The 70,347-nt window shown below is 39.7% G+C and overlaps 1 protein-coding gene across 1 annotated transcript; it reads right to left on the bottom strand.

Annotated features, from left to right (window-relative positions):
- Positions 1-29,648: 29,648 nt before the first annotated feature.
- Positions 29,649-67,354, bottom strand: LOC148590840 (DNA mismatch repair protein Msh3-like; the record flags this gene model as incomplete). The annotated part of the gene is made up of 11 exons (XM_088538413.1): positions 29,649-29,898; positions 31,183-31,357; positions 33,368-33,497; positions 33,693-33,879; positions 49,656-49,813; positions 53,191-53,305; positions 57,346-57,453; positions 59,302-59,418; positions 60,712-60,776; positions 63,940-64,108; positions 67,167-67,354. Coding segments are annotated over 11 exons (1,521 nt in total), but the record flags the coding sequence as incomplete, so codon positions are not given.
- Between the last annotated feature and the right edge of the window lie 2,993 nt (positions 67,355-70,347).

The following is a 70,347-nucleotide window of genomic DNA, read 5'->3' as shown; positions in this document are numbered from 1 at the left end:
AATGTGAAGTCATTAAATTGTTGCATGTGTTGGGAGCTACATACCCCTTAACACATTTGTTGGCTGACAGAATCTCCTGTATACAGAAATGCATCTCCAATAGTCACCCCCAATGAATTCTAAAAATCTTTGAACACAAGTTTTATCTGACATATGATGCGACAAGAACACTCAATTCAAACTAAAAGGATCTGCAAATTAGGGAAAATAACACTTATTTTTTTCTGAATGCATATTCCATAATCTTCAGTTACATAACTTAAAGAAAATGCATTACTCTTTTGAAAAGTCGTTCAAAGCAAGCTGATGAGACTCTCTTCTGTGATTAACTGTTGAAAGCCAAACAAAGCTCTGGGTGCATCAGGTATCACTCTCGTTTTTCTGTTGGTTGTTCCCTGCTTATTTCAATGGAATTCAGAGGGAAATGACTTAAAAAGAAAATTCTTCTTCACCAACAAAAAACCAATTCATAAAGTCTCCAACTGCTACCCTGAACTACAGCCTCCTCAAGCTGGTCCAGCAGTTCTGATGCACAGCGCAATTCTAATGCCGCAAATTTTTCTTGTCAGACACCACAGCTACTAAATGCTTTGCCCCTGAGCTACCGAGCAGAATAAGATGCATGCCAAAGAAACCAAAAATTAACTACAAGATATGATGAATGAATCCTGAACACAGACCAGCCACTATTCCCCTTTCCTCATTGTTTAACTGTATAGTAGGTATCACTCTAGCACCGAAACTTCCCAGGTAGTTACAATTCAAATACCTTATTTTTACGTCATCCTTTTTGGAAAAGAGAGTTTTAATTTAATTTTAATTTAGTTTTAAAAAAACTTTTTTTTTAAAATGACCACATTTAAACATTTTTTTAAAAAATGACCACATTTCTGTTTAGAAAGGAAAATAAGTTTTACATTGATTATTTGGCAAACACTTTCACTTTTGTTACTGTTGATTAGTTTTACTCTCTGAGGGAGGTACCTGTTCCCCTTAGCAATGTGTCAAAATGAATATAAAAGCAATGGTGTGTTTTTACTGAAGAGTTACTATCCATAAAAATTATTAACAATGACGATTATCATTTCATATCACGTAAAAGGTGCTTTAAGAGTGGAGAAAAAAAAAAGATGTTGGTAATGGTCTGCCTTGAACATTCGATTAGAACCTCAGGGGAAAAAAAGTGAAGTGTTCTTCCACCTTAATAACAGTTTGCTATTTAAAAAAAATAAAATAAAATAAACATAGTTGATGTACAGAGGAAAGCATATTCAGCTTGCTATCCTATAATATCCTGTAATTACATATTTAGGTGTCTGTGCACCACTAAATATAGTTACAAACGACTCAAATGTCCATCACTACAAGAGCACTATGTAAGATTCCCAAAGAACAGATATGGAAAAGCACTGTTTTCATACAGTTTTCTCAGTATCCTAACAACACTAGCAATAAATAAGTATAGTGAGCCACTATAAAGGGGACAGAGAAATATTCGTGTTTAATTTACCCTAGAGAATGGCCTCTATTTCATTTATCAATGTTTACCAAAAAAAAAGGCATGCCTCAAAGCAACAAGCCAGAATGTGACTGATGATGTAAGTGCAATCATCCTGACATGCAAAAGTTCACTTGCTTAATCTTGTATCATTTCAAGCTGTGCAGGTACCAAGCTCTGCAGGTGCCTGAGCACTTGTTTCAAACGGGGGAAAAACGGCAGAAACAAAGACGTGAGCTCTCCTAACAAAGTTATCACTCTAGTCCAACCTACAGATGCGATGAACTTACTAAACTAGGTATGTTCCTCTCTCACACTCAGCAGGAAATCCCACTTGAAACCACTCAGAATCATCCAAACTTTCCCAAACCAGTCAGACATGTGTTTGCTTTTCTTCTAGCTAGAGAGCACAGCGTTAGCACACGCTAGCTGCAGAGTCACACAAATTACAGCGCAGCAGTAAGTAAGATCCAGGACTTTGCATCCTTGGATCTCTTAAAACCCTGACTGGGTTTTAATCTGTGCCAAGACGCCTGCTCTGTGCCTACAGCAAGTAACTGGTGTCCCCGCGACCCGCAGCCGTGCGGGACGGGGCAGCCCCACGGCTGGGCGCTCCGCGGCCCCGCGCAAGGCGGGATCCCCCCAGACCCTCCGTATTCCTCCAGCAAAGCCCGGCAGGGGCAGGAGCCGCCGGCGCAGCTCGGGCGCGCGGGGCCGGGCAGAGGCGCCTCCCGCCTCCCCTCCCGCGCGCGGAGGGGCCCCTGCCCTCGCCCCGCGTGCCGGCCCCTCTCGTCCGCGCGGCTCCGCGGGGTCCCCGCCCGCGCCGGGACGGCTCCGAGCGCCCAGGGGCGAGGCGCGGGCGCGAGGCGCGGCCGTTGCGCGGCGCGGCGCTACCTGCTTGTCCAGCGCGGCGGCGTCCTTGGCGCTGCCGGCGGCGGCGCCCTTGGGGGCCGGCACGCGCTCGCAGCTGCAGCCCTCCAGCATGTACATGCCGGCGGGCCGGGCGCTCTGCTCGCTCTCGAAGTAGAAGAGCACGTTCTGGTAGAGCGCGAACCACTTCTCGTGCCAGCGGTTCGTCTCGGCCGTCTTCTTGCTCAGGTAGCCGCGCTTGGTGCCCTCCTTGCGCGCCAGCAGCGCCAGGTAGAGCGCGTGGCCCTCGTTGTAGCGCACGCTCTTCTGCATGGTGCCCGCGGCGCCGCCGCGCCCGCCGCCCTCACCGCGCGCCCGCCCCGCCGCGCGTGGGGCCGCGGCCGCGCTCCGTGCGCGCGCCCCGACGGGCGCCGCCGCCCGCCGTTGTGGCCGCCGGCGGGAGAGGCGCCGAGCGGGTCCGCGGGAGCCCGCGCGGCGTCACGTGGCAGCTCGGCCCTAATCCGCTTTGAGACCGATTTAAAGAGCAAAGTCGCCGCCGCAGCGCCCGCGCCCGCCCTCCCGCGTCCCTCCCTCCGCGCGGCGGCGGGGCCGCCTCCCGCCCGCGGGGGGGCAGCGCCGCGGACGGTACCTGCCCGCGCGGGGGTGCCGTGCGTCCCCTCCGCCGGATCCCCTTTCTGTTCAGTGCATTTTCCTTTCATTCTCCCAGTAAAATTCCTCGCAAGGTACAGGAGCAGCTCGGAGCACCTGCGAAGCCCGCTAAATTTGCTGCGCAGCCGAACGGCGAATCACAGCAAAAGCGTGAAGCGGAGCAGCGACTACTCTTAGCCAGATGTTCACGTTTGCTAACAGCAAAACAGAGGCAGCAAATACTTTTAGGAAGCCTGACCTCCGGAGACCTACATGCCTCCCCCTGCCCTAGTGTAACTGTTGTGAGCGCAGATAGATGTGGCAGGGCCTGCAGGCAGCGCGTAGCACAGAGGGCTCGCGCGCTGCGCCCCGCATCCGTGGGGTTTGTGAAGCCCAGCTCGGCCGAACCCTCAGCAGCGCTCGCTGCACAAGGCAGCATCGCCAGCACGGGCAGGCTGCACTCCGCGAGCTGCAGAATGGGGACAGTCGAGAGAGGGTGGCTCATCACACCCTGAAAACGCAATCTGTCTGCGCTAGAGCTGGAGGCTTCGGTTTTATTTTTACACCGGCTTTAGCAGGACTAACACAGCAGGCGGAATTTTGTTTCCACAATCAGGACAGTGAAGAAAGGGAGGGACAGACCTCAATCATTAAAAAAAAAAAAAAAAAAAAAAAGGCATCTCTGACAAAGGGACTGGAATGAAGGCTTGTTTTGCATTAAACATAGCATTAAGACATGTTTCCTATCACAATATGAAGATTCCACTAACTAAAGGACAAACTTCAGTTGGCAAATTACTTAAACTTTTCCATTTACTAAGCTTTTATTTCTTTGCACAACCAATTTTGGGGCCTGCTAGAAATAGGAATATAGTATTTTTTTCTATATATATCTGCCACAATTTTAAAACACACTGTGGATTTAAATTCTTTCAAAAAATGAAAACATAAAGGAGTTAAAACACTTCAAACACTATACCTACTTGTTTATCAAATTCATGGTTTAATAAAAACATTTCTTTTTAGAATTTTCACAAAATGCATTTAAAAGGTGTCCATTTGAAAATGTGTCCCAATTTTAAAATGCATTTTATATATATAGACTTCTATCTCTTGTACTTTACTGAAAGTCCCATAACTAAAACAAATTGATTCTCTTACCTAATTTTTGAAGAAAAATATGAAAATTATAATATACAATTTGCTGCATAATGCACAAAAATAAGTAGAAAGTACTACTCCTCTATTCTCTCCCCATAATTATAGTTTTATGTTTTATTTACGAGAACTTTGGACCAACGTGGAGTTTTAAGGCCTCTATTCTTCACACGTCCAACATATATTACAAGAAATAAACACTATGAGAAAGCCTACTCACTATGAGTAGTTTCCTTTGTCACTTCAAATCATACCATTTTAGAATTACATATAACTTCGAGGGAAGTCTGTTTTTCTCATTTGGGGAATTAAGGTAATTTATTACTTACATTTAAGAAATAGCTCATATTCAAGTGTCTCGATGACCAGGCACTCACGCACCTTTACGCACCTCTAACTCAGTTTCACAGTTCAGCTCTGTATATTCAGTTCAGTATTAATCCTGCGTGTGAATCCTCATGGAATATCATATCACTTGAGGTAAGTAGAAGGCAAGACAGCAAGATTTAAAGGAAAGAAGCAGGCTGAAATTAAAAAAAAAAAGTTTTCAGACACTTCATTCTAAGTGAATAGTGCTTTCCAAAACAAACACATCATATATCATGACCAACTGCTATAGTAGGACCCCATACTTGCCAAAATAAGGTTTCATTTTTTTGTCCCATCTCATGAAATTTATGCTTTGATAAATAAACCTTTTGCATACATCAGAAGTGATTATGCACTATGTATTGTACCAAGAATCCTTATACATACAATTAAACAAACAAAAAGACAAACAACAGTTATTTAACTGCAAAGCAAGAAAAAAATGGTTTCCTTTTACTACATTATTGTCCTCTAGTTTTCCTAACCTGAAAGTATTGAATATGCCATTGCACAGCAATCCAAAGCATTATGAGCCACCTAATGTTCAATACACTGAGACTGTGACCAACAGCTTGTTGTGAAATCTGACACTTCACTACTCTGTGTACTGAGATGATTTACTTCCCTCAATGATATTTTCTTTATTACTTGATAATTCCTATAAATCCACAGTCTAGTTTGTATTACTTTAAATATCTAATATATTGAGTACATGTCTATGTATCTAATACGTTTAAACACATGTAGGTAAATATACATATATTTTTTTAAAAACTTCCAACAATAAAGATCTGGGTCACCCGTGACTTAAAAAAATAACACTCTAGCCAAATCTATACAAATACAAATAAGATAAAGTTCAGAAATAAAAGGAGTCTACTGATTTAATTTATATCATAAGGTTCTAAAGAAGGGAATATAGAGATAAGTTGTTCTACCTTATTTTAAATTCCATCTTCCTTAACTTTCCTTAACTTTTTTTTTTTCCTTTTGCATATTCCATTCCAAATGATGAATTTATAAAACCACATTGCTCAGTGTTGTGTCATTACAGGCCTTAAGGAGCTCTTTCTAAAACTGTGGTGGTTAACTGGGAAGTTGTGGTCAAATATCAGCTCGGAGAAACTTCACTCTGCTTCGCCTAATGTTACCTTGAAATTTCCGTTGGGGAAGTAATTCATCACATGTTGCTCTAAGCCGTCAGAAGTAGCAGAAGGTGACCCCCAACGCAGTTACAACCAGAGTGGCCATGAAAGCTTGCAGTGCAAATCAGTGAGCTGTCACTCTTCTGAATAACAGGTGACAGGAAAATGTATTTCAAAAGATATATTTTGACCTCCATTCTGAAAAACACCTTGGGAGAAGGAAAATTACAATTAATGGCAATAATGTATTGATTGGAATAATGGGAAAGTGATGCCATGCTATCATTTTTATTCCTGAGGGTTTTAATTATTTATTTATTTTGCTATATTCTGTTGTATATTTGGAATGTTTTCTGATCACTTTTCATTAAATTGTGATAGTAAATCATTCTTTACCTTTACATCCCTGGGTAATATATCAAATATTAAGTAATTCTGTAAAGCCAGAAGAAAATAAATTATATTGAGAATATGTGTATGTATTTCTCCTGCCATATTGTCAGAAAAGTAGAACTGAAGCAATATCTACTTTATAACTTTACTTATGCAGACAGTTTTGCTGACATTAATGGTGTACGTTTTTAGGCATTGAGCATAGCTATTCAAAAAAGATTTATAATATTCAGCTAAGATTTAGAGTTATCCTATAATGCAGGAGAATTTGCTGGAATATTACATGATACACTGCAGGATCAGTTAAGTCCCAAATATTTTCAAGTCCCTTGAAAATAATGCAATATGCCTATGTTTAGAGGAGCTTAATTACATTTTTTATTTATAACTGACTGCAAACCTTTTTGTGCTTGTTGAACCTATCTTTTGAATTTATCATCAAATAAGAAAAGTAAATCATTGTTTTAGCCTGTTTACTTATCTAATCTAGGCATTTTGTCTTGGAAAACCAACCTTAAATCCCTATGCATATCAGGCCATCTTCTTTCATTCCTCCTAGTTACTTATTTTTAGCAACTGGAAGCAAATGTTTGGGACCTTGCAGGTCAGCCTTTCTGTGTAGGAGATGTGACTATACATACACGTCAGTCCAGTAAAAAGTGGTGAAACACGTGCTCATGAGATTCCTTGTTTCAAAAACCTCAGTCATTCTGCGATTCCCACGTGGAGTTTCAGTTCAGTTTCACTTTCCCTACGTGCAGTCACGGTGTGGTAACAGACATTAACAGATAGCAACAGATACCAGTCATCCACTAACGCCTCTCGTGCTGCTGCAAGTCTCTTTTTTTCATTTTAAGAAAAAATAGAGCATGGGAGTTCTGCATGCAGCAGAAGCATCTAGTTAGACGTACGTAAGTGCTGTCAAGATGTTTTGTAGTCCCACGTCCTATGGCCCACATGACAGAAACACTCTGAGGGAAGGATTTTTACTGAAATATTGAAGAGTGATTAAGATGCCATTTCGAAGGTGCATAACTGCGTGATATTTACCTCATGTGCAGGTGGTTTAATGTATTAGTTCCCCTGTGCTAAATACTGCATAAACATAAGAAGAACAGAATTCCTACTAGAAACAAATTGAAGGCTAAGTATCAGATTAATAGACAGAGAAATAAGAAAGTATAAGGATTAGAAATGGTACTTGCTAATATGGTAGGCAGTGCTCTCAGTATACCACCTGAGTATTTGCTGGGGTTTGGGGAGGATGATAGCAAAGGAGATTTGGAGGAAACTTCTGAAAGGAAAAAATGAGAGGCATTTGTAGAGGTTGTTGGGGAGGACTCTTGCCTGTGATAAGGGACAGGGTGGAAAAATATGAAGGATTTGAGTAAAAAGTGGGAGGTATGGATGGTAAAAGCTGTCTCTCAGTCGGGCTAGAGGAAATGAAAAGCAGCAGAAAAACATAGCTGGAATCAGAGAACTCAATTACATTGAATCAAGTGAGTAGTGTAAGATTTCAGCCTGGCTGGAGGACTGCTGATAATCAGTGCACTGCAGATAAAGAACAGAATCAGAGGGAGCCAATGTAAACTAAGGTGAAGAAGCTGGAGAAAACAGCATGAGGATCCTAACAGCGAAGAACAGAAGGATGGATTAGTCAATAATGCTGAAAGAGAGAGTCACAAAGAGAGAAAACGTCTGGAGTGGCAGAGCATGAGTGCTGTGACTGCTGGATAACCCTGAAAAAACAGGTGGTAGCTAAAGAGCTGGAGGTCAGAGATCCTGGGGGTAAGAGTGAGGCCCTGAAATAGGAAGGAAGGAGACCCATTAACTGCAGGCAGATGTAAGAAGTTAGGTGATAAAGTGGGAACAGAAAAGAGAGTCAGGGAGAATTGATTCAATACAGCACATGAAGTCAAAGGGTTAGAACAAGGGTGACACTGAAAGAGAAAGTAGCACTTAAATACTGAAATGCTGATAGTCTGGGGCAAAAATCAAACAGAAGAAAAAGAAAGACCACTTTTCTCCTTAAGTCTGTTTTGAGCTAGTTCCTGTGATTGCTTCAAAGATTCCCTTACTGAGAATAAAACTGAAGTATTCAGTAAAAGCCAGTATTTAGCTCGTTGGCAAAAGCTTTAAAGATAGGCAAATATAAATAGGGTGGTTTTCATATTCAGTTAATTAAAAGCTCCAGAAGCATTTTATGTAATATAGATAAATCAGACAAACTAATCTCTAGATTTATGATGCAAAGCATAGTGAAAATAATGTATTTCTGAACTTTCTTCACATTGTTAAACTTTGCATATGGAGACACTCAGTATGAATATGACTGTCTTAGCTACTTAGCTAAGCCCTAATTTCTAAAGTTAGTAAAGATTACTTACTCCCTTTGTCCCTGTTTTAAGAACTGTGTAATAACAATTTCACAGACCCTGTGATTTGTTCAGAACTCTTAAAAAAAGTATTATCCTACAGCTCTCAAGTAGCCAAAGCATGAAACTGTCTCGACATTCCTGGGAGATAGTTTAAATTAGCTCTTTAAAAGTTCCAAAGCACTGGCATGTCCTACCACAGATTTCATAATGTGCTGCAAATGCGAGGCAAGAGAGACAGTCTTGAGGACTGAACTCTTTTTTAAGTAAAGGGTTCAGCAGACACTAGGCTATGAGTGCTCTAAGTATCGGAAATCCTTTGGTACCAGGGACAACAGCTTTAGAATGAAAATGACTTACTAATAAAAAATCTTTTTTATTGTTATTTAATCTAGACTGATCATAAATGCATTTTTTTCCCATTTAAACCTTCTCTTTTACATATTGATGTAAAAAGAAAAGGAAAAAAATATGTAAGATACTGAACACATTTTCATTTCTTGGGGAAAATGAACCCCATACATCAGAAGAAAGATACAGACAGTGCAGTGGGTGCTATCTGGAATAAATATCCAACCCTGGGAAGAATTTGTGATGTTTGCAAGGCTGAATACTGATACAGAGAATTCTATCCATCTGGCACAAAGCCTCCAAATAATCTGCCTCGGGGGTACATAATTCAATAGAAGCAGGTTTGATAAACCAGAAGTAACATTCCCCATAGTCACCTTGAAAGAAACATTTAATGTATTATGCAACTGAGTACCTTTCAGAAGTAGAGCAGGAGAGTTTTCCACATTTCCTTCAAAGGAGGCAGACTTATATGCTATAAAATCAAGTGCATGGGAAATGCAATCCACTCTTCTCTTAATAGCAACCAAACACTTCAGGGTACCGCCCCCCCATCTCAAGATCATGTGAAATTTCTGAGCCAGTGCTGTTTTGTAAGAACACTGCCTTTATGCTCGTTATAGATGCGATATACTGCTCACCATTTTAACAAATGCCTTCAGATGCAGCTGGGACTGCACAAATGCCAGGAGAAAATGTGTGTAATCACAGAAAAAAAATCTGTAAAGGCTGCGGGCAGAGCAGCCCTGACAGCAGCGATCCGAGCCAGCGTTATCACCCCGCACACGATCTACTCACAGGCAAAAAGATACTGAACAACAGTCCTGCTTAACAAGAGCAAAGAAATAAAGCTTAGCATCGCTCACTGCTCTGGGGATTTCTGGTCAGGTGGGACGTGGCCGTTTCCACTTTCTGATCCCCTGTTGCTACTGTTGCTAACTCGCCCATTCCTCCTACTCTAGATTTTCGTTGTTCCAAATGTATAATGAGGAATCCTATGGATACATTATAGGTTTCATACGCTTACTTTAAATATATTTCAGGCTAATGTAAGACCAGGAGAAAAATATTTTGCTGATTTTAAGATTTCAAATAATTTATCTAGCCTCAATTATGCTCAAGGTAAAAATCTCCAAAAAGGCTAGGTCCCAAAAATTTGGAGAAGAAATAAGTCAGACAAAATACATTGTTCCCCCATTTAAACAGACTGGAAAAATCAGGGGCTTTTTTTTTGTTTTGTTTTGGACAAGTCAAAAGGTCTTTTGTATTTGAAAACTCTTCCGAAAAGTCCAAAATCAACTATTTGTCCATATTATACCATCCCTTCCTCAAAATGTTTACTGCCATTCAAACAGAATTTTCTGTGACCCACACCAATAAAAAATCACAACTGGTTCTAGCACAAAGAACTCAGAACACTGTGGTTTTCCTCCAGAATGAAAAGCACTGACATTAGAGATGTTGCCTCATTCCTGTTGCTTCAGTTTCAGTTAAGTAGGAATAAACATTTTGAGCTTTTTTATAAATCACTTTGACAGTGCTTTATATGCCAGTGAAAATTACTGGAAACGCTAAATTGTCATTCTTAATATTTGAAGTGAATTCCTCAAACTGAAGGTTAAGATTCTACCAGGACGTGAAAGGAAAATGTATCCCTGTACTATATCATGATATCAACATGGATACTATATTATCTACACTTTGTTATGACTTCTGAGAAAGATTAAGCTGTATCCCAAAGAAACAAGTTCTAAGGGTTTCTTTTTTAAGCTTTCTGTAATGTATATATGTATTAGATAGGTGCACTCTCTTAATATGGATGGTAGTTTGCTTTCTTATTTATACAGGCATTTCTTTCTTAAATGTTACTATCATTGGATTTAAGGCAAATTCTACAGTAAGTGATAACAATAGAGTTTGTTATCACTTACTGATATAATTATTTTGTATGATTAAGCTTATTCATCCTTTACAGACGAAAAAAATTCTTCTGGAGGGTATGTCTTTGTGCTTCTGTGTTACTCATCTGTAATGCAAGTTGACAAGTAGTGTCATTGAAGGAAAGCAAAATGAGATGTCTATATTACAGGTTGCTTTCCTGGCAGACAGAGAAGGTACCGAGATTGCACTGGTAACAGTTTTGATGAGCATTGCAGGCTGGGTTGACGTTGAATCACAGGAAGAAGGTAGCTGCTCATCTGCATAGTTTGGGGACTGTACAGAAAAGGAGAATAACTCAAAATTATTCTTCTCAGTTACTCTTTACATACTGCTAATTTTCCAATCTCTTTTTTCAGAAAAGCTTTTAAAATGCTTTTAAGTGAGGTGACTGGCTTGTAGAATTAGTAATGGGATATAGAGCTTTATGCCCTCAGGTCATTGGTTGATATTCAGTAAAAGACAGTAATTAGGACAAATCCTGCTCTAAGTCATGGAATTTCCACTAGCGTAAATGATCGCTTCTTAATCTATGAATTATTATCTAGTGTATGATCAGTACCCTATGTGAAGGAGTGAACACTGTCCGTCCAGATTTTAATAAATGCATTAGCACATACAACCGTGGGAAAGGCCAAGAGGAATAGGACAAAATAGGTCAGCACGCTCCATGTATCTACGGAGTCACATTTCCTCCCTTTACAGCTGTCTTCCTCGGGTCTAAAGCTCAAGCAAAGGGAGAAACTCCCCTCTGGGGAATCCTGCACGTACAAACAGCCTTAGACTGCTGCATTTATCATCTCACTGCCCCTACTCTAGTCACTCTGGTGGTATTAGTGGCAGAACTTAAATGATCAGAAGATAGATTTTTTTAAAAAAAAAACAAACATGCCAGCTATTTTCCTGCTGATTTCTGCTCCTTACTCTGTAGGTAGTAAGAAAATTAATCCTACATAATTAATTCTACCTACATGCTTGCAGAAGCTGTAGGCACCCATCACGGTTGAACTAATTTTATCATGTTGCCATTGCCTCTTGAGCTATAACTCTAAGAATTTATTTCATTACTGTGATAAATGACTGACTCATATTTAGACATGTCATATATATGTATGTATGCATACAGTTATATATACAATTTTAATGGTGGTTTTAATGTTCTACTTCACTATATCCTTCTTCATCAACATTCCCTTCTTCTGTAGCACTTAAAAGGTGTTAATTGCCTAAAATTATACCCATCAGGTATAAGTGAAATGGGGTTATTACATAACCATTTATATGAATTATAGATTATATTTAAATAAAATGTGTTGTTCTGATTTCATTTTGCTTTGCACCATTTGTATGTTGCTTGTGTTCCTGAATTTTTGCAGTAACTTGAATTGAGCTTTGAGTCGTAGCGTGTCAGCCTTACTAGGAGGTACTGCCTGAATTATATCCTTCTATTAACATATGGGCTTCAAAACACCTGTTTAAAAATAGAAACACTATCATAATTGAGGAACAAAAGAAAGAAAAAGAAAGAAGTTAGATAGGAAATGAAAAAAATAATAAGGGATCAACCTGCTGGTTTGGGCTTCTACCATTATTCGCTGCATAGTTAGCTATTTCCTTCTCAGATACGGCAAAACATTTCATAAAAGAAAATATTTATGAATGATAATAGAATCCCAAAGAGCCTATTTATTCTATTGCCCTTTTCTGAACTAATCTTTTATATTAATCAGATAGAAGTACAACTATGCACAGATTTCCTATAGCATTCATCTACCTAGAAAGACGGAGTAGGAAAATGAATGTATCTGCATTATAAGCATGTTTTTATTCCCCCAACATATTTTTCATTACCAATTATACTGAAAGTTTGGCCTAGAAAGTAGACTTTGTGGAAAATGCAATCACATGCTCTAAACTACTACTACTACAAAAATAGTCAATGAAGCAGTGTCATAATGCAGCAAAGCATCTCACATATGAATCGAAGGCTTAGAGCTTCTCCCTGCCTTCCCTCAAACATTATCAGTCAGTACAAAACAGCTCTTGGCACTGGTCTTGTTAAAGACTTTTTCCTTTATCTTTAGGATTTTTTTTTTAAGAAATTAAAAGAATCAGTGGGTCTAGAAAGCAAGATTCTTTTTTGTTGATATAGTTCATTTACATGTATACGTATATAGGTATTTTGCTATAGTGTATTTATAAAGTTGCACAGTATAGCTAGACCATAGGTACCCTTGCAGGGAAAGGCAGTGCCACCCGTTTATCCTTCTGGCATTGAAGTAACTGAACCGCTGCTCACTGCATGTCCAGGACCACTGACTCTCTTCTACAAAACCAGCCCCTGCAGCCGTGTCTCCTTAGGATGTGCATGTTCCAAGCCTGCACAAGCAATTCTGCTGTGGGTTATGGCTCTCTATACGTACCTCCTGACAGGCCTATTCACCAACCTCATGCAGAGCAGCGTGGCTAATGCTGCGACTGCCCAAGTTGCATTCACTGGGCCCATCTCCTCGCTGTCTGTCGCAGCACTTGCAAGCTGAGTGCACGTTCATTGTGCAATACTATCTGTGGCTGTGAAACCTGAATTAAAGCTCTCCTTGTCCTCCTCTCTCAGCTAGCCCGCAAAAAAGCATAAAATTCATTAACGAAAGCGTTGAAACAGAGTGATTTTCTCCTCGAGTCCCTCTGCTTCAAGTTCTTGAAAGATTACTGAAACTTGCACTAAAAAGACCCAGGTAACTGTTCCGAAATAATAAACCTCTTCTGAACTAAATGTCGCAGAAAGGAGATACATCATCAAATTCGTGTTCTACAAGCATGAACATTTTTTGATCTTTTTTGTTTAAGTAGTTCCAAAACTGTTATTTTAACAAAACATCGACAACAAAAAGACTCATGCTGTCTAGTATTTGAGAAGCAGTTTTCCAGGAAATCAATCATCCCTGACTGTGGAATCATGGAACTTGTTACTACCTTCACAAACACACACAGAGAAACACCAGTACATAACGCAGACATTAAGGTGTATATAAAAACACACAAATACATACTGGCTGGAGTACCATAAACTTAGAAAGCTTGAAGGCTCTAAAAGAACCAACTCTCCTCCTTCCTGAGAGAGGATCAGCACAGCCAGTATCATTCCTGAGTGATGGTGTCTCCCCACATGCTTGGAATTCTCCCTCAATTCTCCCCCCAGTTCACGCTACACATGTGATAAACTAACCTTTCTCTCACAAGTTTTCCCTTAATGTGTAACTTGAGTTTTCTTTGCTGCAATATTAAGCCTCTATCTTACCCTGTCTTCATGGGACATGGAGAACAGGCTAGTTCTTTTTGCAGCTATCTTTCACCTTCTGGAAGACTGTCACCATGCCTTTTCTGAGTCTTCCTTTCTCAGATATCCGTTCTCAAGGTTAAACCACTGCAATTCCTTCAGTTTTTTCTTGGCCCCGATTCCAGATCTCTCATCGCTTATGATCACTCTTTCCTTATCTCACTCCAGTAAGTCAACACCTGCCACGGTATGGTGTCCACAACTGGACAGGGCATTCCCAAGTCCTTGCCAGCTCTGAAGCAAACAGGAGGCTCCAAGATATGCTCCTGATTTCAAGGCTTCATCCATTGTCTGCCTTTTTCACAACACCACGATACTGTTGACCCATACTCACCTTATGATTGATAACTAGGTCCAGATTTTTTTTCTTCAAACTGCTGCCTAAATCAGATATAGGATAAGCTGTTGCTACAAATCAGAGAAGACTTCCACGCTGCCCAGTTTCAGAGACATGTGAGTGATGCATGCCCCAGGACTCAGTGCCAAACACTTGTTTGGCCATTCCAAGGGAGAAAACAGCACAGAGGGCAGTAGGACTCTTGTCAGCACAGGTATTTTTCTGGCATAATATGCTCCTGGAACTAGAACCAAACACCAGCCTGGCTTCCTAGTTTGAAGATCCAAGTTCTGTGTGTAAGTCAGCATAACTTGATCTAATACTTTATGTGCTTTGAAAACAGTGGTTCCATGCTCATTGCAGTCCCTCTCCTCCTCCGTACCCCATCTACACAGTCTCATTGCTTGCTCTGTTTAAGTGTTAGCAATCCTATGGTTGTTTGGTAAATTGGTCCAGTTTGCTCATCTACCTGAAAATTAATCCAGCAATAAAATTGCTAGGAATTCTCACCCTATTGCCTCTTACCTGCTAACACTGATGAAAAAAATGGATAGTCCAGAGCTGAGGCAGAAGGAGGTAGTAAGGTACCTCTTGTTATCAGCAGCAACAGATCTTAGATCACTAAGCCAGCTGTGAAACGGCACCTTTCCTGAGGTGGGAGCAATGGATTTCTAGAGAGGACACAGTTGCACATATTCAGGAAATGAAATCCTTATCTGCTTAAATTGCCAACAAAATCTATCTGCCAAACTTTAATTAAAAAAGAGAAATCACTGGAAGACCTACCACAGTTCATCTGCAGAACGTTTAGGACTGGATGGCTTGTCCTGCAGTTCTGAAGCTGACCTTACAGTATCAGTTCCTTCTTATCTGCATGGTATTTGAGTATGATTCAAAAGATGTTTAGCACCGTGCAGCTAAGAAATTATTTCTGCGACCTTCTATCTGTTGGGCACCACACAAAGCAAAGACCCAAATCCTTCGCGCTTCTGCAGCGGGTATAGCAGGTTCTATACCAGATCTTCTGTGGGCACAGGCCCTCCCTTAGGTGCTCTGCTGCTCCTAGACAGCGCAGAGGAGAGGGCTTGGCGCAACCCATGCTATAATTGTTTCCACTCGGATATTTTGTCTGAAGCATGGCAAAGTACCATGGATAGCATCACTAAAAGTAACAAATAATTTCCTCCAGGAATGCTTCAGAACTAAAGTGCACAGGGAAATATTTGTGTGTTGGGGCTCCTGAGGGCAGTTCCACACCCTCTGAGACCCCATGGAAAAGAGCCAGAACAAAACCTCCCATTGCTTCACAAAGCACAGGGTACGCCTTGTCCCCAGGCCACATCTGCAATTTCCATTTGGGAAAATCTAAGGGAGGAAGTGTTGTTTGCGCAACTTATCTGAACCTACTTCCCAACAATAACTATTGTTCACTCTAGCATGACATACCATAATTTATTTTGTGAAAAAAATGCAGTCTATAACTGCAATGAGATACACTGTGACTTTATTAGCAAGAGTAGATGTATTTTTTTCATTGCTTCTGAAAGAAATAAACATGATTCTATTTGCAGAAAGCATTAAAAACTCATCTTGACTCCCCTGAGATGGTTTTGCACCAGTTGATTTCAGTTCTTAACTTTAGCTGTGTTACAAGATGCTGCAGTTTTCATATGCTGAAGAAAATAATGAATATCCCCTTCTTTTCTGTGAAAACTATCCAATGATTCAGTAATATCAAGAAATCTTTTTGCACCCTGCTTCATTTTGCTAGCTGAGGTGGTAAGATTCCACTTTGAAACCGGGAGAAACAGAGAGAGCAATTTTGTCATTTGTGACCTTTATAATGAATCTCTTTATTGTGTCTTCTGCTGAAATAGCCCATCTGTGGATCTTTCGAATAAGTTAAACAAACTGATTTGTTAACTGGGGGCATGTGGTTTTGGTGTCTGACAATCTGAGAATGGGAGCTGTGGTGATGGAAAAATCCAGAAAAGTGCAGAACAAAAATGTCAGCATGTATTCTCACAGCAGAGTTTACACTGTATTCTGACTGTTTATTTTTATCTTTCTGTTGCTGCAGAAATTTTCCTCCATGAGTGCTGCGGACATATAATCTCACCTACTTTTGCCCATATTTAGCTTATTACTTTTCCGTTTATTGTATATTTTCCTTGTCAGTGATTTTATCTGTATTTTTATATCACAAATATGATTCTGCAGAAAAAGTGGTGTGATACAAGATTAGTTGATATGTGTTTTATAATGCAGCAATTCATCACCCGTTTAGTGTAGAAATGCCACCTTTTATAATGAACTGCATCTAGGTCTCCCTAAAACACGATGGCTAAAAAAGGGAGGCAGCACCATTTTCAGTATTCTCACTGCCCTTTTAAAATATTTTCAGTATTGTACCAATAGGTCCAGGCATCTGAACTTTTAGGATTATTCCAAGGAATAATATCAAAATTCAGCATAAACTCTTAAAGGCTGTACTCCAGAAGACTACTTTGTCTCTTTTTCCATGAGCAAAAATAAAAATTAGCCAGCAATGGAGAATTGGTAATTCCTGTTTCTTCTATCCTTGTTATTTAAGAAGATGCCCCAGCTGGTTTAACTTTAACTTCTAGTGACTTGTTTCACCTTTGCCTTTTATCCAAGCCCAGACACACCACAGAGTTCTGCTCTGCGGCAGGAGCTCGGGCGTACAACCACAGGACAAGCACGACCAGCCTTGAAGGAGACAGAGAGAGGCGGTTGTTCTGTGCAAGCAAAAATAAACCCTTAACTGTTGCAAAAGAAAATAAAATCTCCCAAATCTATCAGCAAGACGATGTCTTTTCCTCTAAATGCCTGACAGGTTCCCTTTTCAGACACTGTTTCAGTAACATAGCTTAGTGTTTCTGCCGGGAAGAATGAGACTATTCCATCTAGCTCATCCTGGGCAAATCCTTCCCATCTTACTTGTTAGTCGCTGTCCTGAGCCTGAAAGAACTGTCCATAAAAAGAAAGCTGATTGTCCTCCCACAAATGTCATTTCTTTCCTGGGAAATTTAGTTACATATAATTTCTCAAAACAAGTTGTTTAAAGACAGTATTTTTCACTGCGGGCCTAGGTTCCCTCAGACTGCAGTTGTTTTCTCTTGGTGGTAAGAGCTGTCTGTTTCCTGAGTTACACAGCACCTATCACAGTTCCTGACCTGGGTTTGGGAGAAGCCACTAGGTCTATTATTAGCTATTGCCTTGAAAAGCTACTGCCTTATGTCCTCACCTCTCCACAAATCCAGAGAAGTGACTTCACTCCCAAGATACAAAAGTGGATTTTTTTATTTTTTAAACACAGAAGCACGGAGACAGTCCTTCCTTCCTTCTCACATAGAACAGCATAAGTAATAGCCAGGCCCTCAGGAACACTAAGCTCAAAACAGATCATACCTCTAATTATGCAAACTAGAAGTCTAGTAGAGTATCACTTTGATCTGTGAACAAAGGGACATTTTTCCTCCTGTAGAAATATGTAAAATAACAAGATAACACGGTTAGTATTAACTTGTGCTTTGCAGCAGCACAGAGCTGCTGTTCAAATAACACGTTTGCCAGCAGGACTCATTAAGCAGTACTCTGCACCCTCCAAATGCTTCCATTCCCCATCGCTGCCCAGATCCACGTCCCGGAGAGGCCGGACGTTGCCTTGCCTTCTCCTCTGCTTGAAGCAGCAGCTCCCCAGGTCTGACGAAAACAAAACACCCGTTAAACCACCAAGATCCCTGGGCTATGACGGGCTGTTGGGATTTCATTTGGCCTAAATAATAAATAATAAGCTAGGGCTGCAACGTGACTTACCAGAAAAGCAAACGTGCTCTGCTTAGACAGGCAGCCCACCAGATGACACCAGCGAAGATGCTTCACTGAAACAGTAACATCTTCTGGTCTCTCTTCTCCACCTCACCAGGACCAAACTAAGCCAGCGATGCTGAGTTACAACTGGACGCTTGGTTCCAAGTCTCAGCTGGATTTTCTTCTTACATTACTTTGTCTAGGTTCATGCAATCCCTCTGGCACAAAAATCACTCAACACAAAAACACTTGTTGCCTACCACCAACTCTTGGCAAAAGCACTAAACCAAGGAGACTCCTGACCCAACAGCAGAACCAGTCTGAAGTAAGAATTTGACGCTGCCTTGCATCAGTCGTGAATAGTTACATATCCCCAGCTATTGGCCTTCACGCAGAGGGGGCCTCTTGGATTTAAATCCACATTTCAGTGTAGAAATCTTGTCCCAGTCCTCTATCATTCAAAATACTATGGGGAAAAATTAGAAGATGAATATGCAAAGTATTCACCTGTATAAGTTGCCTTTACCTAATCTCCCAGATGAAAAATAATTACCTGATTAACTTCTATCCATGCACACTACTGTTCTTATATACTTCTTTTTTCCACTTCACAACATGTCACAAGAACAGATATATTAACCATTCATTGCATTGCCACCCTGAATTAGAATTGCACTATCTGAATTTCAGGAAGAGGGAATAGATGAAGCCATAGACAAACCAGAACAAACAAGCATTAAAAGCAATGCTGGAAAGAGAATCTGGATTCTTGATGTCAAATGCTAATTCTGAGGTCTAAACAGTAGATAATACCTTTGCTTACACGAATGTTTAAAATTTAATTCTGTGCACCTAGAAGAGATTTAGCCTGACAAGTTTGCACAAATAAAAAATTGCTGCCGAATCTATCCAAACAATATCTGCTCTTAAAGTGGATGACTGACAGATTGTTACCTACTATTTATGTCTGAGGTGAAGGCTTCTGCCAACAGTTAACTGCAGCAACACATAAACAGTCCTCGGCTGAAAGTTGGATCTGCTGGTTTTACATTTTCTGTGGAGGTCATATTAAAGTGCCCTCATAAAAGCTTTCATTTTGTACATAGCAACAGACTGCTTACCATTCAGCAGAAAAAAAAAAAAAAAAAAAAAACACCTTGAACTATATTTTGTTTATAGTGCAACATGAATTCCTGGTGAATGGGGAAAAAAAAGCAGCCTTGGTAACAATCAAAATAGACAGGCAACCTTTCAGTGGGAACAACTGTTAGTCTTGCTCAAGAAGCAGATGGGATCTTGTGTCTCTAGAGCCATGGAGGGGATATTGGCCATGACACAGCTTAAAGTAGGCAGCAATACTCAAAAATATTATGTACCTACCTGCCACACACTGAATGCACTTAGGAGCTTAAAGACACAGCAACACATTTAATGCCATGGGAAAGTTTGCTTACCTGGAGGAATGCTGAACATAACAGGACACTCAAGTCTAGCAGACATGCCTGGAATGTACTTGAAAAATGTGGATAAACCCCTGACACCCCCGGCTGATGTGGGATGTTACAATATTAGGATTAAAAAAAAAAAAAAAAAGTCTTGTGGACTGAGTATTTTACTGCATAATAAAGCCATCAATGCAGCTTTTTCACATAAATCCTACATTTTGAGAAATCTGAACAGTGGTAATGTATTAGGAAGGCATTAGGAAGAAGAGTCAGTGTTAAAAACATATATATGAGATCTTCCTTGAGCTGGGCGGTTGTGACCCAAATTCCTGCCGTCCCGCTACCGTCTCCAGAAGGACGTTAGAGGTGGCAAGTGCTGAACGAAGGCTCTGCCCCAGCAACGCTGCAGCAGGTGCCTGAGCAAATGCTCAGCAAAGCAACGGCACGATCGGGCAGCCGCGGGCCGGGCGGGACCTTCCCTGTTGTCTCACTGGCCTTAATCACTCACCCAAACACACACAAGCGCCTGCTGCTATGGGAAATGCCCCCGGGAAAGCCCGTGTGGGTCATCCCTACATGCTGGGTCATCTGCGCCTGCTTGGTGGCTGTGCCAGCCATCCTGGGGCACTTCAGATGGCATTAGTGCTCTGTGTGCAGGTAGCTGACTCACGCCTGTTGCATCTGCCAGAAACGGTGCATGACATTTTCCAGAAGGAAAAAAAAAGTTGAACTGGACTTGCACACGCTGTAGGTTTTGCAGAGCTGGAAAGCTCAGCAGGAACTTTTAAGTGGCTGTATGTAGGCAGAATATAGCTTTATTAGAACAACATTTATATTCAACATAATTGCTTTTAACAGAGGTGAGAAAGGAAAGGGCCTGGAAGGGAAAGGTGTAGGGGAGACTTGGAAGAGAACATGACTGAACTAACTGCTTTTTCACAGGGTGAAAGCAGGTCCACACATATTTTCCTAGTGGTGGGAGGCTGCCGCATGCAGTAGTTTGTCTGTGACAAATGAATGAGTGTTGGAACCTCGGCCCAAGCTGAAAATGATCGTTGCCTGCCCTTGTCTATAAGACAGGTAACTAACAAAAACAACAGGAATTTGCTGGGTTTGGTGGATCCTTAGTGACAATTGTTGTCGCCTCCTTAAAGATAAAAGGGTCTAAATCTACCCATGGCCCTTTTATAATCACATTTATTTCAGGAGGACCACTTCTGGTGACATAACCATAGACTCCAAAGGAGTCAAACTCTTACCTAAATATCATTTTCTTCTAAAGTGTAATACAGACCAAAGTCAAAATCAGTTACAATGCTTGCTTTAGGGTAGTCACAAGGCATGTACAAAGCACAGTCTTCAGCCTCTAAAATAAAAATGGACTCAGACAACAAAAATGCAGTTTTCCATCCAATTTTGGCATGTCAATAGCCTTCTTTGAAATATCTTGTTAATCTAAGGCAAGTACTGACCAGCTAATACACGGTTTGCTTTGTAACGTGTGACAATTTGTCATTAGCACAAAGCTAGCATTTGTTCTTGCAAAAAGTGCACCTGCTATCTCCGTGTAGATCATGTAACTTCCCTGACACTTCTGCTTCATGCTGTCAGTGCAGAAAACGTTCAAATACCATCTTGGGTCCTTTAACAAGGAAAACCTTTTTCGCTTGGAAACAGTCTGCATATGTTATATGAAGCTCTTACACATAGTCTTAATCGGGGAAAAACTTACCTACCACATGCAATGAGTTAAGAGTGAATGCACTGCAAATCTAGTGAGGGAGAGATAGAGGTTTAGCACCCTCACCTGAATTTGCATTACTTATCTCTACTACAGCCACCTCCTCTCCTCCAACACTGCTGCTCTGTCTAAACGAATATACACTGAAAGCTTTGGAGTAAGGTCCCGTTCACCTACATGACTCTAGCGCTCCATCAGCTAGGGAATTTCTTTGCTCTTTTGCTCCACAGTGTTGACTTTCTTGTTGTCCAGCCAATTCCGTCTGTAACACCCAGCATTTACATTAGTACGCTCACAGACAGCTGCACTGTAAGGTCTGTTATAGCAGTTTAGTGAGATGATAAACAGAATAACAACTTCAAAACATCTACTTTTAGCACGCGCTTGGTGAAGCAGCCGTCTGTGAGGCAGAAGAGATGAGGGCACACATACTACACTGTCTGGTCCCTTTCACGCGGCAACACACATGAGGAATTGAAAGGTAAAATTTGGAAAGCGTGACTGTAACCACAGAGACCTGTCAAGTCAGCTGAGAAAAACTGAGGCAATATGCTGGGCTACTTGCTAACAAATTGCCATAAGAATTAGTGGATCTCAAACTGAGACCCAAATGGGGTTTGGATTCACAAGTAGAGGTGAGGGATCTTGCATTGAGGAGTTTTTTACTAGCAAAAGTTGGAAGAGGCTTTTCAAATACTCCTTTATAACAATACTATACTGATAAGCAATGTATTAAGGATGAAGGTATAAAGGTGGAGAGAGCTGATGCCCTTTCCCTCTCCTTACTCCTTTCTCCTACCTATCTTTCAAAAATATAGAAGAGCAGGAAGACATTATTAAGCATGTAAGCCAAAAACAAAGCTACATAGATAATGTTAGCTGAGATTTTGTGACACACAGGGGAAAAAACAAACCAGTTTCCAATCTAGAAAATAAATCCCTTCTCACTAAAGTCCTGTGTCCCGAGGAACCCTTTTAACAGGCCCCACAGATTAAGCTTTTGGAGCTTGGGCTCTGCTAAGAAAACCCAGAGAGCAATAAACTTACACTGGAAGAAGAGAATGTATTTGCCAAACAGCAGCGAAGAGCTGCTTGCAGCAGAACAGCTTGTTTACACAGTGCCTGCTCTCATCAGCCCTGCCTCTGATGATGAGGCATGTGGACAGGTCAGAGCAGAAGCTCGGGGGGAGTAAGAGACTGGGGTGTAACTGGCCTAAGGATCGGCAGAATGCAGAAACGCCTTGGCACATTGAAACACTGAGAATAAAAAACCCAGAGCACTTCCTAGAGCCTTCTCTGAAATGCCTTCAGCTACGTTACTAGAGGGAGAACGTCTCATGTATGAGGAACTGCCATACAGAGGGACATTTAGATTTAGATTTAGGATCACAAACACTTTATTTTTTGGTGAAGAAACAGTCCACCTTTTTCAGAAAAGAACAAAATTGTGGGCAATGACAGGTGAGGCTGTTACAGGGAATACCAGGTAAGAAACAACAGATGCGTAAGAGTGCACTATGAAGTTTGCCAGAGCCATTAAAAAGGGCAGTAAAATGATGTTGTACAGAAATTCGGCAAGTAAGGGAAAGAGGATACCCTGATGCAAAAGCAATGTGGAGGGATCCAGAGAGGAGTGAGGCACTCCGATACCCAACCCTGGGCGGGTGGATGGATACCTGCCTGCTGCTGTGGGCCCGGCTGTAGGCACGTTGCAAACATGGTACAGGCATCACACGGCAACAGGCAGAACTCCTGCCCAATAGGACAGAGGGGAGGAGAGCTCTGGACCCTCTAACCTCTTGAACAGAACCGCACAACATCAGGCAAAACTGCATTGCTGCCACTGGCTTAATATTTAAGACTTAACTGCTTCTTCCCTCGCCAAAAAAAAAAAAAAAAAAGAAAGAAAAAAGTGTCAAAGGCTTACATTGCTTCAGTTTGCAAACGTAATTAAAGGATTTGCAAAGTTTTCTTTTGCTGTGTGGAAGCTATTAAAATAGGCAATTGCATAGAATATTAGGTCATTTAATACACCTACTTACTACATAAATATAGTGCTTGTTTAAACAGCACAGTATTTCACTTTATACAAAAATACTTGCAGAGTGAGCCACAATGAAGTGAGATTAACGCAAAGTGTGCATAAAACGTACTCAATGAGAATATAAACACCACAAGTACCAGCAGCTGGTACCACCAGACACTGGGCTGCTTGCAGTGTGATGGCCTCTCAAAATAGCTGGGAACAGTCTTGGATTGCACTAAAAAAAATAGCTCAGTGTACTTTGGTATTAGGTACTTATTTCAAGTTATGTATTTATTTTGAGATCACTTGTGAAAAAAATCCAATTCCCTCCCAATGCCATCCCTGGTGATGCACTGACTGACCTAAAGGCTGTTTGGAGACCTTCCCTGCCAGCCTCCCTCCTCTCCCCTTTTTGATTCCTCTCGCCTAAGCGCTTGTTTTTCCAGCAATTGAGTGAGCTGCTCTAGGCAGTCCAGGCGCTTGACAAGCTGCCCAAGTAAGCACACCCAAGCGCTGTTCTAAGGAGTCCCCTTTAGCCTTCTCAGTGTGAAGCACACATTGGCCTCCATATCCCATCCATAGTTTTGCCCCCGTGGCCGACCAGCTCCAAGCGGAGACTCGTTCGCCGACAGCGGGAACCGCAGCTGCCCAGGCCACCCCCTGCCTCGCGCGCTCGCTATTTCTGCCGCTAGCGCTGGGGCTTTCCCCCTCTGAACGCAAACTCTAAACACGTGCTCGTACAATACCTGACATCTTCTGAAACGCTCCAAAACTCAATTTCTGATGTCCTATGCAGAGAGGAATATGGAAGGAGAAATATTTCAGTACGTTAGAAAACGTAGGGAAAGATACTTGTCCAAAACTTTTATTTTGTGTTACGTAAGGGTGAGACAGTTATCTCATGGGGTAATCGTCTCAGTATTCAGGGCGCTGAGTTTTAAGTCACCCTAGATATTTGGATTATTATGAGCCAAAAAAAAAATTGATTTCTGCTTCATTATTACTGACTGTATGTTTAAAATGTGCCAAATGTTTTGTTTTCTGACCTTTTCTAGGAAATGGCCTTTGTCTTGTAAAATATTGCAAAATCAAAAAAATTGATTGCTTAAAAAGAGGGAGGGGAATAGATTAAAATCAGAACTATTTTTTCATGATTTTTGAAGTTATCAGTCATTCTTGAAATAAAAATTACCTCATTTTGTAATGGATGAAAAAAATACTTTTGCTCTCCAGCAAACTTGGTAAGGAGGGCAATCAAAATACCCGTACAGATTTGCTGCAAGTTCAAAAGAACACAAGTATTTAAAGCCCATTTTTATAGTGAGCCTGTTTGGGGGTGAGCACAAGAACTCCATCTCCTTCCTGTGTGATGAGCAACCCCAGGCCACAAGACGTGAGCCACAAGACGGAGGGAACGGTGCCACCTCACTTACCCAAGCGCACAACTAGGTGTCCGGCTGGATTCAGGTGCTGATAGGGGAGCCCCAACCCACGAGAGGCTCTTACTGAGGAAAAGCAGCAATGTGCATGCCGCTTCAGGCTCCATCTCTTCTTCACGACTTGGGGCTGCAACGATAGCTCTTAAAGGCTGACGCCGCATGTACCCAGAGCTGCATGTTCAGGGCAGCAGCGCTGCAGAACGTGGCCTCACACAAACTCTCCTCATCTCATGGGTGGTACCAGGTGCAGCAATATTGTAGCCAAAATATCAATCAAATTGGTGTCCGCTGCTGCTTTAACAAATCCTGACACCATGTAGGAGGAAACTGCCCTGTTTCCTAATGTCATTATTCTTAGAATAGATAATTATTCCTAGATTGCTATGTCTGGTTTTATCTAGTTCACTCTTCATTTTCTTTGAATGGTATGATAGGCATTGCCTCCTTTTCTCCATAGCTCACTTTGAAATCAACTTACTCTCAGAAAAAGACACCATATTATTGCTAACAGCATGGGCCTGGGAGAACTCTCGTCTTGCAAAACAAGGCTAGTGTTTTTTTAAAAAAAAGATGCAAGGAGAAAAGAATTTTCAAGTAGTTAAGGAAGTCATCAGGAACATGTTGCCCAGGAGCTGACAAAAGAAGATAACTGATGTTTAAATGCCATACTGCCTCAAGAGATCTACCATTTTAAGCAAATTTCCACAGCAAATTTGCTTAGCCAATGTACAATGGCACACATAGCATCATTAAGGCTAGCAGACATTTGTAATGATGGCAACCCAGTATTCCCAGCCCAGGGCTCCACCAGGCTGGGCTTCCCCATTGACAGCTACAAGACAAGAAAAGCCAGCAGCACTGGACTTACACAGGCCAAAGAACCAGATAACTCATCTCCAACCCATGGAGATGATTGTCATCATCAAACCAGCTTCATTTACAATCTGGAATTCACCCTTCTGCAGCTGTGAAATCCTGACTCCTCCTCTTGGACTCTGGACCTGCACTTTGTTCTAATTCGCCATTCAGATCTGCAGATTGCAAATGTGGCCCCAGGACTGAACTCAGATTTCACAAATACTGGATACGGATTTGATTGATTGACAGAAATTTTGTAGAGAAAAGAAATATTTTGTAGAGAAAGAAAATATTTTGAAAAAAGACCAGAAAATTATGCTGTAAGGGACAGCAAATTTCAGCTTGCTATGGCCTTCGTGGTTACGAACAATTAAAAGGTGATGGGAATTCTCCACTCCCTTCACACGCTTCAACCTCTGGAACCTCTGGAAAGGAGAGAGCCTGTTTGGACTGTCGCCCAAGCCAGTGCAGTGACCACCCTGAGCAGGATCTGGGGGAGCCCCCAACAACCTGAAGCACGAGCCAGACACGGGAGCAGAGTCCTGCTTTCCTCCACACAGAGCAGTGCGTCCACATCGGCACTTCTGCTGAAATATTCACCTACAGCAGAACTAAGCAGAAGCCCAAACAACTGAATTACATTCTTACCAAATTTTACATAGACATATTTGAACAACATATTTTCCAGTAGATTTCCCTCAATAAACACTGCTTCCATTGCAGCGTACAGACTTACTGAGGTAACTGACTCAGCTGACGTTTCAGTGATTAAATTCATTTACACATGTTGTAAACTCATGCACGTAGGTAAATTCATCTCATTTCTAGAAATACTCTTGGGAAACATTACCATACAAAAAAAAAAAATCTCTTGAGAATTACTTCAGTGTTGTATGTCAGTAAGAAAGATAATTGCCACTGAAAACATATTTTACTTTGCATATCCTATAATAACTTTCTTATATAACCAAATATAGAGAGGCAGTGACAGGGGATCCAATCCTCTCTCCTCCTCTTCTATCACTAAGTTCTACTAGATTTTGTTGCTAGCCTGTGGCACTGTTATTTTTAAAACACTATATTCAAGACATGGGGCACAGAGGCATTAATATTTTTATGTTAAGAGTAGAGAAGCAAGAAAAATGAAGGTGCTTCAGAAAGTGATAATCTTTAGAAAAAATGGATAAAAGCTGTAACTTTTTAAAAGAGACTGTACCTTAATATACAGCCCAAAGCTATATATTCTTTCACATCAATATTAAATTTTAATTATGTCAATACCACCTTGGCATGAAAAGGAGCCAAAACTCCACTACAATAAAAATTTATGCTTTCAGAATTAATAATGTATAAACAAAGGGATTTGTGTCTTGAAGGCCAACTCAAGACTGACATGAATTTCCAGTATAACCACGATCCACATAAGTACAGGACACTCTTTAGGCTAATCTTCTTACATGACAGCAGTTCACATGTCAAACTTCCCAGCTCACAGATGGCCTCTGACTGCTCTGGTTTAAAAATGGGGCACATCTCTGTTCAAATGCCACTACCAAAATTATATTTCAAATTATCTTTTGGGGGCGAAGTTTACTGTGCTGGAAGTGAAGTTGCAGAAAACACAAGGCTTTTAGCTACCCACAGGATACCACTTTCTCTTCTTTCTGTCCTTCAGAAAGGCTCCTGCTGACAGCCAAAGTCGCAACTCACCACAGCAAAAGAGGACAAAAACATCCGACAAAATGAATGCCTTTCTGTCTTCCAGCTGGTCTCTGCTTCTTTATATCCTTTTTCATACACAAGCTACCAAGGGCCAAGGAATGTCTGTCTAGTCGCCTGTCTAGACCGCGTCCAACCCCGCGCTCTGCACACACACCCCCGTGAGCTCGCAGCTCGCCTCAGCGCTGCCGCCGCCTGCGCGCCAGGCCCCGCTCGGCAGCGAGCTCCAAGCCCCGCTCGTACGTCTGTGCCGCGCTACGTGGCACATCGCCGGGGTGTCCCAACAGCAGCAGCAGCAATGGCTATCTAGCAAGACACCATCTCCCCACAGGGCATTCCCAAACAGCTGCCCGAGCTCTTACCTGTCTGCTCAGAATGCTAATAGCTAGCAGTGAGTAAAATTAAGACTTGCATATCTACAAGTCATCTTGTACAGATCACCGTACTTGGAGAGCAAGATAACTTCCCTTCTTGAACCAAATACGGCTAAAATCTAAAGACATTTCCAACACAGTCATAGAGGACATTAGGAGAAGAGGTTGCTCTAGCCATTTTGTACCTTGTGGCACGAGCACGTCAGTCATACCTCATCCCTTGCCCTTTCCTAATTGCTTTATTTTTCCCCTCCACAATGCATCCAGGTGTTTTTTTCTCATCAAAGCAGAGTCTGAATGCTCCCTGAGGGCAAGGAGAGTTTTTCTGGGAGCATGCTTAACACGTACAGGAATTTAGAGCGGCTTCATTTAGTGTCTTTGAAGATTATGGGAGGAAGTCTGTAGCTGAAATGCACTGGGCCTGTGTGCATCAATAATGGAGAATTACATTCACAACATACTGGCCTGGACTAACATATATGTATTCCATGCTTTGAAAGACTACTTTTCTCTTCAGCATTCCAGTTTAGATGAATATACTGCAAGCTCAAAGGAAATGCTCATTTGGATGGCTGCTATTTTGAGTGGCAGACAAACCATGTGCTTTAAGGATGCTCTGCAATCTGGAGGAGAATTTCAACAAAAACCCTTGCTGAAGGTTAGCAATTGTTGATGACAGGTTAAAAAGATTATGGTTTTTTTTTGCATAAGACTTCTTTACTTTGGAAAGATAATCACTTCTACCATAACATCATTTCATATTCATGTGACATGCATTCCTTAGCAGAAAACGACAACCGTTTTTTGTTTGAAACAAAACAATCAGAAAGGCTCAGCTGTCTCAAAAATGACAAAATCCAATTTTATTTTTTTCTTTAGAGCACAAAACAAGATATTTTATTTCACTGAACTTCTTCCCATACAATAAAGTATCTTTAAATTATAACATACAATCTTGATATGGTTCAAGTATTTGAACATAACTTGTTTTTCTTAGCAAGATATCCTGCTTACTTCTATAAACGTACACTGATTTAGAAATCACATTCCCATTTGAATTTGATCATTGCAAGTAAAAAATTAAAAAACACATCTCTCTCTTTTCCAGGTTTACTCTGCACTTGTCAGAGTTTGAGGGATTACCAATTGCATAGTTGGAATTAATGAATTGCCTATTTTACCTGATGTTACTTTATTCTAATATGACTTAAGAGTGTTTCTCCAGATGCTGCCAGAGAGGACCAAAACCAAGAGTAAAGCTGAAGCTGAAAAAGAAGCAGGAACTTATGAGACTGAAGAAGGAAAAGGAAAGCCAGTCTTTGCATATTTCTGCTCCTGCTTTAAAAATTGCTAGTTGCACCAACATTAATAGCATCAGCAGAGCAGAGACTCTCTTATCCAGCTACAGAACCCTCACTTTCTTTAATTCTCTCCATACATAAACTGTAGCAGGTGCTCTACCAAAACAGAGGATTTTAAAATGCATTAATACTAGAACAAAAAAAAAATGTTGCTTTATGGTGTTAATTCTTATAGGCTGGCAGAGTAGTATAGTATAGCTCGTCAAAGAAGAATCAGCTACATTTTTCCCAATGCAGAGAAATATTTGTTTAGAAATCAAAGTACAATACAGTTAAAAGACAATATTTTATTAATAAAAGTGTTATCTAATAATTTAGCAACATAATTTTCATGTTTCCTAAACAAGTTATAACCTTAACCTGATGTCAATGGACATTTTGCAGTTAAGCAAAAGAGCACAAAACACTTTCGAAAAGCAGCGTGGAAGGAGAAAACGGCGCATGTTCAGGGAGCAGCCGCGAGGCCTCGCATTGCAACACTCATCTCTCAAAAGCAGAAATGTCAACTCAGTGCATCTAGAACTTAGCTTTGATAGAATCTATTACTCCCAGACCTACATTTAACATTTTCACTATCTTCCATTTTAAGCGGGATTAAAAATTGTCCTTTCTTTCATCTTCAGGTTCATACCCACTTATCCATTTCTCTAATTCCTGAGAATCATTTATCTTCCATACGTCGGCAAAAGACTTAAGCTTTTTTCTGAAAAAACAAAGCAAAACAAGGACAGTTTTGTAATTTAAACGCATCAAACCTTGAAAACCCTACAGTCATTTGCAAAATTTCATACGCAGTCAAAAATAGCAGTATGCATAGCTCAAAGCATTATGTGAGCCATAAATACAGAAAACAATCAGTTAACATTTTCTTGTATATGTATTACAGCTCCAGGATAGTCAACAGTGTAGTTTTACAAATAACTGATAGTACCAGAAGCATCAACAAAACAAAACAGGAGGCAGAGAAAAAGTAAAACATAAAGCAAACAAAAAGCAAATAAAACATATTGTAATTTTTACAGATCCAGATGTTCAGCATTCAGTTCCTATGAATTTACACTTGTAGAATCCGTAGGAGAATGAAAGGAAATATCTTTCCTATATTCTTTTTAATATGTTTAGATTTAAGACATCGCAAATAACAAGACATTGAAAATGGCTTAGCACACATTCCTGATGAGAAAAGAGGTCAAGGCTGGATGGAATTACCCAGTGCATATTCTAAAATAATATGAAAGTGATTCAAAAACTGACGAGCTGTCTGGCCTGTTGGCATCATGCCAGCCCAGTGTCCTGCCTGGCATGGGGCTGAGCTTGGTTCCCAGGGCCACATCAGTATTTCTACACAGGAAGCCAATGAGTTCCTGTGGGGAGGAAGAAAGTGTCCCTGGGTCTTGGCCTTGCCTGGGCAGGCTGCACGCTCCCTGCTTAGGCTCTGTGGCATTTATGGATTCTCTCTCTTGCCTTTCCTCTTTAATAAAGCAAGCAATTGTAAAAAAAGGAAATGCAAGGGACACACTGGGCTAAGGTGCGTATTTGCACCCCTAAACAAAAACTCTTTAGCAGAAAAGCATCAAAATCCCCAGACCTCCACTCAAATTGTGTATGTGTGCAGATCAAAACCTGCTATAAAGATTCAAAGCTGAACCAGAAGCCGAATTGTCAGCATTCCTCTCTGCACTATAGTCTGCAAATACAATTTCAAATTCCAAAGCAAATAACACCCTTTCTAAATTAAACCTATTCATATTTTTACAATTACTGGAAAGAACAAAAATAACTATTAGATGATACAGTGAAACAAAATTATTTCAATAATTTAACTCTTTAAATGGATAGCAAAATTTCTTTTTTCTTTTTCTTTTAAGATTTTATTTTCTCTTTCCTGAGGTGCTGAAGGCGTTTTTTAAACGCCCAGTGTGAAATGCTCCTCCATTCAATCTGCAAGTTTCATTGGTAAAAAAAAGAAAATCACAATTGTTCTGACCTTTTCATATTCACTAACTCCTCCAACTCTTTTGATTTGTGAGCTGCCTTCTTCAAGATTTCTTCAGGAACATCTGCTAATTTGGCAACATTTAGCCCATAACTTCTTGCACTGACTCCTTTGGTTATTTGATAAAGAAAAGTGATAAATTCAGGCTTCTCTTCAAGTTCAGATCCTAAAGAATAAAACCAAAATCAGAAAACATCTACTATATTAATAAAATATAATGAGACCGTGGTCTTAGCATCAGTCACAGTTCCCATGAGATTAACTCCATTGAAGAAATACAAAATTAGAAACATGTTTCCTTGAGCCCACACATTTTACCTGCATGTTGTCAGATTGGCAAAATTATTTCCTCTAGTTTCACCAGGTGTCTCATTACTCAGGAGCGTGCACCCACGACAGCCATATGCTCTCGTGCTTATCCCTGAGGCTCACAAGGCTGCTAACAACTTGAAGCCTTTAAAGGCCAAATTGATTATTTGTGCTGTAACCGGGGTACCGCCTCCTACATCTGCCCAGTAACTGCAGAATAAAAGAGGCATCAGTAATCCTGCAATTGAGAAGCCTTTAGTTACAGCAAAATGAAAAGCTTCTGGCTGCCAGGAAATACAAAATGCTGAGAATAAACACAGGTGAGAATGGTGAAGATTTCAGTTATGGAATCTGCCTTCTTTTTCCTTCCTGTGACAATAAGACAGAGAGCTGTCAACATAAATATAGGAGCTGTAATGTAACAGCTGTCATTATAAATGTGTTGCCTCCTTCTTCTTCCTCTTTAGATATCCTTGTTACATCCCCCTCTATCCCGTATTTTTGTTGATAGCAGACCATATATGGCTTCATTCATTGCTATTTATTTTCTATCCTGTCTTTAAAAATGCATCTTTGGGGGAAACAGAGATTTCCAAAAATGCTGATGACTCAAGTTAACTTGGTCCAAATGGTTTAAATCAAAATTTGGGAAAAAAAATCACACCATAAAAATCACATTAATTAAAACGATTCAGATGTTAAGACAACAGACATAGGAGATAAAAACACCAGCCAAGTAAGCAACACAGATACTCTGTTGCTCCCATGCTGTGGTGAAAGGACCACGTGCCCTGTGGCTGCTGGAGCACAGACCACATGTGGCCTGAAGGCTTGGGCCAACTTGCACTGGAAGTGCTGATACAGCACATCCAAACACAGCAGCACAGGCTTTTACGCAGGCAAAATCTGAGGAACATTGAACAACATTCTCTTCTCCAAGACGTTTCAGTATCTGCTGAGATCAACAGTTCAGTCACTGAAATCTATGCCAAAAGGACAGGCTGATGTTCAGGCAGGTGATTCTCTAAACTGGGAACCTCAGTGTGACTAGATGGTGGTCACTTAAATACAACATTATATAAAGCCACTAGTGCTCAAAATTAACACACATTTCAGGGATTCCTGCTTCTAAAATTAAATAGAACATAAAAGCCAACTCTCCCTCCACCTAACCTCCCTCTGAAGTTTGTGAGCATATTGCTTCTCTGAAGGTGTGAAGATGATAAGCACTCTACAAAATTAGGTTATTGTGTGGAAGGGATGAACAAGAATTAGTTTTCTGCATCTTCTGACTCAAGAACTCAGACTCCCAAATGAAGGTGTGTTTTGTTTCAAAACACTGTCTAAATAAACAAAAGGAGATGGTTACTCACACAATGCAGAATTAAAGTTTGGGGCTCTTTGAGGCAAGTATGATGACGATACTCAAAGCACATATGTATCCACAGGTAAAACTAACAACCTCATGGAATAGAAATCTATTGAAGATTATTAAAAAGCAGCAATCCTATCTGGGTATCAAGGTACCCTGAACAGTATGTGTTTGGAAACAGTGTCATCTTTCAGAAAGTCGCCATGTGTTTGATATGTTTTTATACATCTCCCTAATCCTAAGTATTTGGCTTATGTGAAATGAATACTGGGCCAAGTGAATCTTTGATCTGCACCAGCTTAGTCATTCTTATACTGACGGTGAAAGAGAAATGGTTATTCAAGTTGGAAGCCCCTCCCTAAATATGAAGTGTAGGCTGACACCCTATTGAGCTTAGCTGCTCCATTTTTACATTCAAGTTTAAATTACCACGCCAGTTTTACATCTGCTGCTGCTACCTACAGTGCCAGAAGCTCAGACGCATTTATACTGTACCTTTGTGTTCACCACTTTCCTCCTCATTCACCAGGAAAGCCATGTGGTAATTGCCAACTTTTTCTGGATACACCTTTTCCAACTCACAGACTGAGGGATAGTGAGTGACAAACAGCGTCAGTGATTCCACCTACAATGAGAGAGACGCCTATGAGAGAGGGCCTGGTTTTTAGTTTTTCAAACACACCAGCATAAGACTGGTATTCTCCTTCCACAGTTTTTCTCAGACATGTCACATCTCTGCAGAAAAGAAACCTATCCCATGTCAAAGCCTAATAGCACAAAACAGGCTAAGAACGCATTTATAAAAACCTGTAATACTTACATCCTTAATGAAATGCTCAAGTGTAGCATAAGCAATAGCAATTCCATCATGAGTGCTAGTTCCTCTTCCCAGTTCATCCAAAATTACTAGTGATCTTGAGGTTGCTTTTTTTATTATCTCAGCAGTATCCGTCAGTTCCTCCATGAAAGTACTTCGGCCTTTGTAAATGTTGTCTGCTGCACCCATTCTGCATTGGGATAAAAAGCACATCAACTTAATAGAAGTCCAGAGGAAGCAACTCGTGTATCATTAGGCAGGCGCTTGCCGGCATTCCCCAAGACACCCTGACCGCGTTAAGTGACACTGGCGGCACCGGGGTTAGGATTTAGGGACAGCAGAGAACAATTCTGCACCAGCAACAGTCTAGTCCCAGGGTAAACCCAGCACCCACACCAAATGCAGGAGTCGAGAAAAAGGAGCTGAACCAGGAGGTTTTCTTCACATGCAAGAAAACCCATATCGTCCTGAATATGGACATTTCAGACCAGCCATACAGCAGTGAGAAGGAAGGCTGTGTCTGTTTGTTTCATCTGAATTAAATCTTCTTTTCTCTTTAAATGATAATGTCACCTGCTAGTACCACCCTGCTCTTTTACAGCTTTATTTGCCTGTTCAAAAAATAAAAAATGTTCTTTCTTCCAGGTAGAAAGAGTATTTTCTCCATATATGTCTTGCAATTATGCTAATCACATTACAATATCACTTCTGAGATAACTTATCGTTAGCAGGCTGCTGAGCGTGCCTGTAAAAATGGATCTGTTCATGCTCATTAGCCACAAAATAATTACGTACAAGTTGCACCAATTTAACAAAAACTGACTCCTAGGCTTAATAATCTCACATTTTCCAATAGACCAGCTGGCCACAATAGTATTTAAAGCCAAATGAAACCTTTAAAGAGGTTTTTCTCCTCATCTTTTGCTGTGTGCTGCTCCAATGCAGTTGTTCCCGTTGCCTACAGAGGCACCAGAAAAATTCTCAGTGTTTTAGGATCTTAACAATTGTCAAGAGTAAGCGATTACCCACACCAAAGACTGGCTATTTGGATACAGTAAACTGATGTTTTCTATAAGTTCCCCGGTTCCTGCCCTGAGAGCTTGGTATTTTCACAAGTGTAACTTAACTGTAGGCAAGCCCTCAAGTCTAAACGAATTCCTTTAGGCTGGACTTGGGCCCTCTGACACCATGAGTACGGCAAGCCCTTACATAAATCACTTCTTTGAACACTGCAAGCACATGCAGTGGTTAGGACCCCAAGTGCTCCAAAAGACAGGTGATTTTGCACATAAACTAATTAAACTTTACGTTACTTTCACTGAAATAAACATATAATTCTGGATATCGGGACATTTCAAGATTAATATTTCATTAAGTAGTACCATAATCATTTTAAACGCCTTCAATATGCACTGGGTTGCTAAGAAAAAATAACATAATACTGAGTTTATTGAAGTGTTTTCCCTTGCCCTGTTTCCTAGTTCGCTTCAGTCAGCATCATGTACTACTACAAAATTAAATAAGGACTCTTTATTGCACTATTGTACAAGTCTACACATAAGTTATATCTGGCTCTAATGCTATTAATGACAAATGAATTTTCTAGAGAGATAGGTCCAAGCAATCTTTGGTTTTATACCAGACAACTTGAATCTCAGTCTCCAAACCACAGAATACGAATTAGTTACTATTTTATCTTTTCTATTTGGCTTTTCACTAAGGGAAAGCATCTATACCAGTGGGCAGTCTGTTCTATACATAAAATGATTACACTGAGAATTCTCACTGAGAATTCTATTTTCCTCTAGGATTGTGACATTTCCATTACCCATTTTGAATCTAATTTGCAATCACAGAAGTAGTCATCAGAACTTCCTCAATAAATGGTCAAGATACAAGCAGAAACAAGCATTATCTTCCTCTTGTTGTTACAGCAGCTGTAAAACAGGGCTTTCTTTTCAGCATCTAAACATTCAAATCCAGCCCAGGCTTATCCACAGATTAGAGAAAAAAGAAAGAAAAAAGAAAAACGTGTGTATATTTTTAAAAGCCATAAAAACTCTTTAATGTCATTCTCAAAAAGGGATAAAATTGCACTTTCTGCATCTGCCCTTGAGAATCCTGAAAAAATCTTAGTTCTTTAAATGTTAAGTGATAAGCAGGATCATCCCAGAAATAAGTAGACATAACTGTTTTATGTGGATGATTGAATTTATAATATTAAAAGTTAATAAACAACAAAACACTGTGAATCCCTCAGTGCATACTATTATAACTTGTGATACAATACAGTATCTGAGTCAAAATATCTATAGCTAAAACAGCTGTTTAAGTAAGAGTTTAAATCAGCAGTAGTAGTAACAAAAATTAAAAAGACAGTAAACTTCCAAAAGGTACAATTACTTTGAATGCACATTTTAATGCATTTTGCTTCCCAAATATTTTTATATGTGAAAATATTAGGTATTTTTCTATAACATTTAATAGAATACAGATTATTTATCATTGCTATCTGCTGCTCTTTAGCTAATACCTATCCTCACAAAACTGCACAGAAAGAAACGTTACATATATTCAATCTGGTCCTACTGCAGTCAGCAGTTAAGCTGCCTACTTACATTTTTAAATTTAATCCTAATAAAGTATCTAAGACCCTATTTATTTAGTAAGGAGCCTACAGTGAGTTTTTTTAAAATTTTATACAAAAACAAAAATAACTATTTGATTAGATTTTCATAGTGCATTCACCACTGTCAAGAGGAACTACTGATCCCAAAACAGATGGATACAGGCATGTTGCACTCTACCCACATTCCCTTTTCTTCCCCCTACTAATTAAAAAATAATAGGGGAAAAAAAAAAGCCAGAAGAAACGGTTGCAGCAGAATAGGACAGGCACCAAGAAGGTGTCAGAGCAGGATCAGGGCCACTCAGCTCTTTAATACAGAAACTTCCCTTTGTGCTGTGCACTTTCTAATGTCCGCATTCAGCAATATGATTGCACCCTGCCCACGAGCAGCGCACAGACACCCAAGGCAAAGAGCCTCTTTAGTGCTGGCAAGAGATCCATCACTCCTCAGCAACTGCAATTTGGCTAGAAACCACTTGTTATAATCTCTCTCTGACAGCCAGCCTCGTTTTACACAATTAAAAGCTCTTCATCTTACAATGTTCAACACATTTATTATGTAAAGAAAAACAAACTTAGGAAGAACATTACCCCTTCTTGGTGCTACATTTCAAAGGTGAAGATTCTCGTTTAAAACCCCAAGAAGAAAACACAGGAAGGATGCAGGGTCTTGGTTAATTAATTCTGAGGATAGGCTAGATGCCATGCAGCAGCCGGCAGCTCTGTGCAAGTCCCCTAGCACTACACGCTCAACTTCCATGTGCTCCCTTTGGAGACAGGCTCAGGTCTCCGTAGGCTGCTGGGGTAGGAGGAGGGGCTGGGGTTTAACTTGCATCAACCTTCTCCAGTACATTCTCCAACACCAATACCATTCTGGGAAAACAGCCTGTATTTTGTCCTACTACTGGACTCTGTAAATCCTGGGAATTTTCTAATGATATAAGACGTGACAACACCCAGAAAACACTAGAATCAAAAGCAGTGTCCTTCTTCCCTTGTATCCCAAGAATTTTTAGCAAGTCTGCACCAGTTTAGACCTGCTCTTGGCCAGCATGAACCACTACTGCTGTACTCCGTGGCCCAAGGGTTTCCTCAAAGCCTGGTGCTTCGAAGCTTCCCATGGCTTGGACAGGACTGGGGGCGCTCAGAGAGGCCCACACGAGGACACCCACTGGTGTGGAAGGAGGCAGTGAAATAGAGGCCAGTGAGCAGCACCTGGAGCTTCCTTGCTCAGGGAGCTGTTACTACTGCTCTCGAAAACTGAAGTCTCTTGGGGAAGGGGGCAGACACGCAGCCCAGATGCCCAGCAGCGGCTGAGGAACATCAGACTAACGCAAGACACTGGGAGGGAGCTGACAGGCCATCAGAGGAAGAAGCCCCTGTGCTAGCAGGTAATAAGGCAACAACATGCTGGTTACAACAGGGGCCACCCCAGCATGACGGAAAGCAACAGAAAAACGAATTTCTCCAGCAGAAATAAATAAATAAATACATAAAATTCTGAAATCTAGAAGCTTCTGGTTTTTTTTTTTTCCATGCTGTCTTTCAAAGGAAGTTATCCAACATGCTGCTAGTCAGTTTGGGTACAAAACTAAGAGCACTGTGTGGACCTCAGGTATTTTGTTATTTCTTATGAGCATGAAGCCCTCCCACTACCTGTCAAGATAACCAGGCAGCTTGAACGCTCCCAGTGGTAACAAAAATTAACTATGCAGCACTGAACAAATCTTAGAAAAAATAGATTACAGGTGTGGCTTTCAAAACCCTTGTTTTCAGACAGCTGGGAAAATCATGATGCTACATATTCATTCCTACTTTATAAAACATCACATTGGAAAAGCCTTAATGAATTTTTTTTCCAGCTTGGTTTTAGAAAGATGCACTTGATTTTAAAAGTCCCTTTAACTAAAGGCTGGAGAATGCTAGTGCCTGTTACTAAGGAAGAAACATAGCACAGAGTTTCTACAGACTCCCCGTGCAGCAAGTGCAATGTTTTCAGGAGAAGACATTCATGTTTCCAGGTACGGTCCGACTTCCCAGGCACCACAATTAAAAATTTATAATCAATTAAATTTATAATAAAAAATTTATAGACAAATTATTTATTCATCAAAAACAATTTTAAAAAACACAATTAAAACAAAATTACACCTTTTTCTGTGAGCGTATCCCAAACATAATATGCAGAATACTGCTCCCCTAACAACAGGGACTATCTGTGAGTCAAAAGGAACACAGAAAAATACAAAAATCCCTTTATAACCTAACTTTACAATTTCTCTCACTACCTCATGCCAAATTCCTTCCAAATGTCATCTCAAAGTTTACTGTGCTTAAACTGGACTTATTTAAATTAGAATAACTAGTTTACAAAAAGATGGGGTCTTGCCTTATAGTTTATCTCTTTCCTGGTATGGGACTGTTCTATACACATTCATATTTCTAAAGAAGATTTCATAATCTTCTTACCCTCTTACTCTTTTACAGAAAGCAGCTTTTCCAGCTAAGGTTTCACCTGTGATCTCAGCAGAAAAGAAATGTTTGGAAAAGTGTGAGTGCTAATTGAAGATCTTTATGAGAACAGAACAACCTTGATACTGATCCTGACATGAAGAGGAGAACATAAACATAATTTCATGTTCACACTTGAATACATCTTTTCATGTTAATCTATGCTGTTAAACTGTCAGGCACCTAGCTCTAAATTTAGTCAATTACAGTCTTAAACACACTAATTGTTTAAAGTTATTGTATAAGTAAGAGTTCATTCCCAACCTTTCCATAATCCTCAACACAATCCCGCCCTGTTCCCATCAAACAACATATGCTTAGACATCTTTGGTTAAAATTCAGAAGTGGTTTGCAAGGGGGTCTACCAAGGAAACTAAAGCAGAAACACTGAACTGCTGCCTGGCAGGCTGACAACTGCACATCTCCCATACCCCGAGGTATCCAAAACACCTCTAACCAGGTCAGTCATTCACACTTTTGCACACAGAAGTGGTTTAAAAGCCAGAATATTTTAGAAACAAACACTCAGGCAACTAATGAAAATTTTACAGTGGTTAGTCTAAAAGTTGCCCAAGTTGGATGTACTAATCCTCGCTACTTGCCATACACAATTAAAATTTATTGAGGAATCCATAGAAAAGATAGAGAACTGCACAGCTACAGCAGTTCACTGTCAAGAAACTATTACTTCACCACCACCCTTCTCACCCTCCAGTCTTGACAAATGCTGGTGAATCATTTACTTCTACCAAATAATTCTATCACTGCTTCAAACCAAAAACTGCTAAGAATAAAAAAAAAAATGCAGAAACTGCAACTACAGAATTTTTTAAAAAAGTAACTCATAGCTTAAATATGCCAGAATGCCTTGTTATTAGGGCAGTTAGTCATTTGGCATTAAGCATGAGGCAACTTTCAAAAACTGTTAACGACAACACTAAAAGGAAGAGGACGCTTATAATACAAACCTCTTTCCAGTCAACGTGCACACACACACTCAGCTATTTCTGCAACTGTCTTAGCTGCCAATTCTACATGAAGAAATACCCAGGGTGTGTTACCTAAGCTAAAAGAACAGTTGTCGAAAAGCCTGACAGAATGCATTAAACATTTAGTGCAAACTACATTTTTATGTCATAAACTAGTATAGACGTAACATATTCTCGTCTATGGGAACTCAAGGAACTAGTAAAGCCAAACACTGTTAGGAAATAGATACTTTGCATATTCCTGGGGGGAAAAAAAAAAGGTGTTAAAGTGCATTCAAAGTGGTAATACTTGCTTCTCTATTCTTGCCTTTTACCAGTTTCGTTTCCATATCACCAGGTGATTGAAATAGCCAGAACAAGTCATCACTTAAATCCTTATCACCATATCGACCTGGCCAACAGAGGCACGCTGCATATGCCAATACACTGGTATATTAAGAGAAACTTATTTAACAGATGGACTTTCATGATGTGAACTGCATTGATCTTTTTTTTGCTGAAAGCCACAGGGAACAGTAACATCCTCTGGTGGATTCAGTGAACATTCAGCATGTGAAATCTTCAGCTGAGCTTCCAGCACCAGCAGGACAGAGTCCAGAGCACGTAACCACGGTGTTCCCAGAGCAAACCCAGCAGTCACTTTTTCACTACAAGTACGCACAGTCACTATCCAAAGAAGGGGACGGTGATACTGTATTTCTGTCAAGGTCAAAGGCTCCAGAATTTCTGGAATCTTCCAGAACTAAAAAATCTTGGGGACTGGGAGTTTGAGAAGTATTTTTAAAACATTCACCAAGTTACCCAACAGAAGAAAAGGCAACAACACAGACACCAAAGCAGAATTAGGACAAGCAACTATGAGTCCATTTTTAGGAAGAGCTTTTTATGCATATATGCAAATTACCCAAAAACTGCATTTCACACTTAGGATTTCGAGATTTGTATTCATATGCACTGGTAGAGTAACCTGAGGAGTGGGTGACTGCAGCACATTAACCCACTTTCCTCCCAGAGCTGCGGGGGCTAATGCGAAGCCCTGGGCCGAATGCAATGGCTTCGCTTCTGAGCCACGACGCCCAAGGGGCTTCACAACCAGTGTCAATAGATTGCTCTGCATAGGTCCATCAGTTTTGATGTTTCCCATAACACAAAACGCAACATTTCTCTTTCCTGTCCTCTGTGAGAAAGCCAGGATTTGCCCATGTAACGGTTAAGCTGTTTAAATTTTATTGGCAGCCAGGAAAAGGATCAGATCAAAAGCACAAGCCTGTTGCCGGAGGCTAGGCTGGGAGAGCGGGTCCTGAACGCGGCGCTCGACGCAGGCCTCAGTGCGGGCCGGAGAGGAGCGAGGCGGCGCAAGGCGCGCGGTCTGGCGGGGCTCACCCGCGCCGCCCAGCGCGGCCACGCGGGGTAACGGAGCAACGTTACTGTGCATGTGCAGCGGGGGGATTGAGGCCAAGGGGGGATTAAAGCGGCGAAGCTATAGCAACGGGCTAAGGACAATAGCTGGCGCGTGGGGCGCCTGTGAACTTTTCCCCTTTGGACCTGCGGGCACCACTGACAATCCCATCCCAACAGTGGCTGGGTTAAACCACAGCATGGGACAGGGTTAGAAAGGTAAATATCACTGCATCAGTTAACAGTTTTGACCTAAAAAAAGACAAGCTTGTCTCTGCAAATGAGCTTTTTATATATATATATAAAACACTTTAAATATATTTTTAACGTACAAGGTTTTCAGTCCCTTCTCGGGAATATTGCAACAGGCAGCAGGAATTGTTATAAAGCTTTCTGTATGCGGAAACAACTATTGGTTCTAGATTTTCCTTCTTAAATGAATTTTCAATCTCATTTAAATCCCTGCAAACAAACCGAAGGTTTTGATTTAGTATTACTTGATTTTATCAAGTGCCTTGCACAAAAGCCATAGACTCTTCAGTTAAACACATATTACGTACATGAGATATGACCTTACATGCTTGTTATGGCGAAATCTCATTACAATGAAAGTGCATTGTGATACATTCAAGATGAATTTTTTCTAAAAAATTCAACAAAAACACTTCCTGTTCAAATCTAACTAAAACTTTCACTCCTTCTCTCCTTTTATTTTCGAAAAGAACCTTTCTACATGACACAAAATAGGTCTGGACAATTTAATCGAACCCATTTTCCTTTTCTTTGGAAAACTGACAATAATTTATCCCAAAAATGTCATTTTATGACAGTTACCATACATGAAAAGCGTAAATAATTTTTGCTACTCCAGCAATAAAAACAACAGGCACAAATTCAGTAAGCAAGAACAAAATGAAACAAATTACCACAAAAAAGTAGTATTTCTGAAAAGAGTTCCCTGTTTTCCTGCACAATATATAAATTAATGTGTAAGGCAAAAATAATAACCATCACCACATGGAAACAGAATATACAAAGGTGTGGGAAAATACTTTGGCTTTGAAATGTTCCAGGCCTGATCTTTCAGAGTCTAACTGCACAGACAAAAACAGAGAATCTAGACTTCCTCAAAGACAAGAAAAAACAGAATTGCTTAGATTCAAACATTTATTTTCAAATATAAAAGCCTAAAACAAAACAAAACACACACACAAACTAATAAGGCATCAGACAATGCTTTGGGCAAAAATAGGTAATACACAGAATAACACACAGATAGCTACTATGCTAGGATAATAAACTCTTCTATAGCTTCTGTTCAGCACTTTGCTAGGGCAATTTCTAAATAATACAAGATTAATTCAGACTACCCTGCCGACCTCTGCTGTCACCTCAGAAGTGGAATTTGGTTGCTTGGATTTCTTAATAAACATATGAAGCAGCTGAATAACTGAGCATTCATGCTAGGTTTTGTGATTTACCAAACTGCTCTTTCTAGGATAGCCAGGATGACCAACTTTCATAGTGCTACCACACAAGCCTCAAAGACATCAATAGAGCTTCATAAAGCAATAATGGAAGCAAGGAATTTGTATGTCTGGTAACTGTTCTTTGGAACTACAAACACTAATGTTCCTAAGTAATGTACACTACAGAGACTATATGCTCTTCTGGAAAAATACTGTATAGATTATTGCCATGTATGGGAATACCCACATCCAGGCCAGGGATCTGACCCATTCTTGAGGCTGCAAGGCACAGGATCCCTGGAATGGGACTGATGTAGTAGCTTCCAAGAAGGATCCTTTGATAAATACAAAACAACCAGCTATAATGTCAAATACATTATCTCATACAAAATTCTAAGTCTAGTATTGTTTGGTTTAATATTTATTTTGGAGGATGGGGGCTGGGGAGGGGAAAACTTCCCCCATGGTGAAATGGTGAAAAGTATCATATTCCATAAATAAATTTTAAAAAAGTGCAAGAAACAGCATTTCAGCAGTGAAGCTCCACATAATGAAGCTTGCAACTTATTTCTTTTTAATAAGTATCAATGATTTTTCCCATGTCTTGTCCCACTGCTTAAGCTGATAAAAGTGAAATGAAAGAAAGAACGGGCTAGGGCTTCATCCAGCTGTATTGTTTCTCTTAAATTCTTCTAAAGGAAATGTCTCTGAATATCTGCATTTATGTGCTATTCCTTCATCTGATTCATCCACCAGTGGAGAAGAACAACGTTGTCTCTTTGAAGGCAGAGCTCAACATATTACTCTGCAGATAAGACATTATTCGCCCACTTTCAAAACTCCGGAAGTTCTTGCCATCAGCAGTTAGACCAATGCAACACTCATTTTCATTAATATTTACAACCACTATTCTGTTTTTAATCTTAAATGATTTACCTTGGATTTCAATTTTGAGGTAAAAAGAAAAGCACCCGTAAAGCTTCTTCCTTTCCATTTCTATTCTGATATGAACATCCTTTTCTGCTGCTTCAGGGACCATTCCATTCTGTGTTTATCAGTTTTCTCAAAACTTCTGGCAAAATGTATTTCTAACAAGCCTGGCAACATTTAATCTGTTAATGTAAATCATGTAATTTTAAATACCTTTCAAATTTTAATGAGTGACATTCCAATGAAGCAAAGGAAAAAAATACACAAATATCCAAAACTGTTTGCATAAATGTTTTCAGCTGCTACCACAATATTCACTTTCCATCATGATTTTTAATCAGCAATAAAATTTGTATCAATATCATAAATAAGCATATTTTATGCCATTAATGTAAGTACATGTTTGTCTCAAGAGACAACAGAAAGAGAGGTTTGTCTATTAGTTCCCTTCAGGTCTACATACTCTTGACAAAACAGTAGTATGAGTTTGTCATGTTGTCAAAATTAAAAAGGTATTTATGGAGTTAACGCCAAAAATATAACTACCATAAGACCTAACCTTTTTCAAAAGTCAACTCCATCATTTCAAGATCAGAAAAACTTATATTTTGAATAAAATATACAGATGTAAGAATTGTGGCATGTTTGCTGTGGATCCTTCAAAGAAACGTGTTTTAAAAGGCTGTTTTCTGTTTTGTTCAAGTTGACTTTGAAGAAATGCTCCATCCCTAAACCTCCTTTTAAGCTTTAACATTTCTTCTCAGATTATCATACCACTAGGCCATGCCAAAACAAGGTAAGGATTAGAGACCTTAAGCCAATTTCAGTTGTCCCCGAGGGTCATTTGCTTTTGCTAAATGTAAAATTTGTTACATCTAGACACACTTTTTTTCTAATCCACTTGTAGGTGGAATAAACCTGTCATTCCTTTACCCAGGAGGATGATACGCCAGTAGCTGTCCCCAGTTTGTTTTTTCCCTCTGAAGAACAGCCACGCTCTGCTGTCCTTAGCCAAAGGACTTTACAGAAAGATGTTACCACCTTCACTCGGGCAGCCCCATTTCAGCTGACGACAAAGCCACTGGCAATACATGAGATCCTCTCAGGGCAAGAAGAAAACTGAGCAGTTTACACAGGTAGGAAAAGACTCACATGCACCCTAGAGGAACAGATATATTGGCAGTCTCTGCAGGGCTGCACAGACAGGTTATGTGACCAGGCTTTGGGCCACATGCTTCCAGCCTTCTTCACAAGCCACGAGCCCACAAACAGAGAGAACAGCCTAACACTTCCTTCAATTACTGGCCAATAAATCCATTTTTACAATTTCTCTCTCAAGGCAGAGAGATAAGACATGTGAATGGATCCTTGATGACTGCAGTATCTCAAATTAAAAATGCTGGTGCACATTCTTTCCTCTTTGATTATTTGGAGTATAGATCCCATCACAGGTGAGTGGGTGTCTTCCTACTCCCAGGCTGATGTAAATGAGGACTGCCAGTCACATCAGTCAAGCAGGCACTCAAATGCCGCTCTTTCAGCTCCAAGCTCAGGCTTGAGCTCCCTGAGTGTACAACGTTCTGCAAGTACAAGCGAGACGGCCCTCACCTCAGCTTGGCAATTTTGGATCAATGGAAGACGTTACGTGGGTGGAACAGGCCAGGACAGGCAGCAGGGCAGGGACAGCCAGGCCAGAGCAGAATGGCACACGGAGTGACCCACTGTCGCTGCGGTGAAAGACCTGTAACAGCAGCCTCCTAACCAATAGAGAGAGACTTAATCTCCCCAGTGTCACCGTGTTAATCCAGGTATTCATAGCAATGATGCCATTTCTTCTTGGGACTGTAATGCCTAATGTCAGCTCCCTGGCTGACTTGGGAAGGGGCTGAAAACACAGCTAGGTGACTAGTCACCAGTCCAAAGCACTGCAAATACAGCAAGAAATTTTTTGCACCTGCTTAATTTCTTACAAGACAAAAGGCTTATCTGGCCAGCACTGCTAGGGTGCGTGCAAGGTGGAGCACCCATCCGGGCCGAGGAGAAACAGGACCAGCTGGAATCATACAGCCAAGCTGGACTGAGGGGCTGCTCTAGGAGAGACTGATACCATCCTGCTCACTGACAGCCCCACAGTAAACTGGTAATGCATGTTCCCGGGCTGCCTTTCCAAGGGTTGATGCACCCTGTTCAGAGAAGATGAACTCTGGACGGGAATTTTTAAACGCATCAGAGAATTAAACACTCAAATCTCATTGAAAGTCAATATAGTTTGGGCACTACCTTTCCAAAACCATTCTAAAATTCCTAACTACAATGCAATTAATTTAGTTAAAACTTTTAAGCAAAGGTTGTAAGAAAACTCTATCCTTCATTGACAAAAGAAAAAAAAAAAGAAAATACTTATCACAAAACTTTCGCAAAATATTGTGGAAGCACTTATTAAATAAGCTCTGCCCAACAATTTAGGGGATAGTTAAGGTTTTAAGTGTAGCAGCTTAGATGCACAATACCTGTTTATACATCCATTGACTCATTAAAAAAAGGGAATGTGGGTATGTGCAATTTCAAGTGTGGAATTTAGACACTTGATTAATGCAACATAGAAATCTCTTCTAGAAATAGTTTTACATAAAATCTCCCAAATATGGAGAGTAGATTATTGTCCCTTTTGTCTCCAAAGCTGTGAAACTGTAGCCACATAAAAATAAACTTTTTATATTCCATTTCATAACTCCCAGCAGACACTTCCAAGAGTGAGAGCCAAACCACAGCACTGGAAAGCGCCAGGTTTCATTGGGTGGAGGAAGGGCTGGGATTTGGGCAGAGTTCATGGGAGCACTCAAACCACCACCAGGTAGGGGCCTAGAGGGAATGTCTCTTACAGACTCACATTAGGATATCATCTGAGCTTAGAGATTTTGACCCAGCAAAAGAATTTCTCTCTTCAGGATGCGGCCATCAAAGCTATTCTGAAATGCCTGGACAAGCCCTGTCCCTATTCCATCTACATACCTAATAATGAAGATGAACCATTCCTATTTTTCCTGTACCTGTAAGCAAGGCATTTTCTATAACGTAAAACCCTTTTGCAGCTTTCAAGTGTTTAATACTATGCAGTATTTAAAATCAATTTAGAGATACTATAATACATAAATACTAAATATATCCCACAGAATAACCATAGTAGCAGCCTTTCAATTTCCATGGAAACACCACTTAGACCACAAGATAAAAATCCTAGAGAAATACTAATCTCTTAAACCTATATAAATTCACACTTTGAAAACACAGTAATGAAGTCCTTTTTCTTTATTTATTTTTTTCCTTTCTTCCTTTTTAAAGAAGCCTGTTGGCCTTCCTCATGCACAAAACTCTTCATACTCCACGCCATAAAGCATGGCTCAGAGCACAGCTTATAAAGGCAGGAGCTAAAAAACAACCCAGCATGGGAGCGATGAAAATAACTTGGAAACGGACTTCTTTCCATGCAGTGTTTTTAAAAGATTAAAAATACACCCAAGTTACCAACAAAATCCCACATGCCAGCATGTGGCTCAGGATGGCTGTGCAGAAAGGAGGTCTGCACAGCTGCATCCTGCGAGGGAACTGCAGTCGAGAAGAAGGAAAAAAGCTGGGGAGGAGAGAGGGAGGCTGAGCTGGGAGAAGAGGATGAACTGAAATCTTTAATCTCTTCCAGTTTATTCCCAACCAGAAGAGCGTTCCCAGGAAAGGCTAGGGCTCTTCAGCCAGGCAGAGACTTAAAGAAGCAATACAGGACAAATCTGGTGGCAGCCAAAGTTGGCGGTGCTCTTCTCTGGGAGGATATTAAGATCAGCAAATGGCTAGTGCCTTCCCCAACAACACAATTGATTCCCTGAAATTACATTAATCAGAAGATGGAGGTTTAAACCTGTGTGCAGACAAGAAGTTCCATTCGTTATGGTTCACACATTGAAGTGACTGCCCTGGATTTCAAGCTCAACTTTTTTTATTTTTTTCTTTTGGTTCTTGTTACCCTTCTGCTAACCTTTCAGTTAAAATATGATTATCTCTCACTAGGAATAATTTGGGTAATGTATTTTAAAATTGGTACTTGATTAATTTTGAGCCAATTGGTTCACTCTTAATTATCAGGGCAAAGACAAGAGCTTAAATAATTCTTTAGTACAGTTATCTAGAGTTCATCTTTAAAATTTTGACACATTTTAGTTTAACTGAAGAATGTCATATCCAGCTGAGCTTCCAAAGCTAATTTAGACAGGGAAAAAATAATCGCCTGGGTTAGAGTGTGATTGGGCACCAAATTACCATGTCGGAAACCTCACCCCCAGTTAAGTGACACACACCCTGATCCTGCTTGGCTTGAGACCTAAACACACAAGACAGTATGGCCAGAAGTAAAACTACTATCAGGACAGGTGTTAAAATATATCCCATATAGTAAAAGGCTATGTGAAATGAGAGGGACAGATTAATATATTAATTAATTAATATATATATATGCATATATATACATAGAGAGAACTCAAAGATTTCAGGCTGCCGAGGACAAGGAACAGTATGTTGCCTTGCTAGGAGGTACATAACAAATCAGTCCCTGTGACCAAGTCACATTTCTCAATCTTCCTGCAGAAATATCCTGTCGCAATGACAGTCAAAGAGAAGTAGAGGAAAGGGTTGTTGGCATAAGAGAAATAGTCTTCTATCTTATGGCTATAAAATAAGTCTGTGTGAATACAAAGAAGGTGGCCTCTGTTCTCCAAGAAACACAGTAGAAGACAAAAATAATCTTCAAACTGTTAGTAACCTTAGAAGCTTGTTTTCCATAAATAAATCACATCTTAAATATCTCTACATCCCCTCAACAAATGCTCATTCGTTAAACCAGTCAATTACTTTCCATATAGGGTAGGGAAAAGAGGAAACTGTTTTAAATTTTCAGTTCCAATTAATTTTGGAAAGATAATAGAACTTGTTTTCCAATTTGTTAAATTGCTTAGCATTGAAGTGCATCAAAGCACAATTTTGTTTATTTTGTTATGACACAACGAGGCGTAAGAACACAACATTTTTATACAATGAAGCAACTCCAGATGTGCGATACTTCAGATTTTCTGATAAAATTTAACTCTCAAATGCACTCTGCCACTTGAAAACAGAATTTCAGAAAAGATAATTCTGCAATAGATACACCATCGCTGCATGATCTTAAATCCATCAGTTACCCAGCTCACATTGCATCAGCAATACAGAACTTTTGATGATTTAAAAAATAAATAAAAAAAAAGATGAAGGGCAAGAAACAGCTGGATAATCCTCAGTAACTATTCAAGCTACAAAGCCCACCATTTTTTTACTTTATTAATACTTTCTATAATTTATTCAGCTCTATTTTAAAATAAAACTGAGAAAGTGAATGAACTGAACTGCAATTATACATTCTTTAGAAATCATCAATTAAAGCAGAACCAGAAAAAGAATAAGAAAACAACATATGCAGGCCTCAATTCTCAATTTTGAACACTGTAGCTATGTATAACTGTGCTACACAGCAAAAAATAAGTTGCATGATTTTCAGAAGGGAGGCATTTATTTTAGGGAAGAAGCATTTGGCTGTTAACCCAGTAGAATATTTGGCTGAGATATCATTTGGGCAGCCAGTTTGGGCAGAAGAAGTTGCCCAAATATCATAGCTGCCATTTGGGTGGAAGTTGGACATCCTGATCTTTATCAAGACAGACACAAAACTCATTTAAAGATTCAGGTCTAATGTCATGACTCCATAAAAAGGTACATCAGTCACACAGCCTACCAGAAAATGAGGACTCCAAACCAAACAACCATGTGTTTAAAAATGAAAAAGAAAATTACAAATATAAACTCTGAAGTTCTAAATGCAAAACGAAATTATACTTTGCCACATAAATACATATGAACATATATGCGCGCACACACACACATATATGCATATATACTTGTATACATATGTATACACATGCCCCACTGACAAATCCAGCCACAATGTATTATAAAAGATTACCTGGTAAAAATACCATCCACGACCCCAATCGCTGCCTCCTCTGCAGGAACGAAGGAACCGATCTGTGCCATGACTGTGATCAGCGCAACTTGCTTTATATAGGAGCTCTTACCTCCCATGTTCGGTCCAGTTATTATCATGACCCTTTCACCATCTCCCTGTGGATGCAAAACAGTGGTTAGATACAATGTCCTGCTTGTGGGCCTTATATAACATATTTGGAGGTGTTCATATGGCTTAGAGGGACAAGGGAGGTGTTCTCTGGATTATACACTCTGCTTCCAAGCGAACGGCTTGCCTCATTCTTGGAGTTCACTGCATTCATGTCTCCAGGTGTTCCAAAGTCATAAATCTTCCAATTTCCAGGTTGGAAAGATGCAGAGATTCATCACAGCAATATCAATTACTCTTGAGCAAAATGGGCAGAAAGATGAGAAAGCTTCTCCTCCTCCATCAGGGTGCTGAGAAAGCACTTTGAAAACTTTCTGTACAGTTTCCTTTGGAAGAAGGAGAAATTTCAAAAGAGCTCCTGCTGCCCACAGTTTGGTCATCAGGATTCCTTCCTGATTAGGGTTCTCATTGACAAATGGGGACAAGATCTGGCAGACAAAGAACTGATCTAGATTTTACACTCATTCCTTTTTCTTTTTCTTTTTTTTTTTTGGCTTTGCATAACACAATCACATCCAAACAGTCCGGCTGCTACAAGAAATCAAGACATTAAGAGTTCAATACTTGACTGCAACACAGGCACTGTGAGCAGACTGTAGCCAGTCTCTGATTAGCACTGAATCTAATCGTAGCAATTTTCTGAAAAATGAAATCAAATATAGGGCTCAGCTCAGCCCTAAGACTCCCCAGGGTACTAAACACTGTCTAGGGCTCCAGGACAAAACTTTCTTCCTCTGGTGCAAGACAACTGCTAATAAAGTAAAAAAACTTACCTATAAAGCAATAAAGTCTTTTCAGGGGCTATGAAATTCAGTTACAGAAGGACAATCCAACTTTAGACAATGAGACTTTTCCTTTTTACTGCAGCAAAACCCAAGAAATTATAAACTAATCAAAAGGCAAAACATTCTATTACCTCATGGGAGAAGCATGGAAAAAAAGGCCAAGCACCACATAACAGACCTAGCCGCATAACTTAGGAAACTGGGAAGTGGTCAGGCACGAGACCACGAGAACACTGTAAGAATCTTGACGGAATAAACCTTGTGATCTTTACAGATCTACTTTTCTATTGCACTTCCATTTTATTGATTATTAACAATCAATAAATGATTATTTTAACGGAAGACTGTCAATTTTGTATCAGATCATAAAAAACATACATGCAATCAGTATTATATGCAAATAGCTGCTTAGCTTTTGCTAAGGAAATCCCATCCATAAGAAACTCTCAATATAGCCAAATAATGTCATTGTCAGCAAGAAAGGATGGGTGAACTGAAATGCCTACAGCTACAGGGAGAAGAGAGTTCTTAACAGCCCAGTCCTCCTTATGTGGTTTCAATACTGCTCCCGTCAAGGCCACCACGTGGCTCAACACAACAGAATTACAGCGAGTTCAGACTAAAGGGAGTTCATGTGCTGCAGTCCATAGAACAGCCTTGCCCCACATGCAGGCAGCCCAAGGATTTGTGAGGCTGAACCCACTGATTTCTTGCATGTGTCTGGCACTCCTCCAAGCTCCCTGCAAGCATGGTCTGTGCCGAGTGGCAGGTTTGCTAAACCAGCTTTCAGAAAGAACATATGCTGCAGCATCAACCCAGAAAATCCATCTGTCCTTACAATTACATGAAACCATAAGCTAACATCTTACTGGAATTTGTGGCTAAGGATACAAGTAATAAAGGAATCCATGAATATTTTGGGGAGCAGAAGGAAAGAACAAGTGGTTTATATGAGGGCAGTGAAAGGAAGCTCTTCCTGAAGTTAGATATTTTACAACATTTCAGCTGAAAACATGACATAAAATGCATTTTCCTGCTGATTCAAACACTTCAGTTTAAAAATGAGCATTTTAATAAATGGATTCCCACTTACCTCTCACAGAAAAGAGAGGATTTTAACCAACAGTAGAAGCAAAGTTGATTTTACCAACATTACTTGATTTTGTAACATTTAAGATGTGGACATCTACCACAAGAATGTTGATAAGATATATGTGGATAAGGAAAGCGCATGTTGATTACTGAATCAAATGTTGTATTTTTGAAAATGACATCTGTTGCTTGCTCTGACTTGATGAATAATCTTTGAAAAGTTTACTTTTCACTGAAGTATTGCATAATATCCATAGCATCATTTGGCATTTAAAAATGTTTCAAGATAAACATATACAAACTTGAATGAAGTTTATCACAGCAGACATTCATGTAGAACATTGCTATCTCTTCTGAGTTCAAACAGTAGTATAAAAAGACAATTAACATTCAGAAGAAAGTTGCAAGTACATTTTTTACATTCATTAAGAACAGAAATCTAATGTTTCCAAAGGAGAAAAAAAAAAAGCAAGAGATAAATATTTAATGAAAAAATCTCAAGATGACAGTAGTTTAAAAGAGAGATTTCAGTTCTTCGGGGAAGAAAAAAGGAAATGAACTAAAATACGCTCAAACAGATATACAAAATAAAATAATGTTTTCTACCTCAAGTAACTACATATGAGGAACAATTTAAAGAAATTTAGATCATAACATTTAGGTAATACTGAGCAGAAAGCATTAACAAGGACCTTTTCCCCCAAAACAAACAAAAACTTTATTTGACCCACTGACAGCACCAAGCAAGTAACAGTCTTCCTACTTCTCAACACTGTGTTACTTAAAACTTAATGGCAGAAAACAACAGTTAGGGGACTTAAGGCTTACAAGCTACACATTAGGAAGTTTTATTATATGTTAACGCAAATGGCTTTCTGTAACTAATGTGCAGTCTAAGAAATATGCACGATACTGACAATCAGGCAGCCTGAACTAAACTGTAGCAGTAATAAATGCTGCATAATTTTAATAATTCCAGAAATAATGGAAATACATAGTAGAAAATTACCTAAATCTGAGATACCTTAGAAGTAAATTGGAAAACTAAGCCTATGTAGGTGACACAGAAATTGAGACTGTTGCTATTTTGTATGTTAGGTACCCTTGCAGCATCAACAAAGAAAAAATTCTACAACTTGAGATTAAAGTTACTGACAATACGCAAACCTCCATAATGACTTAAAAAAAAAATTACTCATTGACTGTTCAAAAAGTAACCATTTAAACTTTCATTTTCCTAATTTAAAGACCAGCTTTCTTTTTACATGTTTATGACATTAAGTCTGAACAAGTCTGCAGAATGCATCTGGCTACTAGCTATCAAAAAAGAACAAAATAGATGTGGTCTTGTCTAGCAACCGTCTTCTAAAATGCAAGCAAGCAGCCATCTGTATGATTATTTTTATCTTAATTTTCTAGCCCAAAAACAAATCCCAGAGCCCTTCTCTTGAATGACTTTGAAGCTCAGATGATATCTCAGCACTTACTGAAAGGTTAGTGGTGTTTGGAACATACTGATCCTGTTCTCCCAGTAGTACATCAATCACAGGGTGCCTGCCATTTTTTATGATAATTTCTCTCCTAGTATCTTGCACAGCTGGTCTGCAAAAAAGAAGAGATCTAAATTTCAACATTTATTCTATCCAATTGTTTAAAACTACAATTAAAAGCTAGGAGGTACAATTTAAGCTGCAGGCTTTTGTGAAAAAATACAAATGAAACAAAAACATATTCTCCCAATCAAGTTTTTTGAATTTCACTCAGTTATTAAAAAAAAAAAAGATATAAAATTTTTAGAGCATTTGGTGCATTTCCGTATTTTTTTTTCATTCATATATATTGTAAAGAACTAGGAAGTTGTACAAAATGAGCAAGTAAGAGCAAAACCACTATCTTCCCACAGCCACCACAACAGCTCTTCCAAGCTTTACCATTTGCAGGCACGTTTAGTAACTTCAGGATTGGTTTCTTTATGAACTAGGCTAGCCCGCCACTTCACTGAGCCTTGGCTGGAGCATGGGGAGCAGAAAAAATTGTCCAACTACAGATAGCCCCACCGTAACACATTAGCCCACATAAAATCAAAGACCACAGCGTGACAAAGGTGAAGTTTTCTTATGAACGGTAACAGCTTTCGTACTTGATAGCAACTCCCAAACATGTTTAAGAGTCATCACAATAACTGGCAGGAGAAAGAGCTTATCATCTAAGCTGACACACAGAAATGACAGTATTGTTTAAGAGACAAATATGCAAACTATATTTATTTTACCTATTTTTTCCTCATTCCCAAACCACAAAAAGCTGCTTCAAGCAGTTCCACCTTTGGTTAACTGCATTTAAGGATATTTCTAACAGAACATGCATAATTCAATGCTACGTATCACCTAAAAGCTGTATATTCTTTGCAAAGCACAAGCCAGAAAAGAGTATATTCCAGTAAATTATGAACTATATATTTTTTTTCCCTCTACAATGATTTTTTTTTCAGTGTAACTGAAATACAACATTCATTGGGAATAAATACAGTTTCATGTCTCAACAACAGCATTCTCCAAGAGTAGCAGCACAGGCACCCTCCTGTAGGAGCAGTAACTCAGGAAAAGCAACGTAGCTGAGGAAAGAGAATATAGGAGTAAAGCTATGTAATTTTTGGACTGGAAGTTAGGGTAGGTTTTCCTCAGAGAGAATCATGGAATCACAAAATCATAGAATGCTTAAGGTTGGAAGGGACCTCTAGAGGTCATCTAGTCCAACCCCCCTGCATACGCAGGGTCACCCAGAGCACGTGGCACAGGACTGCGTCCAAGCGGGTTTGGAAGATCTCCAGAGAAGGAGACTCCACAACCTCTCTGGGCAGCCTGTTCCAGGGCTCTGTCACCCTCACTGTTAAGGAATTTTTCCTTAAGTTCCTCTGGAACTTTTGGTGCTTCAGTTTCTGGCTGTTTCTTCTAGTTCTGTTGGTGGCCACCAGTGAAAAGAGGCCAGCACCATCCTCCTCACTGCCTCCCTTGAGGTACTTACAAACACTGATCAGGTCCCCTCTCAGACTTCTCTTCTCTAGGCTGAACAGGCCCAGCTCCCTCAGCCTCTCCTCATAGGGCAGATGTTCCAGGCCCCTGATCATCCTTGTGGCCCTGCGCTGGACTCTCTCCAGCAGCTCCACATCCCTCTTGTACTGTGGGGCCCAGAACTGGACACAATACTCCAGATGCGGCCTCACCAGGGCTGAGTAGAGGGGCAGGATCACCTCCCTCGACCTGCTGGAGACGCTCTTCTTAACGCATTGCAGGATCCCATTGGCCTTCTTGGCCACAAGGGCACACTGCTGCCTCATGACCAACTTGTTGTCCACCATGACACCCAGGTCTTTCTCTACAGAGTTATCCTCCAGAAGGTCGGTCCCCAGCCTGTACTGGTGTCTGGGGTTTTTCCTCCCCAGGTGCAGGACCTTGCACTTGGCCTTGTTGAGTTTCATGAGGTTTTTCACCGCCCACTTGTCCATTCTGTCCAGGTCCCTCTGGATGGCAGCGCAGCCCTCTGGGGTATCAGCTACTCCTCCCAGTTTGGTATCATCAGCAAACTTGCTGAGGGAGCACTCTGTGCCTTCATCCAGGTCATTGATGAATAAATCGAACAAGACTGGACCAAGGAATGACTCCTGGGGGACACCACCAGTTACAGGCCTCCAACTCTGCACCGCTGATCACCACCCTCTGAGCTCTGCCTTCCAGCCAGTTCCTAATCCACCTCACTGTGCACTCGTCTAACCCACACTGCCAGAGCTTGCCCAGGAGGAGGATATAAAAGAATAACTATACGATTGGAAAGGAAAATAGAGGGAAAAAAAAAAAAGGCGTATTAGGAACATGAATCACTGGGGAAGGAGGTACAAGTACTGTGTTTTTTTGCATAAGGAGATTTTCAGGTGAAACCAATTAGGGCAGAGCCTTAGGGTTTGGGGACAAAGAAAGGAAATTTCAGCCCTTCTCTCACTGGATATGTCTCTTGCTTGGAGTTGTAACATGATGGACCCCAGAGGGAGGAGCAGGTACCACGTTGCTGCACTTGCTCGTGTACCTCTCCACTTTGTAACTAAGCGAGGAAATGCCAGCTAAACCACCCACTTGCTTCTTTAAACTTCTGCCCTCATCTCTGAGAAATCATTTCCTTCTTTTAACTGCTCTGGGCACCTTCCGTGCATTCGTGAGAGAGGATGTAGTTTCAGGATGCCACAACCTGGCTGACTGCCTGTTCTGTTCTCACACAACAGCGCTGGCAGAAGCAGGGGCTCAGGCACAGGGCCCTCACTGCCCTGAATTACCACAGTGTGTGTCATGAAGGTGTGTAAAAAAAATTACTACGTTGCTGTGGATCGCAGTAACTCGACATTTGGTTACATAATCCCTTTCAGTTGCATTCTTCAAAGCTGATTGAATCCACAAGTCTGTAAAACGGCTGCAAAAATCTCAGAGGATGATGATGCCTGGGCTATCTGGATCATCATCTTCATGGAACTGACTCTGCTTTGGACACTGTCCATGCAAAGAATGAATGTTCTGACACAGGGGTCCTGAGATGGCCTGGGGAGGCTGTCAGAGGTGCTGACCTCTCCCCAGCAACCTCTGTTCCTAACTTCACCACTCAGTTAAACACCTCTGGTAGCTCTCATTTAAACCAAAACAGTTCCAGCTCAAACCCCACTTAAATTACATAACTGGAAGTCCAATATTTCTTTTAGTAGTCCCTCAAAATCAATTATTGACATCTTCCCTGAAGCTTAACACACTAAAGAACTGTCATAATTCCTTCTGAAGTTTAACTGAGAAGTCTCCTCCCTGCCAATTTAAGAGCTCTAAGCTACTCTTTAATATTCCATGAATTATTTAAAATCCCCATAGTGAATTAATCATATTTCAGTTTGTTTTCCCATCTGAGTATATAGAAATAAGCTAGCAATTACTTTCAAAAAGATCTTGATAGAGGCACAGAAGATCTCAAGGGCCTAGAAGTGATCAATATTACCTATAATACAGTATAAAGGCAACGTGTATGTTGTCTGATTTCCCTTCTACTATATTTCATGCATTATTTGCTGGATTTCCAAGTGCCTTGGCAATTGTCAGCATCCCAAGCTGCATTCCTGTGTTTTGGGTAGGGAGAAGCACACAGCTGATCAGACCTAAACACCTTATTCTAGGTGAGATACCATCACCGCTCTGCAGGGCCACATGAGTATTTACCTATCTCCCCTAGAAGTACCTTTTTGAAACACGTCGTACACCTTAGTAACTTAGGTATTAGAAAGACATTGTAACTTCAGACCTTCTTGGGAAAAAAAGAGTATGGACATTACATTTAGAGTATGGGCACTTCCACTGAAAATCTAACAGATATTTACCCGCATGTGAGGCAATATCTGTTACACTCAAGTCAAACAACAGACAAGACTAGAATAAGCAGTCTATTTAAACAGTATCATTTACAGATTTGCTGCTCTGTGAAAACTGATTAACCCGAAACTACTGCAAACAATTTTAATAATACATTTTACTGTGCTATGCATAATCCAGTGAAATTTATTTTAAAGACTCTTGTATAATTCCCTATAAAATCCTAAATAAAAATTAAAAATGGATTACCTGCAGTAGTCTCCTTGCTTAGCCACCTGGGCCAAGGAGAAGAGACAGTCAATAGTTGCTAGGTGACCAATGGCTTTAGACACAGGGTGATAATGTTCACTGAAATGGCTACAGCGAAGCAGGGAGAAATAAAAGGAGAAGAAAACAAATTATTTTCATACGTATATATAGGCATTGCCAATATACGCCTCATGCCTGTTTCTCACAAACTTCTTGGCCTGTTCTCCAACCCTCCCAGCAATGTATTAATCTGAATCAAGACAGACTTCATGTTCTGACTGTAACAGTTGTAACAGTGATTTTTATTTAAGCATGAAAAAGCAGGAATAATGAAATTAATTAGCTCATATTTAAAGGGTCTGCATTTGCCCTTTAGTGCCTAATGAGGTTTATAATATGCTGCTGTTTATGACAAATGATTCCATCCCAACTGCCACTTCTACTATAAATTGTAGTTGGAAAAAAGTGTCTGAACCCAGAAGCTGTCTAGAATTTCAGTAAAACATGGTTATTACAATAGGAAAAAAAAATCAAGAATTCATTTTCAACTTATAGCACTGTTTCACCCAGCACAATAATGAAGCTACCAAGAGAACAGTTTTCAGTCTCCAATCTCTTAGCCTTCATGAATTTCTTTTCTCCTTTCCTTGTCTCAAAGTTACAACAGGGAAATATAAAGTTACAAACCCTAAACAGGGAAACGTAAGAGAAAAAGAAGTCATACCAAAGCAGTAAAACTGAAAAAAAGAAAAACTAGAGTAAAGAAGAAGCAAACTCTCCTACATGCAAGTTTTCCTTTCCCAGCACTGAAACAACAAAGTAATCATGAAAAGCAGCAGATCAAAGTGAGGAAAGGTTAACATAGATCTCTTCAAACTTAAAATGACTAATTTAGGGGCAAGAGTTAAATTGCAATTAGTAATAGTGCAATTAAATAAACTGCACTATTTTTATGGAATTGCAAATCCCTGGCTATCAGAGAGGCTGGGCTCCCTCTTCTAGAAGTTTATCATATGAAGATTTTGGAGGGCTACACCAGGAAATTTGACCTCTCCTTTCTTAGAGGTACCCGACAGACTCACTTTGTCTGTCCAGGAATTCATTCAGTAAACAGATTATTTTTTGAAGAAGATAACTACAGGCAAGACCATTGGCATATGAGATATAGAAGGCAAGGAGCAGACTTTTGCACAAAAACATTTATCTGAAGAAATTTAATGTGCTGATAAGTCACAGAGGGTTTCAGCAGTGCCACTTTGAAGATCCATTAGCTAAAAAGTCAAATAGTTTATTTTAAAATTCTGAGCCAATAAAAAAAATTCTAACATAGTGGTTGTGAGGGACAATACTTTAGTTACCTTCTAGCAAATATATTAACAGGCTACCAGGGTTAGCATCTAAAATATAGGGCTTTAGAGAATCATATTCACCTAAGAGATTGCCCAATTCTTTTATTTTTATTTATGTATTTTTAAAAGCAATGGTACACTTAACAATGGAGCCGCACTGTATTTAACTATTATTAAAAGTGAATTTGTTTAGCTTGTATAATGAATTATCTTTTCATTCATCTTGTACTTGGATAATAAAACCACTGGATACAATATCACACATTTATAGTCAGTCGCATTTTCATGTTCTTAGTGCTGTAAAGCTAATTTTCAAATTGACAGAGGTATTGTATTTATTTAATACTGTACTTTCATCAGAATTTCAAAGTCTTATGGAGATATCCCTGCTGGCATCACTCTGCAAGAGTCTTACCTTCAAACACTTTAACTTGAAGGACAGTATTCTAATTTACCATATCTTTCAATTAAGTTGTCTACAAAAAAACCCCTAATTATCAACTTTATTATTCCTTTGTAGACAAATCTCTTTCTTGTTCTGTTCATGTAGTAATAAGATAAACAACTAAATAGAATGATGAAACCCGAATCTACTTTTTAAACTCACTCTAGAAAATTTAGCCATTCAGCATTGCAGTCAAGGACTAGCTGCTCCCGGAGCTGATTCAGATGTCTGTAATTTTCTATAATAAAAGGAGAGTGGAAACGGCTGACAGCTTTTGTGCTGGAAAGAGAAAAAAGCCCAATAGGAAATCAAGGTTACTAAGCAATCAGTTATGTCATCTACATGGAAAATTAGACTAGTTTTCTTATTCTGTGTGATCCTTGAAATAGATGTAAAAATGGAATGTTCTTTTATTGTGGTACCAAACTCTATTGATTCCGATATTCTACATTGTGAATAAAGTGCTTGGTTACTGCAGCATGGCCAATTCAGAAAGCTTCTAAAATGGTTTTTGCAGTGCAGCATATATCAATGAAGTACATAGCTCACAAAACTCTATCACCAATGTGCTGTTCAAATGGATGACCTTTTTTGTGACTGGGTAACATATACACTATTTCTCAAAGATGACTTTAAAGAGGAGAACTTACCAAATAGCCTGACATAAACTTAATAAATACAGACTGTTTAAATGGATACTAGTTTCCACTGGGAGTACTTGTTATTTATTTATATACATACAGACATACTTATTTATCTATTTAAAGGGCTTTTTAGGCATTGTCAGGCATTCTTTTACAAGATCCAGATTAGCTGTAATTTGTTCTTCATGCTCTTAGTTCTGGATAATCTATGTGTTTTTAACATTAAACCTGTGCATAAGTCAACAGAATAACATTTCAGAGTTCACCTATTTCTGGGTTAAATAGTACTGAGAACTCTCCTTGCTTTCTAAGGCCTAGGTAGCGGTACGAGCTGTGTGTAGTCATGCATTAAACATATTAAGGTATTGTTAAAGTAATAAAAGACAAAAAAATCATAATAATTCAGTCCATCTCATTTACTGTTAAAAGTCAATCTAAAAGTTACATTTACATAACACTAATCACAGAAGTGAGAAAAGTCTGTGCATATGACAGTAAAATGACTAATGAAACTAAATGTATTGAGAAAAACACATTTGCCCAGCTACCTTTACATTTCTGAATAAATCTAAGAACACCTATGATTTTATGAGATGGGTGACTTCTATCTACAAATTGTAGGTGCAACTGAATCAAGACCATAGTTTTGACACCAACACATAAACTTTCTAAGAGAAGCAAATAAAATTGTATTAAGTATCTGTTGTGTTAAAACAAATGTTTTAAGAATCTTTCTTTTTCCCCCTCCTGTTTGCTTTTAGATAAAGCTTGTTATGACAATAAATTAAGGTGATATTTTTGTTTGGCTGATTTACATTTTAAAGTAAGAAACACATGGAAAATGCAGAATATATATGGAATTAGTGTTACAACAAAATGGCACATTTTATTTTTGTTTACGTATTGTAAGACAAAGACATTTACATACCTACTAATCATAACCCAGGTAGATGGCACAGAAGATTTAAGGGAATTTTTGACTTCTACCAAAAACTGAAACAGAAACATAGTGTTACATGTCACAGTTAATTAGGGAGACTACGGAAACATATTCTTCAGCTATGAAAACGTCCACATGTATTAAAGAAAGCCACAAGCTGACAAGTTGGTTTTTTTTCCTGCCAAAAGCTAGGATAGTTAAAAAGTTAAGATAACGCCGCATCAAAGAGCAGGTCCTTTCCCAAGCTGTTTTCTGTCCCGCTGTGCTGCTGCCACCTCCTCTCTGCCCCTCTAATCCTCCTACCACTAACAAGCTCTCCTCACCTCTCCTAGCAAGCCAAAAAGAGACAAAAAACAGACCAAAACTAGCAGGTCTTGCTTACGTGCCCCTGACGTGGCACCCAGCTCACCCATGCAGACTTTACACTACAAGCCCCCCACACCAAGGCTGCTCCTCGTCAGTGATGAGATGTGCTCAGCTGGCCAGGGGCCAGCGACTCGTCCTCAGCCATAGCTCCCCTGGACACCTCACAAACAAGAGCTCCAAACCTCAAACGCTAGCACTGCACCTGAAGTACCTTATTTCCAATTTAGACCCTCTGGGGTCAGGAAGGCAGGGAACAGGGCAAACCAGTAGCAACAGTAAAGAGGCTCACAGCAGTGAAAATTATATAATATGCTTAGAGCAGTGCTTTACATGATTCATGCCAGTTAGCTTTCTACCGTTAGCCTGAGGAGTTAAGATTTGAAAGAACAGAGGCATTCTCAAATAAAAGAATCCAGCTGCAAAATGAATTCCTAGCAGAGATTAGATTAACCCAGATCTGCATCACTTTTAAAGCAAACCATCAGATTTCATCTAACAAAATTCTTCTCTTACAGTCAGTACAATTTAGATAAAACCTTCCCCATATTGACAGCACTGCCAGTAGTCACCTTCAGGTACAAACCAGAAGAAAAATCCCAACATGAGCACAAGATGCAACACATTAGTTCACCAAAGAATACTTGATATGGTGAAAACCCTGAAACTCTATTTATCTATATGTATGTATTAGATAAAAAGGCTGCAAATGGGAAGAAGAGAGATCTGCAAAGACCTGAAAGTGAGCAGAGCACCTAGTACTGTTGCTACCATGTAGAGATTGCAGCTTTTTCCCAAGTTCATTCTAAGACAATTACCTACAAAGTGTTGATAAGGGGGAAGCAAGCCAATCACACCATGTCTGTGTCTGTCCTGGATGCCTGTCTGAACTCGGAGCAACCTAAATTAATACATCCAGTTCAATCATCTGCTTCGTTTGTACAGCAAGCGAGGAAGAAGCAAGAGACTGCAATCCCCTTCACACCAGTGAAAACAGCAGCTTTCTCATCCTCTAATTCTTAACTGTCAGATAAATAATGGTCATATTTAATGAACTTGAACCAAAGCACTACTAGAGCCATGCTCAAAGCAAACATTTGTCAAGTACAACAGTTTCTCTCTAGTCCCTGCCTGAAACAGCAGTGCTAACAGTGACTGGACAGTTCTCTGCCCCGTTTAGTGGCTACAATCAATTACATTAGAGGTCTGGAAGCAAAAGATAAGATAGATACAGAGGTAATTCCTGTTTTGGAAAGGAGGGATATATCTACTGGAGCTTCATCAGAGCTCCAACAGAAACTCTATGCCAAAGGTATGTTAACAACCTGAGGGCTGACTCTCAAAATCCATCTGTGTATTCATAACTATGGGCTTGGGGGCACACATAAAGCCTAATAATTTAATTTTGCTTCACTCCAAGAAGGCCTTTGCCCTCAATACATATTCTGAGTAGGGAGATACATAGAAAGTTTCTCTGCAGTTTCTGTCTCTTACGGAACTAGCAGACCATAAACCTGTTTCTACACATCCTTCAGAAGTGTTTAAATGCTACAGCAACTTGAGAAAAATGCACTATACAGATCTGAAAGAGAACTCCACCCAAAGAACTTTTTGCTACTCTTCTATATTTTTTGTTCTGCTCTTCCAATACAATTTCTTTACCACCACTTCTCTGTCTCATGCCTTTCCTTACCCCATTCCCATCTTCTGCAATCCTTACTCTATTGCTTCTTTTAACGTCTCTGAAACACCCACACCAGATGTAATTAGATAATAGTACCCATAATCTCTTCAGCTCCTTCTACGCATGTATCAGGATTGATCTCTGTCTAAAATGGTTTCTGCGGTGTTCACTCCTACAAAGGCCCCCTCTCTAAAAAACCTCTACAGTGAATGGCAGTTTCTAAATATTCTCCAGCAGTTTCACATCTATCTGCCTCCCTCACCCTCTGTTCGTTGAACAACCCTTTTCTTCTTCTTTCCTGCACAAAGGTGTCTTCAGCCCCCTCTCAAACCTTCTCTTTTAAGAGGAACCTTTCAAATCCTGGCTCTTCTCCTCACACAATACTCTAATACACATTTCCATGCTTCCTCTCAGACTCCACGCTGAGAAGTCAACCCAACCCATAAGCTGCAAGTTTCCTCCCTGCTCATCCTCACCATCAAAAGGGCTATTCACCTGAGGTTTTTCTCAAATACTGCTACATCTAGCTCCTTCATTACGGCTTTCTCTCTCACTTGGAGTATTGCCTTTCTTCCCCCTCTGTGTCTCTTTGGCCTTTCTTTACCTCCCAGTTCACCAGCCTGACAGCTTCTTCCCTCCTCATCGTTCTTCTACCCAAACTCTCAATCTATTTTCTCACTCCTCAGTCTCCATTTCTATTCTCCGGTCTGGGGGTTATTCCCCAAGATTTCTTCCTCTCAGTTTCAAAATGACAGTGCTGAACAACATTACCTCATTGCCCTTGTCAATTTCCCCCCTCAACCTGGGTGCATCTGTCACCTCTTCTTTTGTGTGCCAGGTTTGTCAGCTCACTGGAGCGCAGCCTCTCCACACTTGCATATCATCTGGCACTCAAACGCTCCAGGCTGACCAATGCTTTTAAGAATTAAAATTAGCATTTTTTTTTCTTTAGATCACTAAAATAACAGAATAAGACAAATACAAAAGTAAAAGAATAATACAAAAGTATCAGAATAATGTTATTCAAAGATGTAGAGTGTATTTTCAAATGACCTCAATTATCATGTATACATTATCATGTTACATGAAAAGACTCCTAGTTTGCCTAAATCGTAAGCTAATTTCCAGACATGCAAGGATATGGTCATACAAAATAGACACCTTATTACCTCTTGACCAGAAACTGTAACATACTCTGCAGAAGGATTTTTTATCTGTTTACGGATTTCCAGCAGATGTGATTGGATTTTAGACAGCACATCCAAAATTTCCTCCTTTTTCTTTCGGATCACAGGGAAATCTGTAAGGTCTTTGAACAGCTGAGTTTTATCTCCAGACCTATCCATAGAAAATATAAGATAAAATAATAATAAAAGCAAAGATATATTCCCTAATTCTTCTGCAGTTTTATTCATTGTTCTCACACTAGCTTTATTCCCTGCTAGATACAGCTTTTCTGGTATTTGTGCGTACAGCACATGTACCAACAGCTGCCACGAACATAGCAAAGCTACAGAGTACCAACCCCCTTGCCCACCTCCCAAAAAAACCATTCCAGACTAACCACTATCTTTGTTCCTTCCTTTCTGCTCTTGCACACCCCATTCCTTATTCTGTCCCAAACCTTGCCACATTTTTCTATGTCTCAGCTGAACTTGAATCCCTCAGGTTTCTGTGTGCTCTCCCTTGGCCAAGCAGGAGAAGGATAGAGGGCACAAGACAGACACATCCTCTCTCTCCTGGTTCTGTGTTCCTGGAAACCAATTTCTACCCAACTTGGGACATCTCAAGTGCACACAAAATCTTGATCACTATTAATGCAGCGCTCCAGATAATCTCTATAAAACATGTGGACATATATTTTCCACAGGTTTAGAATTTTTCCAACTTTGAAGCAAATTTTCATGAGGATGATAGAAAAAAATCCCTCCCACAAGACTTTTGTCAAAGCAGAACGTCATTGAGAGTTTCTCAGAGTAACTTCCTTCTTTTCTGAAGAAGAGATAAAAGGGAATATGTTTGAATACATGCAAAACACACTTTTCTAGTCTCAGAGAATGAGAGAATTGTTTTGGCTGTGCTATTTCAGCTCAGGAATGAAAGCTGGAATAAAAAATGCTACTCAAATGTTTAAAATTGAGAAATTTAAAAGCTATTAAAAGCAACATTGTCACCAAAACCAGCAAAAACTTATTTAAATAAGCATCAGGGAAACAATAAAAAGTAGAGCCATGAGCTTCAAGTCAATTCAAAAATATATTTGCATTTTAGAACATGTGAAAAAATATATGAGTTCATTACGTAATAACTATGAAATCTATTATTTGGAGGGCAAGGAATTAGCAACCTAAAAGTCATAAAATATGGAGGTAATGAAGTGTAGTGTTGCACCTAGTTCAATACCCTTTTGCCTGACAGCAAAGCTACATCTGGAACCAATGACCAGACAGATAACAGAGCTAAGTTTTGAGTTCTGATTACATGGACAAAATCATTATATAAGTGATAGTAAAGTCACCCTTTTAAAATACAGTAATAATTTTTAGAAACGATTTTGTGCTAATTAGACCTGTTTCCATGGGAATGAGAGGAAAAAGATAGCTAGTAGCCCGAAGCTGATTGTGAAGACTCTATCACTCCCATGTGATAACTGCCTACCGAAAGCTAAAAGTTGACAGTTTCAAAAAATAAGACAAAACACCAACCCCCCCAAAAAAGCTCTGGAACAGAGAGAGATACTTGAAAAGCTCTACGGGATTTTATGAATACATTTCTGCCATGTAAAATTAACATCTGGTACAGTGTAGATACTATATATGTGTGTGCATGCTTGTGTGTATAAACACAGATTTTTTCATGTCTGCAAATATATACATATGTGTCTAAAAATGGTCATTAAACACTGTGCTAAAGAAAGGTTTTTCTGCACAAATAACATTGTCACACAAGTTTGAAACACACAAAGGCCAAGAGGCAGGTTATTCAAAGTCACCTCAAATAAATTCAAATAAAATCCCTACTTAAAATATGTTCTATTTATACTATTATATCTTCTATTTAAAGCATACTCTGGTCATCATCAACACAATGATAGAAAAATAATTTTTAAACCAACCTACAGCAAATCTGGTATCATTAAGATAAAGTCTGCTTTGTCATAACCAGCCACAATTATAATTGGATACCACATATCAGCAGAAATCTTGTAATACCACCTGTCAAACAGGACAAAGCAAATATTTCTACTCTTTTCAACTTCAAAACTAATAGACCTCATATCTGTATTTGAGTCAGGAAGGAAGTTACAGACTTCATATCTGTGAATTTTTCTATCTCAGATGGAAAAATATAAAAAGATCTTATAAATAAAATAGAAGTTTATTTTTCATCTGGTAGAAAACAACCTGATCAATGACTTTACTGTCCCAATATAAATATACATTAAACCCTTATATTGCATCTTTCATCAAAGCACTTCTAAGTATATCACAGTAATCACGGTAATCACATTACATGTACAGAAACATTCAAGAAAGTTAAATACAACTTGCTCACAGCGAGAAAGCTTAGGAGATCTCAACATAAAGCTGATGACATTCATTTTGTGTTCAGAACATCCTTTCCACATGTTATATAAACAAAGCTACGCTGAAAGGAGATCAAAAACCTGTGAAGTCAAGTACTCATAAAGGTTGGCTGTGCAAGTCAAACACATTTCCCCTGTGCACAGCACCATGAAAGAATCTTTTATTAGATGATTTTATACTATTTCTTCTGAAAGACTTTGACTTTTACTGGTCCCAAGATCCTGCTCTTAAACCTGTCCATCAAAGGCTTTCATACATCTCCCCCTTACAAAACTCGTGCTCTTGCTTCATTGTTCTGCATCTTTTCCCTCCTACCTTATTCCTCCTGGGCTTAGAAGCAGGATCTAGAGGTAATAATGGAGGCACTAGTTCTTCAGAAAAAATTGTATATAACTAAGTACTTAAAGACATTATGCCTTATAATACATTTTTATTTCAATCTTGCATCCTCTTCTTTTCTGCACTATATTTCGTTGGAATAAGAAAAGGCAGAATTATGACAACAGGGCATACAAACTCCATACTTTCAGCTCTCCTATCCAAGATCATAAGCACCTACTTGCCACAAGACAACTGGGCAGACAGCACCAGGCTAGATACTTGCCTCCACTGTTTAATTTTTCAAAACTAATAATAAAAACTGCAGAAAACAACAGTCTAACTACAAGGAACTGTACATACATAAATATAAAATCAAAAACATTTAAACTAAGATGTATTAAAACAAGATGCATAATTTTTATAACACTGAGTGCATTGCGGCTGAATACTTATGAGGCATGGAAGATTCATCTGTTTCCTCTACTTACTTGGCTGCTTCTTCATTAAGTATCTTTAAATAATGTTTTACTGGGGTGAGAAGTTCTGGAATTTCCAACAGTGTGTTTTGCAAAAGAGGACTTTTCACATGAGAATGTATGGCTGGAACAAGAGCTTGAATTTCCAATTCCAGACGAGACAGGGTGCTCACTATCAAGAAGAACTCTTGTGTTGAACACTGAGAAGGGAAACAATGTCTGAATCAGTACAATGTATATATTTTCATTGCATCTTGCCACATTGAGAAAGTTAATAAGACACGCTAATTGTTTTAGCCCTTGTAGGTAGGATATACCTGAGGATAAATTTCTGTTATTCATGCTGCTGGATTAATATATACATGGCAGACAAAATAAATAGCAGAAGAAAATGGGCTAATAATGCACATAGCAAGTAGTTTGAGCATTGCAGGAGTCCATGTCTTGTCTATGGAGGCCTGGGCATCTGCACGCTCTCATCTGCATCTTCAGCTGCAGTTTGGACAAGCACGTCCTTGGCAAGCCAGGGTAGGGTCAGGGAGGGTTTTGGAACAACACGGAAAGAAAAGAGAAACAACACAGAAACAGGAGTCCATCAGTCACTGCTTACAGGGCTGTTTGCTATTGTCAACTTCAGGCTCTGGCTGATTACACCCAGGTCTATGGGATGAGACGGACCCTATCCCAGGTATCCAAGTACCTCCACAGGATTGGGCATTTCCACACTTCTCGATAAGGAACTGAGGGTAAGGAAGTCACTATCCTGGTCTTCATCTTCCACCTTCTCCTCACGAGAAAAGCATGAAAGAGATTCTCCTGTCTCCTGTATGCAGCTGGCCAGGGTACCACTGAACAGGAATCCCCTGGAGCACTTCTCAAAGCCAAGGGAAATAACTCTCAGCACTTTCACAGGTTGCTTCCCAATGCCCACAGAGTAGGAAAAATAAATATGGGTTCCTTTATAGCAGCGACTTGGCAGAGAAGCATCTTTGGAACGCTTCTCTCTGGTCCTTTTTTTGTTTTGTTTTGTTTTTCTTTTTTTTTTTTTTTAACGTATATAAACTGTTTACTTTTACTTCTGATGCAGCTTAAATATTTTGCTATCAGATTCTTCCCCTCAGAATTAGCAGGGACTGTTACCTTTGGCTAAATTTCAAGAACTAGCCATCAGGGATGGGCTTTGGGTAGCAATTAACAGTCCTACAACAAAACAAATTACCTCCTGCTATGTTGCTACCTCCCCCTTTCTAGTTTCCCATTCAACACGCAGTTACCCAAATTCCTCATGCCTCACATGGAAATTGGACAATATTCATTCTCTCTCTGAAATCGCTTTTATAGGAGTAAGTTTGCATTTGTGCAACACTGCATTTGCATCCCAAATGCAAACCTAGTCCTCTGAGATGCTTTACACCTTCAAACTCTGCTGACTTCAGCTGGACTCCAGGACTTTCAAAAGGCTTGGGAAAAGTTGTCTATAAATCATTAGGCTGATGTTTTTTTCATAAGTTACTGATTTGCAGAAGCTGTTTGCATTCAGTCTTCTGAACTCCTCTCTCGATTGACAACACTGAAAAAAATAAGTTTATTTTCCTCACCTGCCCTGACGATGCAGGGAAGGCAGCAGGATATACTGCAAAGAAAGGTGCCTTTGTCCTGCACTCCCTGCAAGGCACATTTGTCACTGAACCAGCTTTTCATAAAAAATACGTAATTTTTTATTTCATTATCCTTTCTCTTATTCTCTCCAGAAGTAAATTTGTTTCTCTCTTTCCTTCCCATGCCCTTATGTAAGAACCGAAGTAATTCTCCCATCTATAAGGTTGTAGCTAACTCCTCTTCCCACACATAGAAGCAAGTACTAGTGAAAAAAAAACCAGGTTGGAAATAAACATTACCTCTCCCTCCCCAGACATGTTAGTCCTGAGATAAGTTGGCTCAGAAATGCCTACTTGTTCTTCAGAACATGAAGACCAGCTGAAACCAACCTTCCGAAAAATCAGAAAATGGGGAATTCAAGTGCATCCATCTAAAACCTTAACTTTGTTTTTATTGAAAACAGCACTGTAACCAGCGGTGGAAAGAAAGAAAAATTTTTACGGGTACTTGCAGTGTTCACTTAGGCTACGAAACAAAAAATCAAACTAAAAACATTCCCAAGTATTTAAAATATATTCTATCACATAGGTGAGTATATGCATCGGAAGTTATCATAAAGTCTTTTAGATATTCTCCAGCAAACCTGAAACAGAGCCACACACCACAGAACAGGCTCATCATTACTGGCCAAGCAAGACAGACAGACCTACTAGAAAAATACGCAGTTTAATCATTCTCTGACATTTCAAAAGGTCAGAGAGCTAAGACTATGTTCTGAAAGGTTTTGGAAATCAGATTACTACTCCTTCAGATCCATAGAGTTAAAGACAGAAAAGACCTATTAAATGGTCTCCCTAAAACGGCTCAGTTCTTTTGTATAAGTTTTTTTTTGTCTAGTCTTGATCTTTTAATATTTTTAATATTCCAAGAAATGTGCTCACCACTTCCATTCAGAAACGAATCCATAAAGCACTAAATCTCATCACAAAGTTTTGTCTGATAGCCCAAATTTTCCTTCCATTAAATTAAATTCAGTATCTTCAGTTTACTCTTTTGTATTACACTAAGTAATTCCACTGCCTCTCTGGTGTTAACACCCTTCAGCTATCTCTAAACCTTCTGTTCTCCTTTTAATCATCAATTTAACTAAACTCTAATCTTTTAATCTTTCTTCACAGATCAATCCATTACTCAGCCTCATGAAAACTTTTGTTCTCCCCTGCGTTTGCTGCAATTTATCAACATCTTTCTGATAATCTGGAACTTACTTATATTATCCTATAAAAGCTGTGACACCAAAATAAAACAAAATAATGCAGCCATAAATCTGGCAATAGCATTTAAAGTACATCGGAAAGGTCTGAAAGGCTACACAAAGGATAAATCCAGGCTTGTGCATCAAGTCAAATACAATACAACTGATTGAACCATCATGATCAAAAGGCAAACTGGTGCTTTAGTGAAAACAAGTTTGTTGAACACACCGTTCCTAGCAGAGAGGATGAACACATTCCTTGTGCTTGTTCACAGTCTTACTGTTTCCTCTGGCTTAGTTTTAGTAACGCTGCAGGACTTTGCATCTAAAATTTAATGG

The sequence above is a fragment of the Tinamus guttatus genome, unplaced genomic scaffold (assembly GCF_059628265.1).
Source record: "Tinamus guttatus ecotype Peru unplaced genomic scaffold, ASM5962826v1 Tinamus_guttatus_pri_ptg001082l, whole genome shotgun sequence".
Lineage (NCBI taxonomy): Eukaryota > Metazoa > Chordata > Aves > Tinamiformes > Tinamidae > Tinamus > Tinamus guttatus.
This window is presented reverse-complemented; position numbering and strand designations above follow the sequence as displayed.